The sequence below is a fragment of the Lagenorhynchus albirostris genome, chromosome 11, assembly GCF_949774975.1.
Source record: "Lagenorhynchus albirostris chromosome 11, mLagAlb1.1, whole genome shotgun sequence".
Classification (NCBI taxonomy): Eukaryota; Metazoa; Chordata; class Mammalia; order Artiodactyla; family Delphinidae; genus Lagenorhynchus; species Lagenorhynchus albirostris.
This window is the reverse complement of record NC_083105.1, coordinates 9800234-9864821: the sequence shown is the minus strand read 5'-3', so window position 1 is coordinate 9864821 and position 64588 is coordinate 9800234. Positions and strand designations below refer to the sequence as shown.

At 53.7% G+C, this 64588-nt stretch overlaps 2 protein-coding genes across 2 annotated transcripts; both read right to left on the bottom strand.

Moving 5' to 3' along the window:
• Positions 1–11665: 11665 nt before the first annotated feature.
• On the bottom strand, positions 11666–32055 carry NPTXR (neuronal pentraxin receptor). Its single transcript, XM_060165598.1, has 6 exons — positions 32035–32055; positions 29931–30833; positions 17053–17278; positions 15976–16223; positions 13255–13434; positions 11666–12975 (listed from the first exon to the last, which is right to left on the bottom strand). Exons 1-6 carry the CDS (start codon positions 32053–32055, stop codon positions 12745–12747), a joined length of 1809 nt encoding a protein of 602 aa, XP_060021581.1. The 3' UTR covers positions 11666–12744.
• A 13756-nt stretch (positions 32056–45811) lies between these two features.
• Positions 45812–56826, bottom strand: CBX6 (chromobox 6). The gene is made up of 5 exons (XM_060165024.1): positions 56691–56826; positions 56467–56510; positions 56245–56310; positions 56036–56102; positions 45812–51603 (listed from the first exon to the last, which is right to left on the bottom strand). Exons 1-5 carry the CDS (start codon positions 56757–56759, stop codon positions 50602–50604), a joined length of 1248 nt encoding a protein of 415 aa, XP_060021007.1. The 5' UTR covers positions 56760–56826; the 3' UTR covers positions 45812–50601.
• Positions 56827–64588: the final 7762 nt, after the last annotated feature.

Below are 64588 nucleotides of genomic sequence, written 5' to 3'. Positions count from 1 at the left end.
CACCTGATTCTCACCACAATGAGATGTGGTTACGAACACCATTCGAATAGTATTCGTAACCACATCCATCTGAACTAAGGTTCAGAGAGGTTAAGTAGCTTGTAAAAGGAAAAAATCAAGGTTAAGTTCCTGGAGAAGGAACCCAGGGGCTCTTGCACAGCAGCACACCCTCTTATAGTTGCCTAGTCCTAGCCCGTGGGAGACATTGTACCATCTGACCTAAAGATACCATTGTCCAGAGCCTGCCTCTTCTTTCCCTTAGGAGAAATTAATCTGAACATATGAGTACAACTAGGGAGAAGGGAAAGGGGGGAGGGGAGAAGAACCTGCAGATTCAATTATTTGATTGGTGGATCAAAGGGTCAGTGGGGTGTTCCATATTTTAACCATCTACCCTATCATGATGGGTACTTAGGGTGGAACCCCACTTCACATTCATTGGCATTTACTGGGAACTCAGTCCTGGCCAGGTGCTGATGATTCAGAGGGGAATAAGATGAGGACCTTAGTCCCAGAGAAGGCACAGTCCAGTGTGGGGAAAGTCATGTCAACAAATAGATAGAGAGTAATTCATTCTACCTGTGCTCTGGTAGAGGTGTGGGCAAGGTGCCGGTTCTCTCCAAGGAGGGAGGAACTAACTCTCGGAACAGGTGGTGCTTGAGTTGGCTGAGTCTAAGATGACCAGCGGCTGGGAGGGTCCACACAGTTCACTGGGGAACTGCTGGTGGCTCCATGAGGCCTGGGTAGATGATGAATGTGGTGCAAGTGGGAAGGGGGATGGTGAAGACAGTGGAAGTGAAGATGCAGAGGGAAGTAGGGCTTTGAATGCCAGGTTCAGAGAAGTGAGGTGAGAGTGCGGGAGAGTAGCTGCTGGAGGGTTTTAAGTAGGGCAGAAACGGGCAGATTTGGGTTATGGAAAGATCACTCGGATGGAGAAGATGGTAGAGTGGATTTGGAATGGGTAGGTGAAGGCAGGCCCAGCAGGTTCAGCTTTGAGACTTGGAAGCTTGAGGTGCGCCAGGCCTTTGCCGATTCCCAGCTTGCCTCCCTGGTGTGTTCTGAGGGTCCACGGGACATGTGACTCAGCCTCCAGACTTCCTCAATCCTCTTTGCCAAGTTTCTCCAAGAGATGGAAGGTGGCCTTTGAGGGGGATGACGCTCTTGCTTCCGCCTCTGATCCAAACTTCTCCCAAAAGGGGTCCATATTTGCTGTCTTCTCTTTCTCACCTCCCATTCATTCTTCAGCCCACTGCAATCTGGCTTCCACTCCCACGACACCACCAAAATTCCCTCTTCCATGGTTACCAGTGACCTCCTGAAGAGTAGAATCCAATAGATCCTTTTAGTCTTTATCTTAGTGGACCCATCCCCCTGCTGGCATAAATCTGTCGACTACACCCATCTGTGTGAAATTCTCCACCCCAAAGATAGTGCCTGCAGAACTCTTTACAATGCAGATTCCAAGGCCCCAAAGTATCAGAATAGTGAAGGGCAGTAATCTGTATTTTTCACAAGCACCCCTGGTGTGCACTCACCATTGAGAATCACTGCTCTATCCTAACACCTGGGGCACCTCATTCTCCTGGGTCTCCTCAAAACTCTCTTCCTTTCTGGCTCCTTCTTCCTTTGATCTCTGTGCCCACCTTGACCCTCCTCTTATCAATGGTCTCAAATTCCTTCCTACCCTAGGTCACCTCCTCATCAGGAAGAGTTTCCCTTGGTCACGCTGCCTAGAGTATTTACTGGAATTGAGGGTTGGGTGTGTATTTTGGAAAACCTCTCTGGTGATTCCAAACACTCTTCCAGGGAGTTATGCCACCCCACACACATCTTGTTGAGAATTGCCACCTTAAGGACTGTCCTTTGGGGATCTCATCCACTCCCACGGTTCCATTGTCAATGTCCTTGTAGATTCTGATGGCTCCTGTGTTTCTCTCTCCAGATTAGGCCTCTCACTGGAGCTACAGGCCTAAATATCCAAATGCCCCCTGGCCATCTCCACCAGAATGTCCCACAAACCCTTCAAACTCAGTGTCCCAAAGTGAATCCATCTTCCTCCAACTTGCTCTCTTGCATCCCTGTCTCAGTAAATGGCACCACCACCACCTGCAGTTGCCTACGTCAGAAATCAGGGAATCTTGTCCTTCCCGCTTCCCCCTACCGTCACCCACCTCAAATCAGTCACAAGCCTGCTGGTTCTAACTCCTATGTCCTGATTACAGCCCCTTCTGGCCATCTTCATGGCACTCTTCATGTGCACAGCGCCATGATCCCACCTGTATTATTGCCAATGACTTCCTAATAGGACTACCTGACCGCAGTCTTGCCCTTCTCTAATTCACCCTCTATACCACCGTCAATGCGATACTTCTAAAACCCAAATTTCACCACTGCATTCCTCTCTTTAACAACTGCTTCCCTCCCTCCACAGTTCCCCAGCGCCCACCAAGTGACATCCAGATGCCACGACCTGGCATTCAAGCCTGTGGCATGGCCCGTGGGCACCTCCATCTCCTTGCCTCTCCTTCCCCTGTGTTTATGTTCCAGCCACTCCAGCTCTCATGGCTCTCCACACACTCTACACTGTTCCTCACCTCCCTGCATTTGCTCACACATCCTCTCTGCCCACATTCTTCCTCTGCCCGTCCCTCCTTTTTTGGCTAAAGGAGCCCATACTCTTTTGGTCTTAGCTTGCACACGTTGGGATTCCACCACTTACAACCAGAAAAGTCCTTTGTACTCCCATCTCATCTGGTGCATGTTCCCGCCACGGCTCTTCTCCACTGTTTTGTACTTGAGTTTAATTCTCCGTCTTCCCCTGTGAGCTCCTTGAGAGCAAGGACTTGGTCTTATTCACGTCTGCATCTCTGTGTTTCACACAGGATCCAGCAGAGAGTAGGGGCTTTGTAAATGTTTCATGAATAACTATATGAATAAATGAATGGGGGGGATAGGATCCTACCCTACTTCTTCAGACTCAGCTCTTGTCGGTCCCCAGGATTCAGCCTACGTTCTAGCTACACCTCTTCATGCACTGCTCCTGCAGTTTAGAGTGGTTAATGGTGGACACCCTGGAATCAGTTAGCAACTGCATCAGCTGCAAGTAACAGATATTGGGAGGATAGTGACCTAAAATGACGTAAATTTATTATCTTACAGTTCTGGAGTCAGAAGTCTCAGCAGTCAGAAATGGGTCTCAGCAGGCTAAAATCAAGGTATCCCCAGGCCTGCGTCCCTTCCTGAGGCTCTAAGGAAGGCTATTTCTTTCCCTTTTTCAGTTTCTAAACACTTCCTGCCTTCCTCTGACACTGACTCTTCAGCCTCTTTCATATCTAAGGACCCTTGTGATTAGCTTGGGCCCAATCAGATAATCCTAGTTAATCTCTTTATCTCATGGTCATCTGATTAACAACATTAATTCCATCTGCAACCTTATTTCCCTTTACCATGTGACAACATATTCACAAGTCCTGGGGATCAGGAAGTAGACATCTTTGGTGGGGGGAGGAGGGCATTATTTTACTTACTAGAGTCAGTATGGGTAAAATTTTCACATGTAATTGAAAAGAATGTCTATTCTGTAGTTGCTCTGTTAGGTCAACTTTGTTTATCATTTTGTTCAGATGTTCTGTACTCATGCTGAATTGTTTTTCATCTGCTAGCCCTATACATTATTGAGATAGGTGTGTTCAAATATCCCACTACAATTACAGACTTGTCAACTTTTCCTTTGTTTCTACCAATTTCTACTTTATATAATTATGCTGTGTTAATACACACATACAAATTTATAATTGTTATATCTTCCTAAGAGACTGACTCTTTATCATCATGAAATGTGTCTTTTATCTCTAGCAGTGATTCTTGTCTTAAAGTCTACTTTGAACTAAGTATAGCTACACCAACCTTCTTTGAATTAGTGTTTGCATGGTATATATTTTTCTACCCTTTTAATTTCAACCTTCCTACAGACTTATTTTAAAGTCCAGTTCGACAATATTAATATTTTCATCGGAATATTTATCTTTTAATATTTAATGTAATTACCCACTGACATTGAATTTAGGTTTAAGTCAATCACCTCACTATTTTCTACTTATCCCTCCCTTTCTGGGTTCCTTTTTTCCCCCTTTCTTGGCCTTCTTTGGATTTTTATTATTCTATTTCTTTCTCCTGGAGTAACTGGTTAGTTACATATTCTTTTACAGTCTTTTTAGTGACTACCCTAAGAAAATTCAATATCGATCCTAGACTTGTTCAACTCTAATGTAAAATTAATACTTTTACTACTTCCAGGACCCTGCAAGGACTTTAGAATATTTTAATTGCCTTTACCTCTTCCCACTTTTTAATTTTGTTGCTGCCATGAATTTCAAAGTTCACAGACATAATTTTTTTCCAATCAATATTAAGTTAGATTTAGCCACATATTCACCCTTTCCTTTGTTCTTCACTGGAATTTCCATACTTCCTTTCAGGACCTTTTCCCCCTCTCCCTAAAGAATTTCCTTTAGTCTGTCCTTTAAGAGAAGCTCTGTTGGTAACAAAAAACTTTGGTAATAACTATTCTGTTTTTCTTTTGTCTGAAAACATCTTTACGTCCTCCTCATTTCTGAAGGGACTTCAATGAATATAGAGTTCTAGGGTGGCAGTTATATCCTTTCAGCACTTTGAAGATGTCATTTTATTGTCTTCCTTTTTCCATTCCTTCTATTGAGAAGTTAGCGGTTGTTTTGGTCATCCATCCTTGGAAGGTAATGCATCTTTTCTCTCTGAGACCATTTAAGAATTTTTCTTTGTCTTTGATTTGCAGCTGTTTCACTATCAGAGTCCTAGTTATGGTTTTGTTTGCATTTCTCATTCTTGAAGTTCCCTGAGACTCTTGAATCTCTGGCTTAATGTCTTTCAATGGTTTTTGGAAAATTCTCATTGTCTATTCAAATATTATTTCTGCCCTATTTGCTCTCTCCATTTCTGGGGCTCCTTACATGTTAAATTTTTTCATTATGTCCCATATTAATCTTTTAAAAAATATATCTTTATTGGAGTATAATTGCTTTACAATGTTGTGTTAGTTTCTGATGTAAAACAAGTGACTCAGCTATATGTATACATATATCCCCATATCCCCTCCCTCTTGAGACTCCCTCCCACCCTCCCACCCCTCTAGGTTGTCACAAAGCATCCAGCTGATCTCCCTGTGCTATGCGGCTGCTTCCCACTAGCCATCCATTTTACATTTGGTAGTGTATATATGTCAATGCTACTCTCTCACTTCGTCTCAGCTTCTCCTTCCCCGCCATGTCCTCAAGTCCATTCTCTACGTCTGCGTCTTTATTCCTGCCCTGCCACTAGGTTCATCAGTACCGTTTTTTTTAGATTCCATATATATGCATTAGCATAAGGTATTTGTTTTTCTCTTTCTGACTTACTTCACTCTGTATGACAGACTCTAGGTCCATCCACCTCACTACAAATAACTCAATTTCGTTTCTTTTTATGGCATGTAATATTCCATTGTATATATGTGCCACATCTTCTTTATCTATTCACCTGTTGATGGACACTTAGGTTGTTTCCACGTCCTGGCTATTGTAAATAGTGCTGCAGTGAACATTGTGGTACATGTCGCTTTTCAAATTATGGTTTTCTCAGGGTACATGCCCAGTAGTGGGATTGCTGGGTCATATGGTAGTTCTATTTTTAGTTTTTTAAGGAACCTCCATACAGTTCTCCATAGTGGCTGTATCAATTTACATTCCCACCAACAGTGCAGGAGGGTTCCCTTTTCTTCACACCCTCTCCAGCATTTATTTTTTCTAGATTTTTTTGATGATGGCCATTCTGATGATGAGAGGTGATACCTCATTGAGGTTTTGATTTGCATTTCTCTAATGATTAGCGATGTTGAGCATCTTTTCATGTGTTTGTTGGCAATCTGTATGTCTGCTTTGGAAAAATGTCTATTTAGGTCTTCCGCCCATTTTTGAATTGGGTTTTTTGTTTTTTGATATTGAGTTGCATGAGCTGCTTGTATATTTTGGAGATTAATCCTTTGTCAGTTGCTTCGTTTGCAAATATTTTCTCCCATTCTGAGGGTTGTCTTTTTGTCTTGTTTATGGTTTCCTTTGCTGTGCAAAAGCTTTTAAGTTTCATTAGGTCCCATTTGTTTATTTTTGTTTTTATTTCCATTACTCTAAGAGGTGGGTCAAAAAGGATCTTGCTGTGTGTGATTTATGTCATAGAATGTTCTGCCTATGTTTTCCTCTAAGAGTTTTATAGTGTCTAGCCTTACATTTACTTTTTAAAAAAAGATTTAATTTTACTTATTTTTGGCTGTGTTGAGTCTTTGCTGCTGCACGCGGGCTTTCTGTATTTGCGGAGGGCAGGGGCTACTCTTCGTTGCGGTGAGCGGGCTTCTCCTTGCAGTGGCTTCTCTTTGTTGCAGAGCACGGGCTGTAGGCACGTGGGCTCGGTAGTTGTGGCGCACGGGCTTAGTTGCTCCACGGCATGTGGGATCTTCCCAGACCAGGGATGGAACCCGTGTCCTCTGCACTGGCAGGCATATGCTTATCCACTATGCCACCAGGGAAGTCCCTGGCCTTACATTTACGTCTTTAATCCATTCTGAGTTTATTTTTGTGTACGGTGTTAGGAAGGTTCTAATTTCATTCTTTTACATATAGCTGTCCAGTTTTCCCAGCACCACTTATTGAAGAGGCTGTCTTTTCTCCACTGTATATTCTTGCCTCTTTTATCAAAGATAAGGTGACCATATGTGCGTGGGTTTATCCATATTAATCTTATGCTTTTTTTCCTGTACTTTCGTTCTTTCCCCTCGGTCTTTCTTAAGGATCATTTCTTTTGAGGTCATAGAGTTCACAATTCCTTCTTCATCTGTGTCTAGGCTGCTGTTAGACTTATTGAGTTCATAAGTTCAGTTCATGTATTTTTCAGTTCTAGAATTTTCGATTATTTTTTTAGTTTACAGTTCTCTGTTGAAATTCTATTTGTCATCTACATTCTTAGTTATATTAATCATAATTATTTTCAAGCCTGGGTCTTATAACTCCACTCTATGAATCTCCTTTAGAGATCTTTTAAAAATTAGACTTTTAATTTTGGGATAATTATAAATCCACATTAAGCTGCAAGAAATAATAGAGAGATTTTATGTGCCCTTTATCCAGTTACCCCCAATGGTAATATCCTGCGAAACTATAATGCAATATCACAACTAAGATACTGACATTGATACGATATTATTCCAATTTCCCCAGTTTTACTCGTACCTGTGTGTATATGTGTGCCTGTGCGTGTGCATATGTGTGTGTTTATTTACTTCCATGCAATTTTACATGTGTAGGTCTATTGGCCCTTAATTTTTTTTTCTCTTGATTTTCAGTCATTCAGTTTTGTCTCCAGATATGTCTGATAATTTCTTATTGAATGCCAAACCTTGTGTAACAAAATATGTGAGTTTGGGTGATGTTATTTTCCTCCAGAGAGACTTTACTTGCTGGAAAGGAAGAAACACCCCTTGGAGATCTCTGCCCATGAATTTAAAATGAGAGTCAGCACACCTCGGAGCCCTGTGCTTTTCCACATCAGCGTTCAGCTGTGCAGGTGCTGGCATGAGCAGGTAGATAGCAGGGTTTAACCAAGGTTGGACAGCGCCAGCTGAGTGGGACAGAGGGAGAGAGGGCGATTGTAAGTAACTCAGTGCAACAGAGGATAAACAAGGCATATCTGCCTGCGGCTTCATTTTGCCCAGTGGTAAGTAATTAAAAGCAATATTTTAAAACAAATCTGGATTCATTCTGGAGTAGAATGTGGAAAGAACAGGAGTTTTACTGATTACTCGGTAGACTTGAAATATGGTTTTCTTATTTGAAGTGCTGCTTCCGGCTATACCCCTGCTCCTTATGAGGTGAATTCCTCTTGTTGGAAGTTTGGGAAACTTTGGAAAAGTCTGAGAAAGCTGTTCTGCTGGTGTGACCGCCCCCCCCCCCCGTTACCCGACTGGTCCCCTGGCATTTCGCAGGGACCATCTAAGTTCCAACTAAGAGCAGTGACAATATTGCTGGAGCAGGAGGGTGGAGGCTGTCCCCCTAAGATGGTGGGCACAGGGAGGGCTGGGGACCAGATCAAGACCTCTCAGGGATAGGGTGGGTGCCTGGAGGGGTGGGTGAGGGTAGTAGACCCTGTGGCCGAGAGTCAGTCTAGAGGCCACACGAGTCAGAGGAGTCCAGGTAGACTGTGGGGAGGGGACGGGTTGAAATACAACAGGGCCCTCCCTCTCCCCTACCCCATCTCCCCAGGACCCCAAGGGAGGCAACACTCTGGGGTCCAGGCAAGTAACTCAGGCAGATTGGGTCTCAGGGAACAAGTCAGGGACCTGGTTCCCATAACTGGGGCACGAGGTGGGGATGAGGCGTTAGGAATGAGGCCAAAGCCCAGTTATCAGAACTAGGGCACTTTCCATGTGGGACCTGTGTTCTTTACATCCTTCCTGCATAAATCCTGGGAAAAGTGGTGTGTCTACACCTGGGACCTGGCAGAGTCTGGTTGGGGGGCACAGGTGGGTTTGGATGAGGCTTTGGGGCCCCAAGGTGGCACCTGTTCTGGCTTTGCCTACTGCCCCGCCCCAAGTAGCAGCCGCTTCATTCCCCTCCGGCACCCCCAGGGTAGCCCCACCCTTGCAAGAAGAGCCTCAGAGTAAACATCATGTTTATTTTGAACATTCAAATTTACAGAAACAAAAAAGTAACAAAACCTTGACATATCATACACACACACACACACACGCACACACGCATGTTGCATCTCATGTCATTTTATGTACAAAATCAGGCAGGAGAAGGAGGGGGGAGGCACGTCGCCAGTAGGATGCACTAATTTCACAGTGTCTGACAGCTCGACATGCTCTCTCACTGCTCAGCCTGGGCCCACGTGAGCCCCTTCCCCACCCAGCGGGGTTGGGGGTGGTGCTGGGAGGAGGGGTTTAGAGTGGTAGGCAGCTGCGACAAAGAGGGTGAAGTGAGTGAATCCATCTCGGGGAAAGGTGTCCCTTCCCCAGTTTGCTCAGAGCAAGGGTGCTGGGAAATGTAGAAAAGGAGGGACCCATTTCGGCGGGGGGGCGGGGGGGCGGCGGGGACGGGGACTGGGGCCACTGCATCATGGAGAGCACTGAATGCAGTCAGAAGGTTGGGTTCAGGTCTCCCAGTGTCCCGGCTGGGTGTCCGCAAATGCTGTTCATCTTCCCTGGGCCCTGGCATCCTCATCTGTAAAACAAGGGCTTTAGAGCCCTTCTTGCCCAAATCTGTGGTCCTAGGTCACGCACAATGGTGGCAAGGTGATCTGCCCCCTTGGGATGTTGATTAGGGGCACCATGTGCCACAAGGTGGGAACACTGGCAGATAAGAGCTTTGAAGCACCTGGCACAGGGCTGGGCCCAAAGCAGGGGTTTGAGAAATATCAACTTTCTCCCCTTCGCAGCCTGGGATTCTTAGGAGACGCCCATCTTCCTCTCCCCTTTCAGCTCTCCTGGAAACTCCAGCTGGTGAGAGAAGGGCACCCTGCACAGGGACATGTTCCCTGAAGGGGCTGAGAACCCTCCCACGGCCTCACCCAAGGGGACCCTGGCCCTGGGGTCAGCCCATCCTGCATCTCTGTTCCTCTCGGTGGGGTGAATGGGGTCAGGAGCAACGGATGACCAAATCCCGCTGCACAGACGGCGGTAGCGCCCGTCCCCTCAGGCTGAGGGGTGGGTCTTGGATGTCACCTGCCTTGGTTTGAAGTAAGGACTCCGTCACTTGCTGGCTGATTGACATGGGCAGGTTACTTAACCTCACTGGGTCCCAGTTTCTCTACTTGTATGAGGGGGCTAAGAACAGTCCTAGCTTAGAACTGTTGTGAGAATAAATGAGTTGATCCCCGTGAGGTGCTCAGCATGGTGCCTGACACTTAAAAAGGGCCTAACAGACACGGCTCCAGCCTCGTTTTCAGCCAGGAGTAGCTCGAGGATGCAACCGAGCACCATTTCTCTTCCCCGTCTTTTTGGCTGTGCCTGGGAGCAGCTGAAGGTCAAATGTGGAGTCCAAACAGCAGGCATTCAGCAAAGGTAAGAAGGATGAATAGTAGATGAAGGAGAGGTGGGGACTTTGGGGCGTTCATCTTTCCGGAATGGAAACGGGGATCCAGGCCACTCACCAATGGCCCAGACTCAGAGCCTACAAGTGTCTCCAGTTTGTTCCTGTTCCCTCTGGAGGGATGACCAGGGTGACTCAGCACAGGTCACATGTCTCATGATCACCATGAGAAAGCATAAAGGACTTGGGATGATGCCTCGGGGTGGGCTCAAGGGATCAAACAAGTTCTTTCACCTCCTTCTCAAGACCCTTTCTTTGCCCCAAGGCCTCCACAAGAGCTGTTCCCTTAAAAACGATAACAGAAACCCAGTAAAACCCAGTGTCCCCGAAATCTAAGTTCCGAATTCCGCCGTCACCCCAGCAACAGCGTATGTCCTTATGAGACGCTTGACCCCGCACTGAGGCTGATGTCATTGGCTGTTACCGGGACAACCCAGACCTCGGCAGGTTCTGGCTGAAGGGCATCATCACTCCTTCTAGGCGGAGTTGGGCTGGAGGGGCTGAAAGGTCTTTCTGTGCTCTTGAAATGGAAACGAGGATCTGGGGGCTGGAAGCGACAAGTTTTGGAAAAGCCTCCACGGCCCTGGGACCCACAGTCTGCAGTTCTTGCCTAGTGCCTCAGGCTAAGTGGACGTGGGGAGTGGAGACAGGGACCCAGAACGGGGGCAAAAAGCCACCAGTGCCCATCTGACTCAGGTAGCCAACAGCTGCCCAGACACCTGGTAGGTGACTGGCAAGGGGAGGGACACCTGTGTTCTCAGGTCTCCATTCCTGCCAGAGTGCCCGGGGATCACACCTCTCCTCCCCTACCTTCTGGGGGTGGGGGGTGGGAATGCCAAGATGTTTGTATGTTTCATAAAGGAAGGTGGGCCAGTGGGCATGCTGGAAAGCATTCTGACCTCTCAAATATCCATTCTCTCAGGTATAGGCTGGACTCAAAAGACTCTCATGGGCAGGAAATAGGGTGTGGGGGAAAGAGCACTGGGTTCTAGTCCTGGCTCTGCTCCATCGTGCTGTGTGATCCTGTGCAAGTCACTTCCCCTCTCTGAGCTCTTCTCCATCTGTACAAGCAAGAGGTCAGACTGGGTGGCTTTTCTCAGCTCTGATATTCTCCTACTTTCTTGGGGGAGCTGGTGGGGACTTAAGGGTAGGAAGACACTCAGATAGGCAAGGGTGCCAGGCTGGGGGAAACCAGAAGAGCTGATCTTTACAATCTGTGTGTGAGGTTGGTCTGCTTTGACCCTTGCCCTTGCCCCTGACTCTCTGGAGCCAGCTTCTGACCCTGACCCAGCCTAGCCAGGTCCCATCGGCTGCCCAGTCCCAGGACCTGCCCCTGCTGTGCCCCTCAGTCCTTAGGCAGGTTCTCAGGCTTGTCCCACCCTATCCACCTGAAATCACAGACCGTCTCACTTTTGATCTGGAGAGCTCTCAGAAACAACGGAAGCAAGGGCCTCAGTTCATAAATGAGGAAGGTCAGCCCGGAGAGGGCAGGGACTTACAGAAGACCACACAGCAGGTCAGCGGCAGGGCTCACCAGGAACCAAGGGCTCTCCTCCCTATGCAGCGCTCTGCACACTACGCCACGCTTCTCCCTACCCTCTCAGCTCCTTCTTTCCATCCCCCAAAGGCTGCAGGGCCATGCAGAGCGGGTAGGTATTGTGGGTCCCCTGGGGCATGTGCCTCTGTCCCATGCTGTCCCCAGCCCAGGCTGAAGTGGCCCAGGCCCTGTCCTGGCTGCAGAAGGGGAGAGGTGACCATGCCAGTGGGCACAGCTGTGGATGGGCGCAAGGGGTGACTATGGCCCTTTGGTCTCCCGGAGTCTTGGTCCCTAACCCTCCAGGCTGGAGCTGGGAAGGGGGTGTCCTGGAAATTGAGGTGGGGCTGGGCCAGGCATGGAACCCACATTCAAACCACTGCACACAAAGAAACAAGGAAAGAGGAGGAAGGGAGGGGTGTGGGTCGGGGTGGGGTGGGGGGAGAGGCTCCATCAGGATCCCACTGCCCTTGACCGGCAGCTGGTAGAAAGATAAAGGAGGGCTGAATCTGAGTTGCCCATGGTTCTGTCATTCCCTCTCAGCTGGGGGACAGCTCTCCAGCCTGTTATGGCCCTGAAGGGAAGGGGACAGGCCTGTTGCATGGAGGACAAGAGGGCAGATAACCAGTCCTGCCGCTGAGACAGGGGGCCCGTCCCCCATACACAACCTCATGGGAGGAGCTGTGAGATCAGTGGAATCAGTTGTGCTTGACGGACAGGGTGGAGTGGGAGGTGAGAGACAGCTCCACTCTAATGCCAGCAGCCGTGAAGTGGAAGAGCCGTGGGCACTGCTACGCACCCACTGCCAGGCCCTGGACTCCCCCCAGGCTTGACCTGTTGATTTGAGCTGCTTGCTCTCATCCGAGTGGGATTAGGGGAAAGCCATCGAGGGCAGGGCGTTCTGGAGGTGTGGGTGGACGCAGCGGAAACGGGAGGCGTGGCCAGGAGTGGGGCAAGAGAGGAGGCCAGTATGTGGGTAGGCTGAGGAAGCAATGTGACCCCGCCCCGGAAGGCCCCCGAATTGGCAGGCAAGGGAGGGGCCCTGGACGAGGCGGCCCCTCATGCCTTGGCCCTGGCCCGTCCCTTGCAGACATCGAAGGCGGCCTTCGTTGCACCCCCAAAGGCCTCCACCAGCTTGTCTTCCCAGGGGATGACGTTGCCCAGCAGCGGCCCCGTACAGTTGGCAATGCCGAGGACCTGGGCAGGTGTCAGGATGTGGTCCCAGAGGTTAAACTGGGCAATGTCACCCACGAAGGCCTGGGTGGCATCAAACCGGCCACCTAGGGTATCCTGGACCAAAAGAGCAGAGAGAAAGAAGAGAGACATGGAGTGAGGGAGCAGCAGAGACAGGCAGGCACTCAGAGAGTCAACCCCCTGTCCCGGCTGAAGTCCCACCCGCTCCAGGTTCTAGCCCCGCCCCAAGGTTCTAGCCCCTTGGGCGAGTCTCTGCTCTCCCTGGGTCTCACCCAGTCTGCCCAGAGTGGCTGGGCCAGACTGAGAGCTCACTGCTGTGCTTTCAGAGGCCCTAAGTGGGTGGGATATCTAGCTGCATCCTACCCTGAGCCTTACCTGCTCCTGGCCCAGGATAAGGATCCCGTGAGGCTTGACGGGGTGCCAGGCGGCTAGGTTCTCACCGGAGCCCTGCAGCTCTCCATCCTGGTAGGCAGACCACAGCCCGTCCCTTGTGGTCCAGGAGAGGCAGATGTGATGCCAGCCATTGTCCTTCAGGCTCAGGGGCAGCTGGGCCACCTGAAAAGAGGTTCCCGCAGCCCCAGGTCAGAGGTGCCACAAGGCCCGAGGCTGGAGCAGTGGGATGGGGAATGGGGAGACCGGTGTCCCTCCTTCCAGGGACTGACCCAAGGCTTGACCCTCCCCTTGCTCCCAGCTCAGTGTCTTTCCGACCACTCTTTCCCCTTTCCCCACAATATATCAGTACAATCAGGCAGCTTCACTCAGATCACAAGGGACTACTCAGTGTTGGTTTTCAGCTGTTTCTAGGTGGTTTATTCACTCTCTAACAGGCCTGCAAGGTCATGCAGGGTGGGAGCTGAATCTCACAAGCCCACCTTCCCCTGAATACCACACACAGTGCCTGGCACACAGCTGGGCTCAAGAAGTACTGGGGGCGGTAGAACAAGCCTTAGACTCCGAGGCCGGGCACTGCCAACCAACCCCCTGTGGGACCTGGGGAGGCTGCCCTTTCCTCCCTGGGCTTTAGTCTCCTCATCCGTAAAGTCAGGGGTTTGGGAAAAGGATAGCAAATATGCAGCCACCTCTGCCTCCTCCTCCACCCAAGGCAGACATGGCTAATCAATCATGAGCCTAGACTCACCCTAGGAACCTTCCTCATCACAGTGCTCTCAGAAGCCACTGATGATTGATAGAGTTGGCCTGTGATATGAAAGGTACTTGCTGCCTCTGGATTTGGGGCTCCCAAAGGGCTCTTTCATCTCCCAAGTTCTCTGAGATCACAATTTATTGCAGCGTTCTCTGAGGCCTACTTGGTGCCAGGCCTTGTTCTGGACACTGGGGGTATGGATTTGGTCCTGGTCATAAAAAAAGCTGAGTCTGCACAGGAGGGAAGCACTTCAGGGATGATATTACAAGACAGAGTAACAGGGGCCATCGGGGAGGTACAGAGGCTGTGAAGGCCCAGAGGGAGAGAGGGGTGTGGGAACAGAAGATGTGAAAGCTAAACACATCTGGAAGTACAATGGACTCTGGCAACTCTGCTGCAAGGCAAAGCAAGCGGCGGGGGGCACAGCACAGGCAAAGGCTTAGAGGCTGGAATAAAATGAGTACTGTGAGTAGCTTGTGAGGTTGGTGCTCAAAAGGCCCCAGAAGTTCAGGGAACTGGGCCCTGTCCAGGGTGCTGAATTCCTTTCACTAGAACTGAGTGCTAACCGTGGGCAGAGGCAAAAATGGCAGCCAGGGGGTGCATGAAGGGAACCAGGAGGCAGGATCTAGATGTCATCCAGCTACCCTGGTGGTCTTAGGACCTACTGGGCTACAAGGGAAGTTCACTGTCCCCTGGGCCCATCTCCCTCTGCCTCCTTCAGGACACCCATGAAAGGCACCTCCTGTTAAGCAGGGTTCTGCTGGGTGTCAGCCACTCCTAGCAGCTCTCTGTGGCCGTGGCCTGGTCACAAGTGGGTGCAATATATGTTGCCTGCATTTTCAGGGAGTCTCAAAAGACCACCATGCCTGCAAGACCCAAAGCAATGTGGCAGGCCGGGGAAGATATTTTGGGGGAATGGGGTGATAAGATGCTCTCCTTCCTTCCCCCTTGATCGCCATGCTCCTGCCACATCACTCCCCCCAGTCCCCCTACCTTATCCTGCCCTGAAGCCAGGCTGGGGGAGGGGTGAGGGGGTGGGAGTCCTGGGCATGGGGCAGATGGGTGACCCAAGGGCAGAACAGTGGAGGGATTAAGAGGTGGTTTCTGGAGCCCAAGACCCCAATTCACATCATCACCCCTTCACCGGCTATATGGCCAGGGTGCACTATTTGCCCTCACTGAGCCTCAGCTTTTCCATCTGCAAAATGGGGATAATAGGGTGTCTACCTCCTGGTGCAGTTGGGTCAAGGGTGATAATATGGGTAAAGTATTTACTAGCACAGGGCACATTTATCGAAGTTTGTTAAATGCTAGGCTCTGCTCAAAGCCCTTTACATGTATTTAAGCCGTTTATTTCTCACCACAGCCCTATGAGGTAGAGAGTGTTATTCTTGCTTTACAGATGAGGAAAGTGAGGCATGGAGAGGGTAAGTGACTAGTCTAAGGTCACGAAGTGGGTAAGTGGCAGAACGAGGCCTCACATCCAGCATGCAGCCCAGAGCCTGACCATGGCAGTATCCTACTCACCACGTAGGGGAGGCGCATGGGGCTGGTTGCAGGGGGGAGGGGGGCGAGGAATCCACTAGCACTCCCTCCCGCCCTTCCTCCCTCCCTCCCCAGAGAGGTCCTTTGTCCAGAAGAAGAGCAGGGCCCTGGGGGCAGGCACTTGCAGCCCTGCTCCCATAGCTGCATCGCTGGGGAAGCCTCTGAACCTCTGTGAGCCTCACATGCCCCTCTGTAAGTGGCGCACCACCGCTGACAGCCTCTCTTGGACATGAGCTCCTCTTCGCAGCCCCAGGTCTGGCTTGTCTTGAAATCCCCAAACCCAGCCTGGCACACACCAGGCATTTCATGTGTGCTGATTCTGCTGAGCAGGAGAACTGAAAGGGCCCAGCTGTTTGGGGCCCAGCACAGTACAGGTGCTCCTGAAAGGGCCCCCCCCCCCCGCTCACCTTGTCATTGATCAGCAGCTCCATGGGGTCATGGCCCGCCTCCAGCAGCACAATCTCGTTGGCCTGCCCAGGCACCGAGTAGGAGAAGGGGGTGCCCTGGCCAGTGCCGCCCGACCTGGACCGCAACCACATGCAGACGCTGAAGGCGTAGAGCTCGGGCAGCGCCTTCCGCACGCGGGCGTACATGTAGTTGTTGCGGATGGGGATGCTGAGTTTGAAGGCGTCTGGGGGACTGTAGGCTGAGGACCCTGAGGGGGTGAGCAAGGTGGACACGGGGGGGTCAGTGGACACTGATGGGGGGTGGGCAGGGCATACTCCAGAACGAGGGTTACTAGTCCCCTGGCAGCCCCAACTCATCTATAAGCCTCTTAAGGGTGCTCCTCACAAAGTTTAAAAGACGAAAGGTCCCTGAGAGCTCATGAGTCCTAAATCCACATCTTTCAGATGAGGAAAATGAGGCCTGGGGAGAGGAGGTGAGCTTCCAAGGTGACAGAGCAAGCCAGTGACAGCCGTGGAATGAGGAGCTAGGTCCCCTGATGCTCACACCTGTACACTGTCCAATATGTCATGTTTTTCTGACCCCCCCGGCGGTGCCAGCCCCAGATGTTAAACAAATGACAAAATTCTGACATTGAAGGTGCTATTGTGGTGGTGGTTAAATGCATGGACTTTGGAGTCAGACCTGGTTTAAGGTCTAGATCCGCTACTTACTGGCTGTGTGACCTTGGGCAAGTCACTTGACCTCTCTGAGCCTTATATTCCTCAGCTGTGAAATGGGGATAATAACACTACCACCCCTGTATGGTCTGTGAAGATTAAACCAGCTGATGAATCAAGTACTTAGCCCACTCCCAGAATACAATAAGGGCCAGAAAATGCTACCTGTTAACAATAATGATAACGCCCTCTCCCAATTATTCTCTCTTTCTTGTGTTTCACAGCCTCTTCCCCACCATCCCATCTAGCTTTAGCCTCTGGAGAGCATGAAAATGCTTTCTGAGTGAATCTGCCACCCTGAGGACCCATCTGAGGACCAAGGCCTCGCCTGCCACGCCCTCTGTGGGGCTCAGGACCCACCGCGCTCCAGTTCTGCTACACGGTCCTGCAGGGCGTCCAGCTCCTTCGCCACCTCCTGCCGCTGCTGCTGGCTGCTGTGACCGAGGGCCACGCGCTCCTTCTCCAGCGCCAGCACCTTGGCCAGCAGCTGCCCCTCCAGCTCGTCCATCTCGGAGTGCAGGGCGGTGGGCACCACGGGCGCAGGGGCTGGGGCCGCTGAGAAGTTCACCCGGGCTGGAAGCTCCTGCTGCTCACGGGGCACAGAAAGGGACCACGAGGTCACTTGGAGGGAGGAAGGAAAGAGACAAAGGGCCCAGAGATGCCCACCACCCCTGCTGAGTGACCCCAGGTGAGCCTCAGCTTCCCCATATGTAAAATGGGATGGCAATACCAGCTCCAGGCAACAAACGTGTACTGGTGTCTAGCAGGCTGCTTCCAGTGCTGATGCGTGACGGGGAGCTGAAAGCAGGCTGGCCTCTGCCCTCAGGACGGCTCAGCATATGGTGGGGTGGGGAGCTGGCAGTAGAGAGCTGTAATAGTCCCCTGGGGGGTCGAACGTGCAGTTGGGGTTGAGAGCCACTACTGAGTCCTTCATCGTGGGCAGGCTATATCCCAATGGGCCCTGAAGGGGTGGAATGTCTTTGTCTTCACTTAGTCACATGTCAAGCTTCTCTAAGGGGGTGCAAGGCTCTGTGCGAACACTGGGCAGACCCGGGGGGACACAAATCAGGGGCTTCTGGAATACTGCTCCAGCGCTGCGGCCGCTTCAGGTTAGCATGTGGTTAAGATCACAGACTCTGGAGGCATACAGCCCAGGGTTAAAATCCAGCTTGGGAACCAACCTGCTGTGTGGCCTGGGGCAAATGCCTCCATCTCTCTGAACCCCTGGTTCCTCTCATGCAACACGGGACAACGGTACCTATTCAGAAGGGTTGTGGGGATGATTACATGCGGTAAATGCCCATGAACAGAGCCCGTTTACTGCACTTACTGTCTAGGGCAGCGTGTTCCAGGGTGGTCTCTGACACCCCCGTCCTGCCCAGGATGAGGACAAAGTGTTTAGAGTCCCCCTTTTTCCTGTCTTAAGACCCCAGCGGGAAGAACTGGGGCAGAAGCCAGGGCACCTCTCCTTTCCCCTCCCCTGCTGGAGGAAGCCCCTTCTGGGGTGGAGGAATGCAGGTGAGGCCACGAGTCTTGACTCCGGTCGGGGGGGCAGCCTCTGGCAGACACATCACAGGAACGTGGGTAGGAAATTAATAATTCAGTGAGCTTCTAGGAGCCAAATTAGACCATCCCTGTCCCCTATCTCCCTTTTCTCCTCCTCCACGCTCCCTACTGACAGCCCAATGCTTCCTCACTGCCCAGGGGCCCTGGCGGTTCCCACTCCACCTGCCCTGGGCCCTGACCACAGGCTTAGCCCCAGACCTGAGCTCACTGAATTCTCATGACTCCTTCACCGAGCAAATATTCAGTGAGCACCTATTACGGGCTCGGCACTGCACCAGGTGCTGAAGAGACAGCCGAGGGCCGAACAGAAAACCAAGAGCACAGCCTAGCATTCCCTGAGTGCCACGTGCCTGCAGGGATGGCCCCACAGCTCAGGGCAAGTGCAGAAGACCCCTCCCAGCTTCACTGGCCCAATCCTGGCCTTGTTGGTCATTTGCTGTGTGACATTGGGCAGTTCCCTTAGCCTCTCTGAGCTCCATGTGATGAGGGGATAAATGTGCCCCCTGCTTCAAAGTGCTGGGGGTGGGGAGGGCAGTGCAGGCAGAGTGGCACTGCCACACTCAGCGCCTGAGAGAAGGGAGCGGCCACCACAGACAGTGACGTGACCTTGCGCTGAGGAGTTGGAGGGACTGACACTTGGTTCCTCCATTCCACCCCAACAGCAGCGGCAGGTGGGCTAACCTCTCTGGTGTCATTTGTCCTTCTCTATAAAGTGGGGACTTGGAGGGTTTGGCTCGCGGGGCTGTGATCAGGGGAGCCCAAGCCTGGCCCGGCATGGGCCACTTTATCCCTCACAGAGTCCCATGAGAGAGGACACAGCCACCCACCCATTAAGACGCCTGCTCTGGCCCACCAGGTGGGAAGGCCAGGTGAGGGGGGCGGGGCACGGATGGATAAGCTGCTCGGTACACCCGGCCCCACCCATGTTACACTAATCTTCACTTTCCACTATCCGGGGGGCTCCTTGTATGAATCCTGACTCTGGTGTTGACTAAACGCAAAGCCTCAGTCTCCCCTTCTGTAAAACAGGGACAACGGGCCCCACTCTGTCCATCCACAGGACAGATGTAAGGATGGAACAGTGGAAGTAACAGGTCCTCGTGGACTGTAAAAGCAGAATGCACACTGTGAGGCTTGTATACATCAGCTGATGGGGAGCTCGCTACCTCCAGAATCTTCCCTTGACCACAGACAGCTTATGGAGCGATAGGGCCAGCCACCCACTGCATCTGAGGCAGCTGGACTTTCGGGAAACCTTGGGCTGAGGCAATTAGCTCATGGATTGCCTTCCACATCAGCACTGGGAGGGCCGGGGCTGGGTCTCCTCGGCCCCAGCACCATTCCAGCCTCACTTTCCCTCCTTCCACTGGGCCTAGCTGGGCATGAGGGGCACACCTCTGAAGAACAGTGTACCAGGCCCGCCCTCGGCACGTTCCATGTATTTCCTCGTGAATCCTCACAGCCACTTGTTTTGGATGGTACTCTTAGTGTCCCCATTTCACAGATGGGGAAACCGAGGCAGAAGTCCTTTTGAATTTTCTACAGTGATGGGGCTGGGCAAAGCTGACCCTTCTGGAGCCAAAGCCTTCTCTCTCTAGCAAAGCGTCTTCCTCCCTTGGAGCGAGAAAGACCTGCCAGGAAGGAACAGGACGTCAAGTGCTATTTACACAAATGCTGTTGCGAGGAGACACTGCGCAGGCCGAGGGAGGTGGGCACACAAGCTGTTCTTTTGTCAGAGCCGCCAGCTCTGCAGGAAGGCCAGGGAGGAGGTGGGCTCACTGGATCCTGTGTGGCCCCCTCCCCACCCCAACGTCTGAATCAGAAGAACATGACTCCCCTCACTTTCCCATCTGCTGCGGGCGCGGGCTGTGCCGCGTGGGCTCGGCCTGATGCCAAGTGGGCCCCCAGCACAAGACGATAGGGAGACGATGATGCCATCACCCCACGAGGGTCCTGATGGGGGCTCAGAACCCACTCCTGTCGTGCTGGGAGTCCAGGGTGGGGTCTGGAGCCAGAGCCCAGCATTCGGGTCCAGCTCAGGTAATGTGCCGGGCTCATTAGCGCTCAGTAACAAGAGGCCAACAGAGGCAGCTGTCCTCCTTGCCACGCACCGCGTGCCAGGCCCTGCACTCCAGAAGCACTGTGCAAACATTCCACAACCCCTCTCGCCAACCTGGGGAAGTAAGGAGGCCCACTTTACAGACGAGAGAGCAGAGGCTCAGAGAGGTGAAGTCATCTGCCTGAGGTCACACCGCTGCGAAGTCGCAGACCCAGGACCCCAGTCCAGCCCCTTCTGATTCCAGAACCTGTTCCATTCTTCACGCCTACCCTGACAGTTCGTTGGTCTGCCGAATGGGCACGGTGTCGGCTGCACTGCCTGCCTCAAGGGCCAGCAGAAGAGGTTTTAGTGCCGTGAGAAGGCTGGGAGGATACGGCAGGTGGTGTCAGACCGTGCCTCGGGGCAGCTTCACAGAGGGGCCTGGATGCGAGGGACCTGCCTACGCAGGGTGGCTCTGAGGCTAGAGGTCGTGGGGAAGACCCTACCACCTTGTCCCCAGTGGGGACAACTCCTTTCCTTGAGGGAGCAGAGGGAAGGTGCTGGATTTTGGGGTCAAGGTCCCACCCTCTGCACAGCTCACCCCCGCCCAGACAGCACAAGGCCCAGCTCCAGGGGCAGCAGGGCAGGGTGGCAAGAGAGCAGGCCCGGCGGCAGCGGTGTGGGTCAGGCCTCCTATCTCCCACATCTGCTCTGCCCCCAAGTCCTGTGTGAGTCGGCCCGGGCTCACACCCAGGCTCCACCAGCCCACTGACCTTGTTATGTAAAGCTGGCATGCCTCGGTTTCCCCATCAGCAAAAAAAGGTACAAAAATAATATTATCTCATAGCATTGTAGTGAGAATTAAATAAGTTAATAGATATAACGCCCTTAGAGTTGGCACGTGACGTGCTATGCGTCAGTTATTATTATGGTTATTACTACTTACACATGTATGTTTAATACCTACTGAAACACCTCGTGAAGGAGCCTCCCCTCCACCCATAAATCTTTTTTTGAATCATTATATTGAGAAAAAAAGCAAGTTACAGAAGAACAGTTAGATGCCATTCACACAAAGTTGCAAAAATTCCAAACTAGATCACGTATATACAAAAGCATGAAGGAATGCACGGAGAGATAAATACAAATTCGGGACAGTGGTGACCCTCTGGCACCTGAGGGAGACGCTGAGGGGCATCAGCTGTTTGCAACTCGTCTGGGTCCTGAGCCTGGGTACGGACCTGGATGGTAGTCTCTATACCTTTGTATATCTCTGAGGTACTTCACAATAAATTTCTTTTAAAAAACGGGGGAAGGGCTTCCCTGGTGGCGCAGTGATTGGGAGTCCGCCTGCCGATGCAGGGGACATGGGTTCGTGCCCTGGTCTGGGAGGATCCCACATGCCGCGGAGCGGCTGGGCCCGTGAGCCATGGCCGCTGAGCCTGCGTGTCCGGAGCCTGTGCTCTGCAACGGGAGAGGCCACAACAGTGAGAGGCCCGTATACCACAAAAAAGTAAATAAATAAGTAAGTAAATAAATAAAATAAAATATAGTGGGCTTAAAAAAAAAAAACGGGGGAAAATCCAAAAGCAGAGTCTCTGAGGGTGGAATCTAACCCTGAATCTTAACCATAGCCTCACTCGGCTCCTGCGTCCCCCACCCCAGCCCAGGCCACCATCGTGAGGCTCCGACGCTGGCCCTTCTCCACACAGGAGCCAGAGGCAGGCACCTAACTGCAAATCCAAGCAGGTTGCTTGAAATCCTACAAGAGCTCCCTTCTCCCACCAGTAAATACCCCGCCCCTCTAATCTCAGCCCTGATGCACCCCCAGAAGCTACACTTCATTCCGACTGAAAGTCCCCAGCTCCCTCTCACCCTAGGGCCTCCACACATGCTGTTCCTTCTGCCAAGAACACTCTTCCCACCCCCATCCCACCTCCTCTGGCCAATGCCTCCTCACCCTCCAGATGGCAGCTTCCCTGACGGCTCAGCTAAGATGCGCCAAAGGGAAAGGGAAAGAGGGTGTCTCTGGAGGAACTGTGAGTCCTCACTCACTCATTAATTCACTCATTCACGCATCCATCTGTCAACATGTGCTGTGGCAACACGATGCCATGGGTACCAGCATGACTCTCAGGTCAGACAGGCCGTGTCATTCCTAGGCTCCCCACTTACTGGATCTGTGGCCCTGGGCAAGCTGCTCAACTCCTTTGACCCTCGGTTTCCTCAACTGTAAAATGGGGATAATTACAGTATCTACATCTTAGGATATACAAAATGAAAAAATATGTAAAGCCTGGCATATAAAAATGGCTGATAGAGAGTCAAAACCATTATTATTTCCTGCTATTATTGAGAGAACAGGAGAGCGTGGTGAGTAGTAACTGTGTGGATGTGGGCCCTGGAGCCAGACTGCTAAGGATTGAAATCCCAGATTTCAAGGTTCTTAACCCCTCCGAGCCTCGGTTCTTAACCAAGGTTCTTACCCCTCTGAGCCTCGGTTTCCTCATCTGTGAAATGGGGAGAGTAACGGTCCCATGGTGTAAGGCCCTTAGAACAGAGGGCGCGCTCAGCCCTGATGCCTCTTACTAACTGCAAGGTGCTGTGGTTCCCTAGGCAAATGAGGCCAGCGCTGGCCACAGCAGCGCTCTCAGCTGGGGGGAGGCTGTCTGGGAGCTGTGACAGCGACAGCACCGGCAAGAAGCTCTCTGTGGGGCGGCGGGGGCATGGTGGGTCGGAGAAGGCCTCTCAGAGGGGCTGTCCTGCTCCCGCCTTCCTCCCCAGGAGCCGGCCCAGCGGGCTGCTCTGTCTCCATCTAACCCTGGCAGGGAAGGGGCAGGAGAGCAGGTGGCAGAGGCCGGACTGATCTTTGTTCTGGTCCCCACTGCCAATTTGCAGCTGGAATGGAAAGAAGACAAATGGACCTCTGTGCACCAAGGGTGCCAGGTCAGGCCAGTCGGTGTGTGGGAGGGGAGGAGGCCGGAGGAAGGGGAGATGGCTCACAGAGGGTGTGCCCATACACCCTCCTGGGCTCTGAGGCCCCAGAGCAAGTGACTAGGCATCCCAACCCCAGGCCCCTTCTCTTCTCCCTTCAAGTACTCCCTGTCAAGCTGCCACAAAATTCTCTCTCAGGCCCTGCCTGCCCACACACCTTCTGGGCCCTGGCCAAGAATCTGCAGCAGAGGCTGAGGACCCCACCCTCAGCCCATTTCCATAGAAAATCCCGGCTGTCATCTTGGCTCAGTTCTGCCGTGCTGTGTGGCCTTGGGCAAGTCACTCAGCCTCTCTGAGCCTCAGCTTCCCCTGGAGTCAAACGAGGGGTGTGGGGGGCACCTAAGAGCTTCCGCTTGGCTGCCTCGATCTCTGTCCCAAGTTCAGGAGGGATCACGTGCCCAACTGTCTTGGGAAATCCAACGGCATTGTCACTCGGGGGGGGGTGGGGGACACCAGCCACTGATCTCGGTCCACCTCCCACAGGCAAGGTCTTCACAAAATGGCCAAAAAACATGTGAAAAGGTGCTCAACATCATGAGTCATCAGAGACATACAAATTAAAACCACAATGAGTTCACTACACACCCACCAGGACGGGGAGTGTCTTTAAAATGACCGTAGCAAGGTTGACAAGCTTCACAGCAGGTGGGTGTGCAAACACTCACTGCCACTTTGGAAAAGCGTTTGGCAGAAACTCCCAATGCTAAATATATGCCTCTCCTGGGACCCAAGCATCCCACTCCTGGGGATACATCCAGGAGAAATGAGGACTTTTAGCCAACTAGAGATATCACAAGTACATTCACGGCAGCTTTATCCGTAATAACCCCAAACCAGAAACAACCCAAATGTCCATCCACAGAGGAATAGGGTATCTCCACACATTGAAACACTACACAGCACTGAAAAATAACGAACCACAGACACACACACCACGACTGAAGGTCAGACAATGTTGAAAGAGAACACCAGACACAAAGGGGTGCAGCTTCTCTGAGTCGATCTGAGTGACGTTCAAACACAGAGAAAACTGACCTACAGTGACCGAAACTGGAACAGTGGTACCTCTGGGGAAGTATGGACTTTGGGGTCACAAAGGAGCCTTCTGGGGTGCCAGAAATGTCCTGACTCTTATGTGGGTGGTGCTTTCATGGATGCAGCCATACATAAATTTTCACTGAGCTGTACACTTAAGACTTGTGTCTTTTTAAAGTAAGATATGTGAGCTCTTACATATATTGAATGTAAGATATACCTTAAAAAAAAAAAAAAAGGCCCACAGGTAAAGTCCCTGTCTTCCGCCCAAGCAGCTCGTGCCAGGCTTGGAATGGCAGGAAGGGTCTCCTTTCCCAGGCGAGGGCCTGCGAGCGATGAGAGGCCTCCAGGGCACAGGATGACAGAGAAAGAGGGGTTCTCTGGGTGTCCTGCCCACGCTTCCATCTGACAGATGGGGAAACAGGAGCAGAGAGAAGAAGGAATTTTCTGAGGTCACGATGAGCAGGTGGCAGAGCTGGGTTTTTTAAAACCAAGGTTTCTTGCTAGAATGCAGGTTCCACACTGGCAGGAGGAGGGGTTAAGGGCTTCTCAGTATGGATGCCCCACCTAGAGACGGGGGGAGGCCAGCCACAGGGAGAGGGGCCGTCGGGGTCTGCAGGTGGCCTAGAGGGCACTAGGTTCCACGTCCTCCAACAAAAGGCCGATGGGCAGAAGCTCTCTCACTGCACTCTGCTGGCCCCTTTTGTGGCCAAAGAGGCAGGGTCAAGGGAACCAGCCCCTGCAGAGCAGAAGCTTCCAGGGTGGGCAGGAATGTAAGAGGAAAGCAAAAGCAACCAACAGACTTTTTAAAAGGCACCAAAAGATTCTATAAGCCGCTTTATCTGCAGACTCCGCTGAGGAACTGGCGGTCTGAGAGTGTGTGGCTGGGGAGTCGGGGGCCACATAAACGTGGAATCTGCATACTCCCCACTACAGTTCCTAATCAGGAAACATCGGCCCAAGAACTCAGAATTTAGAGCCCAAAGGGCCCAGACCAAACCCAGCCCCTCCTAACCATTTTACAGATTAAAAACACGAGGCCCCGAGAGAGAAAGTGATTAGCCTAAGGTCACAAGCAAGAACTCAACTTTACGCCACCCAGCCTTCCTACTTCAGTGAATATGTAGAGCTGCAAGGTGCTTAGGGAGCATCTGCCCACTGACCATTTTATGAAGGGGAAACGGAAGCCACGGGTGGGGAGGGCGGGAGGTGACTTGTCTGGCTCTGGTTCCTCCAGACTCTACGAGCCTCCATTTCTTCATCTGAAAGATGGGAATGCATACAGCCTGCTTCATAGGTCTGAAGACTGAATAAGCTAACATGTACATAGTAAGTGCCTAATAAACGTCACTTGTTGTCATTATTTATTGTTTTCAGCCTCCTGATTATCTTGCCAGCCAGCACGACAAGCCTTTGAGGACTGGCCCTCATCACTCTCGTTCTATACGCTCTGAGGCAGAAGTGGTCCAGGGCACTCTCCAACAAGAGGCACTTCCCTCACCTGTGTTTCTCACTCTCCTGAAGATAGGTGAGGTCTGACCCCTCCAGATGGATCTAGAGCTAATGATGAAAAACAAGAGCTCTGGAGCCAAACACTAACAGGGTCAGATCCAGGTTCCAATGCTGTGTGAACTTGGGCCGGTTTCTTAACCTCTCTGAACCTTGGTTTCTTCATCTGTGAAAGAGGGATAGAATAGTACCTTCCTCATGGAGATTTTATCAGGATTAAATGAGATAGCGAACAGCACCTGACACATGGTAAGTGCTCAGGAAGCATGAGCTATAATTGTTATTAAGTCCAGGAGCCTCTGCGACCATCATCAGGGTGTTCCTTTTCATGGCTTCCACCCCAAGATGAGGGGAGGCAACTAGCTTGCCAGGCAGGATTAAGAATGTGATTTATGTCCAAAAATTGCTGCTTAAATCTATCTTGAAATTTCATTTTACACATCAATTAGTGCAAAAACAGAACACTGTAACATGCATACATGGCTGGCTGCCCCACAAATGGTCCTTTTGAAAAGTGGTTTTTGGCCACAGCCATAAAAGTCAATAGCATCTGACCCAGTAATACCACTCCTGGGAATTCAGCCTAAAGAAACACTTCAACAGACTTAAAAAGAAAAAAACAAACAACTATCTGCATGAAATCGATCCTGCAATGAGCATCTAGAAGCAAAAATAATCGGAAACAACCTACATCTGCAGCAACAGGAGACAGTCAAAGGATTGATGGATGGTGGAGCCTGAGATGGATGTGAGGATATTATGGGCATCATTAAAATGGTAATTACCAGCAACCCAGCAACTCAGGAACAATGTCTACACTTGGATAAAGGACCAAAAGGGGGGCTGCAAAAACGAATAAAATGGTGGAATTAAATATAATTCCCCCTGAAATCTTCTGACATTTTTTCAATTAACAACAAAAATAACAACAAAGATAAAAACATAGAAGACAAACAATTTCTCCTAAGCCCTCAAATGTGACTCCAACTTGAGGCCTGTGGAGAGAGGGTGGGCGAGGGGGACCTTTCCTCCCCTTTGGTAGTCAGCCCAGTGGGGTGGGGAAGGGAGGGATGCAGAGAGGTGGGCAGGGGTGTGCTGAGATGTGCAGGGGTGGGGGTAGGAAGGAGACAGAGGGTGAGCAGGGAAGGCCTCTAGGAGGAGGTGTACTCAGAGCAGACTTAAATGATGAGTATGGATATGTTGGGGGTAATCTAGGCAGAAGAAGAAGAAACTGGGAGATGGGCCAGATACAAAATGGCAGCCTGGGGGCAGGCTGAGTGTGCACCACAGGGGAGCCCCATGGGGTGGGCTTAAGGAAGATCCCTGGGGCTGCCTGGAGGAGGAGGGATGGAGGGGTGTGTCTGGGCAGGTGGGAGACCAGCATGGAGGCTGCTGCAAGGAGCTGCGGAGAGATGAGGCCGAGGCCGACTGAAGTGGGGGGAGGGGAGGAGCCAAGCAGGGCTTCTCAGAGCGCACCTGAGTCCAGGTTGGGACATGATGAAGGTAGGGGGTTGGTGGGACATCCAGAGGGAGGTGCTCAGGAAGCAGCTGGATCTATTGGTCTGAAGCTTGGAGAGAAACCTGGGCTGGAGACGAAGTTGGCTTGGGGCATCACGGTGGAATGGTGTTGGAAAGCCTCAGTGTGTGGCTGAGTTCACCCAGGGAAAGTGAGAGGAAGGCCAGGAGGGGCACACATGTTACAGGAGGAGGACCCAAGAGGGGACAGAGAAGCAGAGAGGGTGGAGGGGCAGGTGACAGGTACCTAGAAGCCAACCGCATGGAGATTCGTAGGCGGGGATGATCAATGGGGTCAGATGTTGGAGAGGGGTCCAGCAAGATAAGGACTGAAACATTCCCATTCAATCTATCAACTGTGGTGACGTCACCACGAGCACTTTCAGTGTACCAAAGTGGGAGAGAGACTAGTGGTGAGAAAGTACACCCTGAAAACCTGGGGGCATCCTTCTGAGGCTTTTGGATGAGAAGGCAAGGGAAAAACTAGTCAGTGGCTAAAAGGTGCATGGGGTCCAGCTGAGACAAGTAGTCTGACCCCGAGTCTGTCGGGCTCCAGACCCTGACCCCTGCCAAACACCCCAAAGAGACTGGCTCTGGGGGCTGCCAGGCTCAGAAGGACAGGCAGCCCCTCCATGTCCACTGCACTCAGAAAGCAGGAGTGCGTATAGGGAAGCAGGACTCCCCCACCTAGGAGGCTGACCTGGTGCCAAATCCCAGCCACCAGGATACCCCCAACCTCAGCGGGCTAACCGGAAGGGAGCCCACCCTGCCAAATGCACAGGTGCAGGTCCAGGGCAAGCCCAGTCCTGCCAGCCCCAGACGTGGGAGGAACCACGGGCGCCATCTGGGTGTGGGGGCAGGGACTAGGGCAGGCAAGGGGAAGTTTATTGAAGACCAGATCTTTTTTTTTTTTTACATTAATAAAATCTATTTCTAAAAGGAGGATTTGTTCCCATTTTAAATTTTGGCTATTTAAAAAATTGGTAATATTAGAGCTTAATGTTAAAAATAGCAATCCAAAAAGATTAACTCACTTAATCCTCCTAACACTCCAATGAGGTAGGTGCTAATACTGTCCCCATTTTACAGGTGAGGAAAACTGAGACTTCCCTTCACTGTTGACTTTCCGTGTTTCCCTGATTATTTTCCTGCTCTCAGCTCTTATCCTAGAAATCCCCAGAGCTGGAGTGGGAAAAGGGATGTTGCCAGCAGGTAAGACTCTGGGCTTTCCTCCTGTCTCTGTCACTCACCTTAGGAGGTCTCTGAGCCCCAGGTTTGGGGTTGGCTATGATAGCTGCCTGGCTGTGCTCTGACACCCTGCAGGGTGGGTGCTGACACCAACATGGACTTTCTGGAGGGCCACTGGGCCATGGGCACGGCCAACCTTCCATACCAGCAGCATCTCCTGTGCTGCTCGGCCAGGGATGTAACTGAGAAAGCCATGGAGAGGGAGAAGTCCCTGTCTTTCCTTCCTTCCAGCCATTCTCCTCCCTTTGACAGCTGCGCTCAGTTTCGAAGGAGGTAATAAAGGGGGCAGCTGGTGCTGCGGCCTCTTTCTCCCCCCTCCTTCCACGGATCCAGTTTTGTTGCTAACCCCCTTCCCTGCAGTCTGAAGTCGTGGATGGCTGGGGGTGGTCAGTGTCTCCAGATGTCTGTCCTACCTAGTGTGTCCAGCTTCCCCTCCAGGTGGCCCCAAATAAGTTCTCACAGGGAGGTAGGGGTCTGGCAGCTTCAAAGGAGAAATGGCTGGCCCAGGATCACAGGACAGCCAAGAGCGGATTCCCCCTGTTGGACCCCTTCTGTCTGATCCTGAGCCTGGGCCAGGAACATCTGAAAAAGGTGAGTGTAGGGGGAGAGACCCAGGTGGGACCCTATTCTTCACTCAGCCCCCACCCTACAGCTGCCGGCTTCCAGGCATTTTGTCTGGGCTACCACCATCTGAGCTCCTGCTACCAAGCCCGTGGTCCGAGCCCAGGTGGGGGGCTTAGCGGTGGAGGCGGTGAGGGGCACCCACATTTGGCTTATGAGACACTGTTCCCTGCTCTTCCGCAGGAGAGGAGGACCCTGAGACCCTTGGACAGCGTTCCTATCTTCTGACCATAGGGACTGAGTGTGTGGCTGGTGCAGCTTTGGGGGTGTCTGAAAGAAGGAAATAAAACGGACATTTAACGAGGTCCTAGTTCGTGCGTAGCATTTTCACGTACCTACATTTTCATCAATCCACACTACAGGTGGACACCGTTATACCCATTTTACAGTCTCGGAAACTGAGGCTTACAGAGGATGTGGAGCGAGCCTTTCCCGTGTGCCTCCTGTGCCTTAGTCACAGTGTCAGTCTCCGGCCTGTGTGCGCTACCGGACTCCTCCCTTCTCCCCCTGGGAGGCAAGACCAACCATCCCCTTTGCACAGACGGAACCATCCCCTTTGCACAGACGGAAACCCGAGGCTCCGAGACTCGCGGGGGCTCCCCAGGGTCCCTCAGCCGGCGGTGGCGGCGGGACCCCGGGACGCTCTCGACTCCCTCGAGCGGCCCCTCCCACTCCCCGGCCAGGTCCCGACGGCGCGTGGCGCGGCGCTCACCTCGATGCGGTCGATGCGGTCCCGGAGGGCGCGCACGGCGTCCTCCAGCTCGAGGATGAGCGCGGGCGAGTCCCAGGGCCCGTCGGCCATGGTGTCGCGCCGGGGACCGGCGTCCTGGAGGCCGCGCGGCAGGCCGCTCTCGCAGCGGCCCAGCTTGCCGGTGAGCTCGCGGATGGTGTCCTGGTCGGCGCGGATGCGCGCTTCCTGCTGCAGCGCCGTCTGGCGTAGCTGCTCGGCCGTGCTCTGCAGCAGCAGCAGCTCCTCGCGCTCGCTCGGCGCCGCGTCCCCCTGCTCGGCCCCCGACGGGCAGGCAGCCGCCAGAGGCGTGCACAGGAAGCGGCTGAAGAGGGGCACGGGCGGCAGCGGGTGCGCGCTGGCCGCCGGAGCCCCGGGCAGCGCTGGGGGCCCGGCCGAGCCGCCCGCGCCGTGCAGCGCGCTAAGGCTGCGCTGCGGACCCTGGGACGCGGCGGCGCCCGAGGCGGCCGAGGCGTTGTCGGCGCCACCGGGCAGCGCCCGCGCCGGGCTGGCCGCCAGGGGCACGCTGGCGATGATGCAGATGACGGCACCGAGGAACGCCAGCATGCCCGCGGCCAGCAGCACGGCCAGGAACTTCAGCGTGAGGCGGGCGGCGGGGGCACCCGAGGCCCCCGGCAGGCGCGGCGGCGGGGTCGGGGCGCGGGGCCCGGGCAAGTGGGGCCGAGCGGGGCCGGAGCGGGAGCGGGAGGAGCCGGAGCCAAAGCTGTTGCCGCGGCCGCTGCTGCCGCCGCTCTGAGCCCGGGAAGCGCGAGGAGGAGAAGGCGACGGGCGGCAGGGAGGGGAGCTGGCGCGGCGGCCCCGCCCCTCCGGCTCCTCCGGGCCGGCCCAGCCCCGCACCAGCTCCGTGCCGGGCGCCGAGTGGGGGCGCTGCCCGGGATGCGGCGAGAGCCTTATCCGCTGCCGTCACCACGCAGAGGGCGGCGACCCGGTGGCCGGGCGGCGGGACTCCCGGGCGACCCCCACCCCACCCCACCTGTGCTCTGGCCCCCTCCCGGAACCCATGATGCCGCCCGCTACCTTGCGGGGAGCTCTTCTCCGCGTCGGGCTCTGTGCTGAGGGAGCCAGGAGCTTGCTTACAATTAAGCCTCACCGTGGACACACTCACGGTACAAATGAGGAAACTGAGGCCCACAGGGGTCAGGTCGCTGTCCAAGATCACGCGGCTGCTTTGCGCTGGAGCAGCATTTGAGCTCAGGAGCATCTGACTGGACCCAGACTATGGAATGGAGCTGGGGTGGGCGTGGGGAGAACAAGGAAAGAGGCCAGTGCTGGGGGCAGGGGACTGGAGATTTTGATCCAACCTCTCGTTATACTATGGCCACCTGCCTGTCATTTCCCACCCCCAACTCCCTGAAGGAGCAGAGGTCACTCCCCTTCAAAAAAAAGAAAAGGGCTTCCCTGGTGGCGCAGTGGTTGAGAGTCCGCCTGCCGATGCAGGGGACACGGGTTCGTGCCCCGGTCCGGGAAGATCCCACATGCCGCGGAGCGGCTGGGCCCGTGAGCCATGGCCGCTGAGCCTGCGCGTCCAGAGCCTGTGCTCTGCACCGGGAGAGGCCACAACAGTGAAAGGCCCGCGTACCGCAAAAAAAAGAAAGAAAAGAATTCAGAGAGCAGCACAAGTTCCCCCCTCTGAATCTTTGGGAGCACAGAACATCGAGGGTCCCAGAGAAGACCTCTCTCCCCACTGCAGACTACATTAGCATGGCAAGACCCTGGTGGGCATGTGGATCAGGCACTGGCAGGAACAAGCAGGCGTGGGAGAGGGCTCTGGTGCGGGGGTGATGCAGGAGGCTTCTACTTTCTCCTGTCAAAAAAGTCTATATATATTTTGTTGCAAATTAAAAATTAAAAATGTTAAAAAAAATTCTACCATCCTTCACAGTCCAGCTCCATCTCCAATTTTCCACAAGGCATCTCCTGACCAGCATGGGTTCCCAGAGCTGGAAGGGTGTTCGGAAGGCTGGGATAGAGAAGAGGGGCTATGGCTCGTGCGCGAGCACTGGCCGAGGCCACACCCAGGCCTGTCAACCTTCCAAGCCTGCATTCTTGACTTGAAGGGAAGGCTCACTCTGCGGCTCTGGACCACCATGGCTGCCGTATGGTCTCTGCAGAGTGGCGGGGAGAGACCAGAACATTCCTCAGGAGGCAACAGCCCTGGGAGACCCTGTTTGGCTGTGGGGATCGTGCCCAGTGGTCCCTGGGCACATGTTCCACACACCCCACCCCACCCCCAGCCTCAGGATAATGCCTGCCCTGCTTACCCAATCTCTGGGAGTCAAAGGTTACCTGAGTTGTAAAGTAGGAGCAAATCAAATGACAGCTCTGTACACGATGAACCCCCAGAGCCGTATGTGCGTGCATGCGAGTGAATACTCATTGGAGCAGTGACCTGGAAACCTGCCAAGCAGCACAGCTCGGAGGAAGCGCCTCCCCGGTGGAGAGGTGGGCCGGGATCTCTGAAGGTGAAGGCAGGCAGTAGGGGGGGCAGTGAGGTCCTTCAGGTGCGTGAGGCATCGGGACTCCTGGTGCATCTACGTGTGTTCTGTGAAGACAGAAGCACACACATTACATCCTGGAAGGACAGAGGAGACCAGGACAGGGGGCTGCTGCCAAGAGCAGCAAAACCTCTGTGGCTTGGGTACCAAATGGTGCCACCTTTACGTGAGCTGCTCCATGAGAGATGGACAGCAGTTGGATAAGTGGGTCCAGAGGCTGGAGTTGAATTTTTTTTTTTTTGGCTGCGCTGGGTCTTAGTTGCCGCATGCAGGATCTTTAGTTGCGGCATGTGGGATCTTTAGTTGTGGCATACATGCAGGATGTAGTTCCCCGACCAGGGATCGAACCCGGGCCCCCTGCATTGGGAGCACGGAGTCTTACCCACTGGACCACCAGGGAAGTCCCGAGAATGACTTTTTAAATCTATGATATGAACACGTCACGCTCCTGCTTACAAACCTATTAGTGGCTCCCTATCCCCATCCCTCTGTGGAATAAAGTCCAAATTCCTTAAGAGGCAGCAGTACCTGGTGGTCAAGGGCATGGATTCTGGAGCCAGAAGGCCTAGTTCAAACCCTGCCTCTAGCTGTTACCAGTTGCATGACCTAGTTTCCAAAGAGGGTAAAGTCTCAGGTCTTTGATAGTTCCTGACACCCTCTCTGTGCCTCAGTTTCTGCAATCTGTAAAATGGGGGAATAAGAGTACGTGGAAACCCTTAATAAACGTTGGGCCTTATTATGTTAGCTTCTCTTGGTTTATGAGACGGTTGGTAATCTGGACATGGCTCACCCTTCCAGCCTCATCTCCTACCCTCACTGGCTGGAGCAGGACCAAACTGTGCATAATTCCCCCCAAACACCAGAATGTCTCCTATCTCTGCCTTTGTTCACGCTGTCCCCTGCCTGGAAGGTCACCCCCTCCTTCTTCCGTGATTCATCTCCATCCCCAGCATCCAGCATGGGGCCACGCCCAGGGCAGCTGCTTGGTGAATGTTTGTGGAACTGTTTCCTCCACGGGCAACCCTGGCTTCTGCTGGAGGTGGAGGGGGGAGATTAGGACAGGGGCTAACCCATCTCTCTGGGGCTCTGGGAGGGACCCCCCTTGATCCTAACACAGAATTCCTCAAGAGGTGGTCAGAACAGGATTCGCAGGGGAACTTCCATAAGACTGCAATAGTTCGCACATTTTCCCTCTAAAGCTCACGTCTCTGAGGTTTTTATTTCTTTACTTTCATTCCATCCTTAGGGAAAGGGAATTCTGCCCTAAATGAACAAATAGAGTCATTCATTCAAAATATATGTTTGGAGACCAACTTTGGACCGGGCATAGCGCCAGGCACTGGGGAGAGCTGGAAACAAGAGAAGCTCTCAAGTTTTATATTATAGTGGGGAGGCGAGCGGTAAATAAATGAATAATTAAATAAACAAGTTAATTTATAATAGTAATGAGAACGATAGGGAAATTTTAAAAGTGACGTGATAGAAAGTTATAGGAAGTGTGTGTGGGGTGGGGAGTTAGGAGATGGGCATTACTTATAAGGTTGTCAGAAAAGGCGTGCATTTGAGCTGAGACCTGAATGACCTGAGAAGCCAGCCATGTAGAAACTTGGGGAAGGACTGAGTGTTCTAGACAAAGGCAACAGCTAGTGCAAAGGTCCTGAGGCAGAAATGAGTTTGATATATACCAGGAACAGAAAGAAGGCCAATGGAGCTGGAGCAGAGTGAACTCCCAGGGAGAAAGGAAGCTGGAGAGGAAAGCAGGGTGAGGTCATGTGGGCCCTTACAGGCCAGGGGAAGGGAATGGGTTTGATTCGAAGCCCAACTGGAGGGCTTTAAGCAGGGAAGTAACACCATATGGTTTGTGTTCGTAAAAGGTCAATGGTAGTTGTGTGGGGGCTGGGTCATAAAGGGATAGGAGAGGAAACATGGAGACCAGGTAGGGACCATGCAACCATCCAGATGAGAGGAATGAGGGGTTTAGAGGTCATGATGATGGAGAGAATTGGGTGGATTGTGGATTGATTTCAGAGGAAGAGTGTTAGTTGGGTCCTTCGGGAAGCACACTGAGATGGCATTAGACATGCAAGTGATTGACTGGGGGCTAAAACCTGGGAAAAATAAAGAGGAGAAAGACGAATTGGGAAGGTTGAACCTCAGACCTCCATGCAGATCTGACAAAGCCTTGGTCAACTTAACTGGGTGCTCCAGGGCCAACAGTGCCCATCAGGGAAGTTTTGCACTGGGCACAAATGCCCAGTCCCTAGTACCCTTTTCATGCCCAGTCATTAATTGGGCACTGCCCCAGAAGAGGGTGGCTTCAGCTCAAAAGCTGGGGTGATGTCCATACAAAAACCTGCATGCGGTTGTTTACAGAAGCTTTGTTCATAATTGCCAAGACTTGGAAGCAACCAGGATGCCCTTTGATATATCCAGACAATGGAATATTATCCAGCAATGAAAAGCCATGAAAAAACAAGGAGGTACCCTAAATGCATATTACTAAGTGAAAGAAGCCAGTCTGAAAAGGCTACATACTGTATGATTCCAACGGTGTGACATTCTGGAAAAGGGAAAACAATGGAGACGGTGAAAAGATCAGTGGTTGCCAGGGAGTATGGGGGAGGGAAGGATGAATAGGCAGAGCGCAGAGGATTTTTAGGGCAGTGAAACTCTCCATGATACCATGATGGTGGCTACATGTCAATATCCATTTATCCAAACCGGTATAAAGTACAGCACCAGGAGGGAACTCTAATGTAGACTGTGGACATGGGGTGATAATGACGTGGCAGTGTAGGTTCATTGATCGTAACAAATGTACCACTGTGGTGCAGGATGTTGCTAATGCGGGAGGCTGTGTATATATAAGGGCAGGGGTTGTATGGGAAACCTCTATACCTTCTGCTCAATATGCTGTGAACCGAAAACTGCTCTAACCAACCAACCAACCAACCAACCAACCAACCCAAGCTGTGATGCATCCTGAAGGTGCCCTCCAAGGCTGCCACAGCTCCCCCCTTCCCCCGTGAAGATCTGCTTCTCCATACACGACCAGGGGGCAGCCCCTCTGAGGTACCCTGGGCCTCTCTTCCTTAGGGGATATTTAGAAGTGGGCGGCGGTAGGATGAACCACAGCCCCCATCACAGTTGGTCTCGGGACCCCAAAAGGAATTCACTGTCTCCCTCCTCCACCACCGAGTCTAAATTCCTCCTGCCTTCTGTTATTAGCTCTGCTGAGTAAAGGGGGGAAGAATACTCTTTCCTTCCCTAGCCTAGTAAAGTCCATGCACACCAGATCTGCAAGCAGGGGAGGGAGGAAGTAGAATCGTATGGGGGCAATTTCGGACCATAATAAAGTCATTGCTAGAAGAATGGGGGATTGGGTGCTAGTTAGGTAGTTTCTGCCACAGGCACAACGCAGAGCCAGACTTTGATCTCAGGGCTTAGGGTGACCGACTCACCCAGTTTCAGCACTGCAGGTCCTGTGTCCCAGGAAATCTCTCAGTCCTGGGCAGATCCGGCCAGTTAGTCATCCTAACTATCCCCAAATCGCACTCCCTCAGTGCTGGTACCACGTGACTCTCTCTCTCCCTGGCTTCCTGAGCCCCCGGGCTTCCCTCTACTACAGGATCTCCCCCTTTACCTGTCTCCTGAAGGAGTGTGAGCTCCTCCAAGGCAGGGACCAGCTGTCATCCTCATCTCTGGGTCTCCGGGTCTGGCCCTTGTGGATACTCCAACTCCCAGTGAATGAAGACAACGCCTCTTGGGCTGTGCTCCTGGGCCAAAGAACTTCCTTTCCCCAGGGGGTGGGGCGGTGGGGGCTGAGGACAAAGGGAACTTCCTGTGCCCATCCTGGACATCCCCATCCCAAGGGCCCAGTCTCTGCCCAGGGATGGGCTGTCCCTGGACTAGAGCCACCTCAGTTTCCTCATCTAAAAAGTGGGGCCATGGTACCTACCTCATAGGATTGTTATGAGAATTAGAAGACCACATGAGATGTCATATATGAAACCTCCCAGGGACTCAGGGGCAGGGACCAGTTCTTACCATGCTGCCTTGTATTCCCAGGGCACTCAGTATGCCTGGCACTCAGTAGATGCCCAGTACATGCTACCCCCTTCCTTATTTATTCCTAGCCTGTAGTAGGTGCTCAGTAAATGTTCATTTCCTTTTTTACTTCTTTACCTTGATTCCCCAGGTACGTACAGTGCCTCCCTCCATAGTTGCTCTGCCCTTTCTTCGTTCCCCTCCCACCCCCTTTCCGAGCAGAGTTGGGGAATGATCCAGACTAAGGCTCATATATGTGTTCCATTAACACATCCCAGACTGGGGCCTTCCAGGGGGAAGCAGGGCTCCGGTAGGGCCCAGCAACGTTTCTGTTTTAGCAGCAGATGCTGGGACTAGGAGCCCAACCGGAGAGGAGGGGCAGAAGCCTCGGAAGAGAGAGCTTTCCTCTCTGGGGAAGCCCAGAGAGTTCCATCCAGGGTTGTTACTTCCCTGGAAGCAGCGAAAGGAGCCAACCCACCTCTCAGGCTCGGGCAGGAAGCGAGGACATCTGTTCCCAGCTCAGGAGGGGCTGAGAAACAAGGAGGAAACGGGTGTCCTCCCTGTGGGGGACCTGGGAGTTGGCTGGAGCGTGTGTGCCCGAGTCCAGGCCCAGCTAAGAAGGACCAGTGGAGTGGCTGCCTAATAAGGCTGCATCCTCTCTCTGAGGCCGTAAGGGCTGGGGCCGGGGCTCTCACTGTCTCACCAGCATCTCAAATGATCCCAGTTCCTCCTCGCCGTACTTTTTACCCTACCAGATCCTCACCTGTGGCAACCCTGGAACTCCGTATTCTAACCATCCCTATTTCACACATAAGAAAGTCGGTTCAGCAATTTGACCAAGGTCCCCTGGTCACTGGGTGTACACCTGGAGTTTGAACCCAGAAGTTTTCAGACCCCCTGTGGCATGTTCTCACTCTAAGAGTCAATCAGCCCCTGCCCCGTGAGGAAGCAGAACGTCCTGGGAGCTTCCTTCCGCCCCCCGCTTAGTGCCGCCCCTTCTCCTGGCGTTTCCCTGACCCCAGGAGCCGGCGTAAACCCATCAGCCATTGCGGCGCCCCTCCCGCCCTCGCCGGTGGCCCCAGTGCCCGTTTCCGTTGCGCTGATCTGTAACTTGCGTTCCCCACAAGTTCAAGAACTTCTTGAGGTCTGGGACCGAGGCTGCTTCCTATCTGGGTCACTGGCACCCAGCCTGTGTGCAGGATGTATTTGCTTCACGCACGATGGAACCTCAGGGCCGGTGGCCGTTACTCTAGCTCCTCTAGAGAAGGCAGGTTTTTGATGACTCCCAGGATTTTGCAGACACTGCACTTGGAGGCGGGAAAGCTGAGTTTTAGGGAACCTTCCTTTCTTAGTCTGTAAAATGGGTATGGGCAGTCCTGTGCTGCCCACAGATAGGACGAAAGAGGAAAGGCTTCCTGATGAAGGAGGATCAGGGGCAGATGGACACTGCAGGCTCAGGCAGAGGTGTGTGATGGGGCTAGAGCCTAAGGGGGCGGGTACCTGGGACCTCACCTGGATGGCTGCTCACGTGTGTCCAGTGAGGAACCAGTGAGGAAACCATCTGTTTCCTGATCTAGCACTGGGTGCCCAAGGTGGTCCCTAGGGGAAGGTGGGGGCAGGTTGGGGAGACCCTCCTAGAGGCTAGAAGAAGGCAGAAGGCATGAGACCAGGGTAGAGTGGGCAGTCCTGCTGGCTGGACCCCTCCCTACTCCTGCCTGCCAAGCCTGCCAGTTCTCTTCTCGGTCCACCGTGGGGTGGGTCCAGGCTTGGGTCTCTCTCCTCACTGAAGTTTTGTCTGCCACCAGCATTAGCTGTAGCCACAAGCAAATTGTACCCACACACAATTTATTTTTCAGATACAGAAACTGAGAAGCAGGGAAGGAAAGGGACTTTCCCAAGATTACACAGCAAGAAGGAAGCATCTGAGAATAATGATGATCACTGACACTGAAATGCTTCTTACTATGTTCCTAAGGGCTTTATATGTAATCCTTTAAAGACTCACAGAACCGTGGTGGAATAGGCATGCTGCTATCACGATCCACATGCTGCAGATGGTGATGCTGGAGCACAGAGAGGTTAAGCAACTCGTTTCAGGTCGCTCAGCTTCCAAGTCAAGGAGCTGGGATCCAAAGAGCGACACCCAAGCTCATGACCACTAGGATAGACTGTCTCTCTGGATGGAAGCACAGTGCAGGGAAGGCTGTTCTGGCAGGCCTCAGCCCGGTAGACTAGGATGGGCTTCAAGGGTTGGTTGGAACAGGAGAAGAAAGTAAAAGGGCCTGTTAGGAGGCTGAGGCAGTGAAGGGAGACACAGGATGAGCTGTGTTTGGCGGGCAGCAGGCAGAAAGAATTTTACCCTTTCTCAGTGGCTGCCTTGTTAGCCTGTTCTGTTGACCCAAACTGCCCTACCCCTGGATGAGATCCTGGGCATATCTCAGAGCTTGTTCAGTCACTTTTGGGCTTTATCTTATTTTTTAGGTATTAAAATAGTCAGGTCTAATAGCAAAGCTCTAAGCTCTAGTCAAAGCTTCTCCTCTCCCCCAGCTCAAGTCTGCCTTAAATTCAAAGACCTATATAGCAGGAGGAGGCACGGTGGGCTTTTCCTCTAAGACCCCAGTTTGGTCTGCTCTCCCCTTGCCCTTTCCTCCACTCGTTGCCTCTGGTTTCTCCAGGGCTGGAGCTTGAAGCAGGGAGGAGGGAGAGGTAACAAGGTAAGTCTGGCTTGGCCGGTTCAGGTGTCCTCAGGAGAGTCTATGTTCTCAGGTGGGTTAGGTGAGTGCCTGGGGGCCTGGCTCTTTCTCCTTAGGGGCATTTTTATGGGTTCCTCCAAGAGCCTGCATCACTAGGGATGTCCCACCTGCAGTTCCTACCTGGGCAAAGCACCCCCTGGATGGCACTCACAACACCCCTTCAGCACCCGTCACTGGGGGTCCACCCAACATGAAGTCTTCTGATAGGATCACGTGCACCTTCCTTATTATTCCTCCCCACCCCAACCCTCTTGGGGCTGGATCCTAATTCAAAATGACCTCAAACCAGCCGCCTTCTCCAAGGTTCCCCCTGGGACCCCAGGAAACATTCTTGCATCCTGGCCCCCAAATGCTGGGAGTGCGGACTGTCCCCAAAGCAGCTCGGTCCCTGCCTGCCTTGTGGAAACAGGGGACTCAAGCCAGCCTCTCACCTTTGTCCCTAGTCGCCTCACCTCCCAAATCCCAGCGGACACATGCCATGCTCCCGTGCTCTCTGAAGCTCCCTCACTTGGCTTGAGGCTAGGGAGTGATGCCAACTGTCTCTAAAGACAGTTCCCTCTCCAACCCCACCTCCCACATGGCTTCTTAGCCCCACCGCCTGGGAGGGCTGAGGGGCCAGGAGCATTTTTGTCCAGCTCCTCTGCAAGGCTACCCTTTGGAAGCGGGGTACTTGGTATCCATTGTCCCTAGCTTTGGGGTCTGGACTGGCGCGGGCAGCAGGGCTGAGGAAGAAGGGAGGGATCGGAGTGGCTTTTCCATTCCGGGGTCAGTGAGTCACCACGCTGGGGACTAGCTGGGAAGGGCTGAGTCAAAGACAAGGTGCAGGGTTCAGGCCCCTGTCAGGGAGGGTGGTGAGTCAGGCAGCTGTGGGGAGTGCCAATTTGCAGTCCGGAGTTTGGTTTTGAGCGTGGAGTTTGAGGGCATCACATGGCGATGCAGCAGAGTGGTTGAAAGCACGGACGTCGAAGTTGGGGCTTTTGGATTTCAGTCCCAGCTCCACAAGTTAGCACTGCCTGGAGCAAGTGACCCAACTTGTCTCTCCAGTTTCCTTGGCTGTACCACGGGAGGGTTAAGGCCGGAATGAAACTCCAGTGGGCAGCTCAGAGCCTGGCCCGTGGAGCCCTCAGCAGAGTTCCCTGCAATCCCACGAGGAAGGGAGTTATTACTCTTCTCCTCCATTTTATAGATGGGGAAACGGAGGCACAGAAGAGATGAGCAATGTGCCCAGGGTCCCACTCAGGCAGGCAGTCCAGCTCCAGTGATTGGGCCCTCACCTACTAGGCGACACAGGGAGGATGCTGGTATGGTGGGTAAGTATGACTGCATGGGTTCAAACCCCACGTCTACCACGTAGGGATTTTTGAGCAAGTTACTTTGCCTTTCTGAGTTCAGTTCCCTCATCTATATGTTGTGGGTACTGTGCTCTCTAGATTGTGAGGATTTAATGAGTCAGTCCTTGTGAAGTCCACTCTGTATGCATTAGTTATCCTCAGAGTCATTCTAAGTTGGAAAAGACAATTAGGGGAAGCCCTCTCCTCCATTTTACAGAAGAGGTTACAGAGGCCCAGAGAGGGTGATTGACCAGCCTGAGATCACACAGCCGGCAGAGCTCAGACTTGTCCACTGTTTTTCTACCATCGTTAAGCTGTTACACGGGAGGAGGGCATCCAGAATTGGTGAGCAGAAGGCTAGAACTCCGGGGCGGGAAGTCAGAGGAGTGGTTGACTCTGGCTACATAGATCGGGAAGATGACCCTTCTTACCCACGTGGTGCTTGAACAAAACCCTTTCTGACCCATCATGTTCAGTCCTCCCAAGGAACCGTGCCAAGCAGGGAGTCCTGGCCTCTTTTAATGCTGAGGAACACCGAGGCCTTGAGAGGGGAGTGTCCTGGCCACCTGAACCTGGACAAGGGTCTCTTCACAGTGCCTGAGTTGTGAAAGGCAGGCAGGCGATGAGCAAGGGAGGGGGCCAGGGATGGGGAGGGCAGCAAGCCTCAGGACGCTACTGCCTGGAAACCGAGCTGTGTGCCTGCGAGGACTGCCTAGGGAGCCAGTGAGATGACAATCACCGTAATGAGTCCCTGTGGGGACAGAGTCCACGTGTGCCTCTTCCAAAGTGTGTCCTATTTCCTGGCTCGCAGATGGGAGTATCGGAGCCTTAACAGAGAACCCCTAGGGACCTCCAAGTCCACCCCAAAAGAGCATGTCGCTCGTCGGCAGGGGGCCTCGGCATTATGACACAGCACTGAGAACCCCTGCCACCTGCTCTGTCCCATTTCCATCAGCCCACCTTGGCTCTGCATAAATGTCTCCCAGACCCTCTGGCTCATAAAGGCTGATGGCTGACGGCTGTCATTTAAATGCAGGCTCATGTCTTTGTCACACACTGAGCTCATTTTTGGAAGAGACAGAGAAGAATTTGGTCTTTTGCTCTAATGATCACATCCCGTCTAGAGACCAGGGAGGGACCTGTTCCCACCCAGTTTCAACTCACACTGGCTGTGCTCCTCCCGTTTGACTGCCGGCTACTAGCAGCTTTACGTCCATCCAGGAATCTCATTGTTCTAAAGAGATTTCAGACGTTTGGGGAGGGAGCAAGATGTAGGTGAATGAGAGATCTGGGTTACTGTCCAAGTACACGAGGTTTTGTCTTTTAGTTATAACTTTGCTATTGATTTTTAACTTCTACATGATCTGTGATACCAACTTCTTGAAATTTATTGGGACTTGCTTTATGTCCTACTACATGATATTCATGATCATTTTTGGAAATCTTCGATGTGTGTTTGAAAATAACACGTCAGATGCAGGATTCTATATATGCTGTTTGTTTTCTGCTGTTTGTGGCTTGCTCCTTTGTATGTTTTGTAATTTGGGATTGAGAGCTCATGTTAACAACGGTTTTATCTGTGAGTATCCCACGTGGCCTTTACTATGGGAATGTCCCTCCAGAGAGGGACATGCTCTGTGGGTGTAACTCACCCCACATTTGCTTTTTATATTAATTTCCAGACTTAGGAGTTCTGGGACTGTGTGGGCAATGCAAATCCAAACCTCAAATTTTGTCTGAGGGAAGGTCTACAGTTATAATTTCTCAAGAGAGACTTCATTTTTATTTTTCCCACAGAGCCAAAAATGAGCCAACTTCTTTGACAACTCCTTCTGCTTTTTGCAAAAGGATGTTTTTTTTCGTTTTTGTTTTTTCCCCACTTGCTCTTTCACTGAGGATACGGGTCCAGCTTTACTCAGGTGTCTTGGTTCCAAATCTCTCTTGGAAGGGGCCCAAGGCCTTGTCTCCCATCCCTACATAGATGTGAAATCCAAGCTTCTTGGTTACCAAGATTGGCCAAGGCCAACACCTCCCCACCCCTGTCCCCGTGCCACCCACCCTGCGGGGCAGCCTAAGGCTCCGCATCTGCTTGTCACCCTGATTTTGGCTTCCTCTTTGTTTGTTTTTGGTCCCCGGGGATTTCTTTACTCTCTTGGAAGCTCAGTCGGGTGTCTCAAAGAATGTTCTATTTTCTTTAGTATCTCGAAGTATTGTGTTGAGCAGCTGGCTCTTCAAAAGCTTCTATCCATCACGCCTGAGACCTGGGTTCCACTCTTCTGCTTCTGAGCGGCGCTGGCAAGCCCCCTGCCCCTCCTCCTCACCTGTCTGATGGGGTTCATCATCGCCCCAGCCACCTGCCTCACAACCTCACCCAGATGAAAGGCAGGAAATTGGGAGGGTAGGGGTGGCAGGCGGGGGCTGGATCTCCCAGTGGCCTCAGCAGCTAAGCACCTAAGTCCTCATCCTGGTCCTTCCAGGATGTCTGCTGACCAGTCATCTCAGAGCTGAGGTGCACCTGGGGGCAAAGACTCTTCAGCAAAGGGACAGATTTCTCCAGCAGCACTTGGGAGGGCAGGAGTCTCAAATCTCTGGATGAAAATTCCTCCTGGCCCCTCTGTCGGATTCGCACCCAAGGTGTCCCAAACTGCACTCAGCTTCACCCAGGCTGACTCCTCTGCCGGTCCCCCAGCCTGTGATGCCAACACCCACTCATATGCCTACACCAGATACCCAGGAGGTTTTCAGAGGGCCCCTCTCACGGCACTCAAAGCCAATCACCAAATCCTCAATATTCTAAATCTCTCTGGCCACTTCCTGTCAACCCCACTTCCTCGGCCATGTCCAGGTCTCATCATAGCTCACGAGGTGATTTCAAGTCCCGGCCTTTGTCCCTCCTCTGACTCTCAGAGGCTCAGATGTCTGGAGGCCAGGACGCCCGCTCACCCGCTGCTCCCTTCCAGTCCCCACCCTGTGGTGGGGCTATCCTTGTGGGGCCTCTCCCAGCCAGAGGCCTTTGTGAAGTGTGAACCCTCAGAAGCCAGCAGCCTGAACAAGGAGGGTGCAGATGGGCACACAGGCTTGGGATCTGGTTGAGGGGGGCTCGGCATTTAGATGCTGCCACTCTGACCCACCCCCTTCACCTCAGGTACAGCTTAACAAGGACAGAAAAACCATTACACTTTCAGCTTCTATGAAATGACTGAATAATTTTGCACAATTGTCATTCTCATCCCATCTCAATCTCTACTCTCTACACCTTGCCCCAAATCCTGAGCTTCACCCCATGGCTGACCCGCACTCCTGGTGACGCCCAGGAATGGGGCGAGGGACGTGGGTGGGGGGACGGGTCAGGCACTGCCTGGCAGACAAGCCCCACGACGCCAGCACCGCATGTACGGCACCCTCACTGACCTCAGACGGGAACGTCGGGCTCCCTGAGCCGAGCTGCGTGGTCTTGCCCCGTCCTCGTCACGAACTCTCCCATCCACCTTAAGGAGCTGCCCTGGTCACACTCATTCATCTGCAACTAATAGGCAGACATAGCTGCTAAGAGATGGCAGCAGGACTCATGATAAGGGACAGTCGTGACACTAATCCCTGAACGCACCTGCCTCCCCAGGGCAGCCCCCGTGTTCTCAATCCCAGAGAGCTGGGCAGGGGCGGGGGGCAAAGTCATGTGCTGGAGGGAAGTCCCCCTCCACTGTGCCACTTGGGGCAAAGGAATTTCTTCAACCCCCCGGCCCCCCTCCGTGACACTGGCTCATCACTGGAGGCCGCACTGGTCACCGGGGAGGGTGGGAGGGGTGGGGGGGGGATGGGAGAGTGCTCACCAGTGTTGCTGTTGCTTAACTAAGTACCTACCGAATGAGGATGTCTGGAGAACAGAGCACTGAGCCAGGCAAGACGACAAGGTGGAAGCAAGGTAGGGGTGCACGTGGAGTAGGTGCCACGGAGGTCAGCCCTGACTCCACACTGGGTCCCACCCCCCTCACCCACCTTCCCATCTCCCTGCCCGGCTTCTGCACGGAGACCAGTCTCGGACAGAGACATGCTCTTCTTTGACCAGGGCCAGCTGGATGAGTCACACTGGTGCCCCACGTCTACCGCTCAGCCGCTCCCAAGCCTCACTGACCGCATTAGTAAGGAAGACCCGAGCTTGGTGACGGAAAAAGACGAATCAAGGGTCCACGTGCCAGGCACTGAGCTGCGGCTCTTGCGTAGCGAGACGGGGCACGGAGCGGGGGCTCAGGCAGGGAGCTCTCCCCGGATAGAGTGGTGGGGAGGACTTTAGACTCGATCCTCAGGGCAGTGGGCTTCCTGAAGGCTCTGGCAGGGCTGCCAGGCCCCTGCGGCATCTGCATCATGTGGAAGAGCGGGGGGAGGTGCAGGGCGAGTGCCGCAGATCAGGGAGGTTTTGCCAAAGGAGTCGGGGTCAGGACAGGTGAGATGGGGGTGCAGGGTGGGGAGACCTCTGAGAGGCGAGCCTTGGGGGTTTCACAACAAGGGGGTGAGGGTGGTGGGGAAGGGGAGGGCTGGAAGGCGACACCTGGTGACACCTGTTCCAGGCCTGGCAAACGGGTGGCTGTGGAGGGACGGAGGTGCCGCTCACGGACACGGGCGGAGTGGCAAACCCTTGAGGAAGGCATGGGAATCTGCGGGGTCTGCTGCTTTTGGATCCCTGTGGGCGTCCAACGGGCTCCCCAAGGCTGCTCGTCTCATCAGAGGAGGCACACGAGCGCCCAGAAAACAGATGTTTCTCTGAGCTGCAGCAGCTTGTTAGCAAGGGCTACTACCGACAAGGGTAGCCCGTGCCCCCAACCCTGGCCTGCTCCTTCCCAGGCCCTGTGATGACCGGCTGGCTAGGGATCCAGTTCCCGGGGCCCCCTCTCTGCGGGTGCTGTGACTCCAACTGGGGGGCGGACAGTGGCGGTAGCCCCACCCCTCCCACGTGCCCGCTGACCAGGTAGTCTCCGGGTTCCAAGAAGCAGCGCGTGCCGCAGCTTACCTGTGTAGGGGGTTCCCCTCAAGCCCATCTCCCCACGAGGTGGACGTGGGGTGGGAGGCGGGGAGCTTAGAATCTGGCTGGAGCGCTGGCCTGCCACCGCTGAGGGCCAGGGGCCCCCTCTCCTCGCTGCACCCGCACCAGGAGAGGCATGGCCTGAGCTTTCTGAAGACCACAGTCCCAGCCGGAAGAAATGAGACAGACCCGGGGCTAGACCTTAGCTTCGGAATGTGACAATTTATTTGGGGGGGGCAAAAGAGGCTTTTCGTGCCCCCTTCCTGGCATTGATACGATATTGAAGAGCAGCAGAACGAAACATACAAGACAGAGTAATCAGCACAGACGCCCCTCCCCCGGCCCAGAAACAACCGAACCCTGCACGACAGAACCAAAAGCCACACCCAACACAAGGCGTCTTCTCCACCTGCAACCTTTGGGAGAGGGGCCTGTGGCCTGGGGACCCAGCCCCATGCTGAGGCGGCATCCCCATCTCCGGTCTCCTGCTCACCCTACTAGTTTCCTGTCTTGAACCACTGGAGGCAAAGTTTAGCCAGCTGGGAGCTGGATGGTTGAACCACAGACGAAGGCAACGACACTTCATTTTTAAAATGAGAGAGAGAAAAAAGAGACAGTGCCCCTCCCCAAATATAGAGCTATATATGTATATTTTATATATATAGAATTCATTCGTGCACAATTCATTAAATGAGCTTTTCAAAAATTAAAAAAAATTATAAGATACATTTCTTTAGGCCTTTGTGTTTTTAAATTAAAACCAACAACAAGAAGTCTCCATCTCTACTCCGCCCTACAGCAGGGGGAAGACCCAGAACCCTTGGTTCCTTCTACTGTGGCCTCTTGCAAGGGGGTCCCTCGTTAGACCACCAGCCCCCCTCTGCCTAGCCAGAGCTCTGCATACAGTAGGCGCTCAGTCACTGTTGGAGTGGGGTGCTGACTCCTTCAAGGCGGGATGGGGGACCCCACAGGCCTGGGAAGTGGGTGCTTCAGTCTCCACCCAGCCTGTCCCCCCTATTTTGGAGTCTTGGTGACTATCAGCAAGACAGGGTCAGGCTGGGGACACCCCCTCTCCTAGAGTTTTAGCCCCTAATTCTGGGCTTTCTGAATCTGAGAGGAGATGCAGACAGAGACAAAACGAAAACCTTTAAACACTTTTCTTTCTTTCTTTCTTTTTTCAAAAGTGATTCCTTAAACCATACAAGCCCTCAAGAGACTGCCTTGGGCTAGTGCATGGGAGCCTGGAAGTGGAACTGACCAGGCGGGTTCCACTGTCCAGCGTGGGCCAAGTGCAAAAAAAACCAAAAAAAAAAACCAAACCAAAAACAACCAACAAAACCCCCAAAGGTAGAAAAGGCGGTGCGTCCACTTGGGTCCACCCAGAGGCTAGAAAGGCTGGTGGCAGCCCAGCTCCCCGAGCTAACGGTTTCCTCCTCTGGGCTGACTCCTCACCCGGGACCGCCTGGCTCAGGGGTACCCCCTGGCTTTGCAGTGGCTCCAAGGCCCAGGTCCCCACCTTTTAAAGAGGCTTCCCCCAAAAGGCCAGAGCAGCTGGGCTCTTCGCTCCCGTGAAGCAGCTTTGCCTCTCAGAGCCCCAGTTTCCTGGTCTTGTAAGTGGGGTGACCCCTCCCACTCTGCCTGCCTCACACTGAGGTTGGGGACTTGATCATCACCTCTTTCCAGAGCAGACGAAGGCTGAAGCCCATTTTGACCCTGACCGCTTTGCAGGGTGAGAATGAAACGGGACTGTGGGAGGCTGGAGGCCCCAGTGCCAGCAACCTCGACCACCACCTAATCTTCAGCAGCTGCCTGGACACCAGCAGTGCTTTATGAAAAAGCTGTGTCGCCCAATACACCCATTTCACAGAAGGGCAAACTGAGGATCTGGGAGGGGAATGAGACAGGAATGGGTCCCAACTTCCCACCTCAAACCAGAGACACCAGACCTCATCTGTTTCCTATGACATGGGGGTGGGGAGAGGGTGGCATCAGGGGGAGATGACCCCAGCCACTACTGAACACGGGAGAAGATCCGGCTTTGAGGGGTATTTCACATATAAAAATAAAGCAAACCAGACTGCAACTTCTGCTTGGTAATAGGCAAACGGAAAAGCAGCAATGGGGGAGGAAGGGCCCATGGGAGGCTGATCTGTGCAAGCGTGTGCTGGGGGGCTGTGGGACCCCGCTCAGAGCCACCCTGGGAGAGAGGTAAGGAGGGCTCCGCTTGCGCTTGACCAGGTGCCCACTCAGGCCCTCAGGGGAGCTGCCCACCTGGGAGCAGTGTGCATGCGTGCCTCTGCGTGGGCTGGGGCAGGGCTGCACAGCTGGGGGTCGAGGGCAGCACCCTCCCTGTGAAAAGAGAAGGGGCAGGCACTCCCTCTCCCTACAGCTACCCCCAACCCCCTCTGATCACCACCTAATACTCTCCCAGTCCATAGCTCCTGTCTTCCTGAAGCTTGCATCCCCTACCTGGCCAGGGAAGCTCGGGGGTGTCTTGGTCATTGGGGCGATGGGGAGGGAGATTCCTCCACGGGGTGGCGGTGGAGGGACCATATGGCCCACCCAACAGGCTGGCAAAGAAATGGAGGAAAGCAAGGAACCCAACTGTACCTACTCACCAGCCTTCCTGGAGAAAGTCACCAACGATGGGTCCCGGTGATGGTGGGACCCCTGTTGACTCTTACGTCCCCTAATCTCAGCTCTATCTGCCTGGCCCCTGCAGCTTCTGGCAAGTTCCCTTGGGATCAGGGGTCATCCAACCCCTCAAGCGGGGACAGGTGTGGAGTCTGGGCCCAGCGCAGGAGGGAGGGCTTACCTTGCCTCGGGCCAAGGAAGGAGGGCAGTTGCTGTGCCTGGGAGCCTCCCAGCTGGGCCTGGGCCTCTATCCACGTTCCTAACATTGCCGCCTCACCTGTGCAATCACTGCGTTACTAGTTTTTCTTTAAATATCTCTTTCTCCCCACCCCCCCAAACCCCATAGGAATCCCACAATATTTTTTTCTATTTCTTTTTTTTCCCCTCTTTTTTTGTGTTTTTTTTTTCTGTTTTTTGCAAAACTAATTCTTTCACTTTCCTGTCATAAAATCACCTCTGAAAACACAACTTCTTTACAAAAAAAGTCACGAATGACACGGACTCTCAGGAAAACACATTTCTATGGTCTCTGGAAACACCTGTAACTGGCACCCAGGTGGACACTCACCTGGGGTGGGGGTCGGGGGGGAAATCCCCTCTAAGGACAGAGGAGAAATACCAGCCCTTATTTGGGGGGAAGCCAATTGGCACTTGGACGGCCACAGAGCCAACACAAAGGGCGGGGGGGGGAGGGGTCCAGGAGCACCAGTCCTCCAAACCCTGTGACGGCCCCCGTTCTACATCCTGGGACAGGGAGGGTTAGGGGCCCTGCCACAATCCCTGGCGGGGAGATTCGGAAGAAACAGTCCTCCCGTGCTTAGGACCAAGGCGTTCGTTTCCGAACTGGAATTCCCTTTCTGCCATCATGGCTCTCAGCCCACACACCAGGAAGCCACCTTGAGCCACGTGCAAGGACCCGCCACTCATGGCAAACTGAGTCCGGGCAGCGCCTCAGGGCTGGCCAGCAGGGCTGTCTCCCCTGCCCACCAGACCCCTGGTCCCGCACATGCCTGCTCTCCTGAAGGACACAGGCCCCCTCTTCCGTCCCCCCTGCTTCGGCCACCCTGCCCTCCCAGTGCCCAGCCTAAAACTGGGGTTTTGGTCTCTGCCACTGGCATGGACACCTCAGCTCCCTGGCAGCAGAGGAAAGAGAAGCTGCCCAGGGCACCAGAGGTCTCGAGCTGCTTCAGGCCGGCTGGGCTGTGAGAAAGCCTGGGCGGTCAGAAGCAAGAGAGAGGGGGCCGGAGACCCTCGGAACGGTGTCCAGGCTTCCTACTCCCCCCGAACACACAGGAGGAAGAGGAAGCTTGGGACGGGGGTCTCCCCTCTGCCTCGGTCCCCACCATGCCACGTCTGACCGCCCCAAAGGAGAAGGGCGTGGGATGCGTGTCCCCCGCACACGCGGGCTGGGAGGATCGGCCTCCACAGCAAACTCCTCAGACCTCGGCCAGGTCCCAGGCCCGGCTGATGGCAAGGGAGGGTTCCAGGCCTTCGATCTGACGACCTTACTGTGAGGAACCCTAAAGGGCGCAGCCTCGAGAGCCGGGCCCAGGGGCCAACACACACACGGATCCACGCAGACCCGCCCAGGACGGCAGGCGCATGCGCAAACGGAAGTCCGCGCAGCAGGCTCTTGTAGCACCTTTGGTCGAGAACTGAGGGGCCTTTAGATGCTGGGAGGCCGTGGCAGGTGAGGTCCGTGCCAGTCCCTCCCGCCTCTGAGCGCGGGATGAGGAAAGAGATGGGTGGGTGAGGCCCACGGGGGCCTGCTTGGGTCTCGTCCGAAAGTGGGCCCTGCTCCTGCCGCCCTCGTGGGTGTGGGGGGGGGTGGGGCCAAGGCCGCCTTCACCTCAACCTCTGTCCGGGCTTTCCCATCCCTGCCCCTCCTTCCCAGGCATCTGGAGGAAGGAAAGGGACGGTGCCCATGCTGGGAAGGGGTCCCCTAGGGGGCCCCAGCAGCTGCCGGGTTAGCACCGAGAAATCAGAGGCTGTGCGCGAGAGCTGGAAGCAAGCTGGGGAGAGATGGGATGTGGCGGGGGCAGCTGAACCCCGAGTTCCGGGGCTCCCCAGGAGCCACCCAGCAGGCCCCACCGTGCTTGGGCAGGGAGGGGGCCAACAGACAAGAGGGAGGACTTCCCAGTGTCCTGGCCCCACCCTAGCCCCACCCCGTTCCAGGACCGCCCCTCCCACTGGGCTTCAGGGGGCTCCAACTGCCCAGCCCCATCCCGGGGTCAACACCGAGCCATTTGAAACAAGCAAAGCACAGGCAGGGTTGTCTGAGGGCGGGGGCGGGGGCGGGAGCAAGAGTAAGACTTTGGGCAGGAGGGCCCCCCAAACCCCCCTCCTTGGTGGAGCCCCTCACTTGCTCTGCCCACTGCTGCCACCCCCCACTGCGGCGCCTGCTACCCCAGCAGCCACCTTCTCGAAATCCTCAGGGTTGCAGAATTCCTTGATAGTGACCGTCAGGAGATTGCTGGTGACATCGGTGACGACCACGTTGGAGCAGGGTGACATCTCAGGGCGCCAGTCTCCAGCCTCGGGCTCTGAGGCGGCGCCGGCAGGCTGAGGGGCCGCGGGAAGGGCCTGGCTGGAAGCCGCAGTGACGTCGGGAGGCGCCCGCTTGCTGGTGGCCGCCGCCTCGGGAGGGATGGACAGGTCAAGCACCTCGGGCTCCCGCCAGTCGGGGGCAGATGGACTCGTGGTCTCGGAGAGCAGCTTGGGGGGCGCGTCATCCGGGTCGGAGGAGGACTGCGGGGTCGGCGAAGGGCAGCCGGAGGAGCTGGAGCTGCGGGCGTCGTACGGGGCACTGGGAGCTGCCAGGAGCAGCCCCTGGCCAGGGGAGGCGGCGATGTCGGCCTTGGTGGCTGGCGGGGGCGGCAGAGGGCCGGGCGGGGGCTTGTTGTACATCGCGAAAGCGCCGAACTTCATGTGGCGGATCTGCGTGCGCAGGATGCTCTCGCTGAACTTCTTGCTCTTGCCGATGACGCGGTTCCGTGAGGGGACTTTGGGGCGGGCAAGGGCCCCGGCCCCCTGCCCGGCGCCGCCTCCGCCCGTGCCCTTGTCGATCACCTTCAGGTTCAGGATGATGCGGTTCCGCTTGGGCTCCCGCGGCTTGACCTTGCGGTTGATGATGCGCACCGTCTCAGAGAAGGGTGAGATGGGCGGGCGCAGGCCGGGGCTGCCCCCCTGGGGGTCTGGGCGGGGCAGGGGGCGGCGGGACATGCGGTGGCAGCGGCGGATGTCCTTCTTGAGCCGGTGCACAGCAGCGCTGGAATGCAGCTTGGGCGAGGAGGCGCTGGCGGTCGGCTTGACCGAGAAATGCACATCACTGATGCGGAGGGCCTCCGCCTGGGCCCGCGCCTGTGGGACAGAGGGAGGCAGGGGCTGAGGGCTCGCCGCCCGCTGACCTCCTCTGGACACCCCTGCACCAGCCACCCACAAGTATGGTCTCAAGAAACCATCCTGAGAGCACTTAAGAAACCAGTGATGCTCGTGACCTTGCCTTAGCGATAAAAGGAAAACAGGTTCAGACGGTGATACAAAGTGTGGAAGGATGGAGGGCAAGTCAGACCCCCATCCAGGCCCAACTCCAAGATTAACTTTCCAAGTTTGGCTGTGGGTCTGAGGGACAGACAGACGGGTCGGTGGCTGCCCTTGCTGACACAGAGGAGTGTCAATAGCCAGGACACTGCACGGAAAGAAGCCCCTGATCAACCCCCCCCCCGGGAGGACCCCAGCCCAGTGCTCCTCCATGGACTAATTTTTGGTGGCAGAAAGGCGAGGGCGACCCCTCCCACCTTCACCCCATACCCCAGCCCTCCGGACCTATCAGCAGATGCCCTGAGCTCCTTTTCTGCCTCTGAACAGGAGGCACCTCCAGCTCACCATCAGCTCTGGGGCAGACCTTGACCCCTCCTCCTCACTCCCAGCACCCCACTCTCCCCCCGGGCCACTTCCCCTCCTGGGTCTGATTCCTCTGACTGCCCAGGGTCTGGGTCTGAGCAAACCGGTGCCAACAGACTCCGAAGCCAGCACCTAAAGCCTGGCTGCATCCACCCCAGGGAGACATGGGTTTGGTGGGCATGGACTAAGAGGTGGGATTAGCCACTTCGTATTCTCTGTGCCAAGATGGCCTGGGGACGGAATGGCTGAGCAGAAGTCTGTGGGGAGCAAGGGATACTGTCCCAGGCTCCTGCGCCCAGCTGTACACACTCCCGTGTGTGTGTGTGTGTGTGTGTGTGTGTGTGTGTGTGTGTGTGTGTGTGTGTGTGTGTGTGTGTGTGTGTGTGTGTGTGTGTGTGTGTGTGTGTGTGTGTGTGTAAGCCATCCTCCACGACCAGTCCTTCCTTCACTAAGAAAGTACCGATGAGTCACATGCCACCTGCTCAGGGCTACGACTATGACCACACACGGCTTCAACCCCTAGGGGGCTGTGCTCCTCGCAGAAGACAAGCGACAGGCACTTAGGGGGCAGGGTGATTCAATACAACAGAGGAAGTACAGGGTCCAGAGGAGCACAGACTAGGTCCCAGTTGTGGAGAATGAAGCCTAAGTAGTAAAACCCTGGTCCTGCCTGAGCTGACTGTGCCCCAGGTGGCCTGCTGAAGGGGCCCTGCTGAGACAAATGGTGGAGGCAGAGAGAGCCCAGCGATGAGAGGATGGAGTGGCCAAGGACTGAAAGCAATGGCTGGACAGAGTGTAGAGATGGAGGACCAGTCTGTGTTCTATACAGATACCCTGGTTCCTGGTGGGAAGAGGGACCATTACGTGGTGACTGCCTCCAGCCAGGTGAGCTAGGGGTGGCTGAGAGGAAGAACACATTCCCATGGGCAGTCTGTGAGCTCCCCAAGAGTGGGATCTGTGGTTTAGGGTCTCTCCACCTCCCATCCCCACAGTGCTGGATGCTTGACCAGTACCTGGGAGGTAGCCTGTACACCTCTCAGACAACACTAGACAGTATTTGACCACAACCCCCAGAAGAGGTGTTTGTGGACTTACATGCTGAATCAGCGAGGATGTCATTTAGAATGTAGGAGAGGCACACTTTACTGCCACATGGTCCTCCCAGCCCTGCTGGGGGTTTCCTGGGGTGGCTTAGTTAACCATCCCTCCAGCCACTAGGTGGCAGCACACGTGGGCCCGATCTACCCTGTGCCAGGGCTGCCAGCTCCTCCTTGCCCCGAGCCAGTGGAGCCAGGGACTGGTTCCCTCACACCCCTTCCCAGACAAAGGCAGGGGAAAGCCAGCCTTCCCTTGGCATGGCAACAAGGGCTTTTTTGCAGGTTCATCCCCCATGGAGTTGAGGGGATTCCCCACTCTGATCCCCAGGGGTTGGTGGTTATCCTCTCTGCATGCTGTCTGAGCGGGACCTCTGCAAATATGGTTCTGCCGGAGCCCAGCAGTGATGCATGGTCCCTGGGGACTGGCAAAGAGCGCAGGCAAGGCAAACGCCAGATCCAGGATGAAACCCCGGCTTAGTGGGCCTCCTCTGACCACAGTGTATGTTACCTGGTTAGCACAGTGCCTGGCACACAGCAAGCACTCGAAGAATACTAGACTATCCAAGGGGCGGGGCAGGTGCTTACGAGCAGTAATCCTTTTCTAATGTATGGTTTCCAACCTTTCTACAAAACTATTTCTTACTTTATAATGTCTAAACATTATTATTATTTTTAAAAATGGACTGGTTCACCCTTCCTCCTCCTCTCTTCTCCCCAGGTTGAGAATTCTTTGAAGGCGGGACCTGGGTCTGCCTGTGGATTAAAACTGGGAACCACAGCCCAAGGCATTTACTGCACTCTGACTGTGTGACAGGCATGGCTCTGAGGGGCTGGCATGTACTATACATAGATAACGTGGAAGGTTAAAGACCTGGACTCTACCACTCACTCTCTGTGACCACGGGCATGTTATTTAACCTCTCTGGCCTCAGTTCTTCTATCTACAAAATGGGGATAATGCAGCCTACCTCAGGGGCTCCTGTTCTCTTCAGAATAGTTCCCTGCAGAAAGTGAGTGCTATCTGAGTGTAATCTGTTTACTATACACACTTGGCCTCTTGGTGACCCACAGAGCAATGGGTTCAGACCAAGCTGATCTCCATCACCCCTTGCAAATATCTCTCTCTGTCATGCTACCTGTTTTTAAGGTCCAGATCAAGGTTCTCTCATCTGCCTCTGCATCCCCTGCCCCACCAACTCTACAGCCTTCATAGTTTCCTTTTTGTGTGTGTATGTGTGTGTTCATCTTGCTCCCTTAACCTGACGTGTACTCTCTGAGGGACAGGGTTAAGAAAAGGAGACATGATGAAGCCAGGAAGCTGGGTGGTGGGAGCTCAGGTAAATCACCTCCCCTCCCTGGGCCTTGATCTTCTCATCTGCAAAATAGGGATAATATTCCCTACTTCATAGGATTGTTGAGAGATTTAAAGGAGATAATCCATGTGGGGGTCAGCACTGTGTTAGGCCCATAGCCAGCTCAGGAGATACAGCTATTAAAAGAGAAAAGCATTTTGTGAATCAATGCTCATGGTCATTACTCACTTCCCCGCTAGAGGGCACTCCAGCTGCACTGAGAGGCTGTCACACAGCCCACTGGCCCTCCAGCTGCTCTGCCCCATCCCTCCGAAGAAGCATCAGGAGTTAAGGTTACTCCACAGATCCCCTAAGATGTGTGTAATTTGGAGACAAGGGTCACAGAAATATGTGATTCTGGAAACCATTATTTCTTTCACTTCTGCACAGTTCTTTTGGGGGGGTGGGGGGCTGGAGAGCCCCCCCAAACTGGGCTTTGAGCCTTTAGGACAAATTGGAGATTCTGAGTTCTGCATTGTGCACAGCCTCGTTTCTGCAGAGTCCTGCCTGCCCTTCCCGTGCCAACTGCCACAAAGTCACAGGCTGTCGGGGTGGGAAGGGGCCCTGAGACAACCTTAGCACTAGTGGTGGGGGGGGAGACTGTGGTTGCCCACGGAGGCCCGCCTGCAGCCTTGCCTGCCACCTTGGGTCATCTCACCTTCCCTTCCCAGACTCTGTTCTTTCTCACTAAAAAAAATAAAATAAACACCAAAAAACCTCTAAGATGGCTTCCTCTGGAGCTAGGTCGCCCTCCCTTGCCGAGGCTAACGTGCCCTGCTTTTACTCTCCCACTCTCCATCCTCATTAGAGCCTCTAGAGACAGCCAGAAGTGGGCAAAACTGAGAACCAGTGGCCCAGCCTGGGTGATAAAACTCAAAGTGAAGTGATTTAAGGTCAAATTCAAGTTAGATCCCTCTGTCAGGAGGGGAGGCATACAGAACAAATTCTGAGAGAGGGAAGCTGCGGGCAGGGAGGCAGGTGCCCCCCCCCACAAAGCCTCTCCCTGTTCCCCACGATGAGGGAGACCAAATTCACTCTCCCCCTGGGTTCTAATTCCAGGCAGAGCCCTACCAGCTCAAGGCTGGGGGAGATGAGGGCTCTCACGTGCAGAAGCCACCCCTCCCTGCCACCCCCTCAGGTGGGCACCCCACCTGCCTCACCCACCCCCTTCCTGTTGGCCTCCCCAGACCCTGGTTTTGTCAGCGAGGATTATCCTTCCCCCTTGTCCCCATTCCCAGGCCCCTCTTGCTGAAGCTGGAGCTGGCCAGGGCCTGCTGCCAGGGGCTCTCCGGGGGCTCACAACCACCCCTTGCCCAGCTGGGGCCCCTCTGGAAAGACCCGCCCGCCTGGGCGGCCGCGGATCTGTCCCTCCCCTGCAGGCCCCGTGTTGCGCCCGGGCTGGGGGCCCGAGAGGGGCCTGCTGGGGCTGGGCCAGGTTACCTTCAGGAGGAAAGTTTTGGGTTTGGGTCCCCTCTTCTTGGGCCCATACAGCTCACGCTCCCTCTCCCTGCGGCCGAGAAACGCCAGAGGTTAAAAAGAGCCCCTTCCTGGGCCCCACTCCGCGCTGCCCTCCCCGGCTCTCCCGCTTCCCCGCGCGGCGCCCCAGCCGAGCCTCAGCCCCGCCGCCCCTGCCAGCTTCCCAAACTCACTTCTGCTCGAAGGCTGCAATGAGCCGCGAGTCCAGGATGTTCTCCTCCGGCTCCCAAGTGCTGTACCTGCCGAGTTACGCATGCACAAAATAAAAAAGAAAACCAGAGAGCCAGAGACACATGCGAGGGAGCAAATGTGCGCACCCTCCAAGGGAAAAAAAAAAAGGCCCCGGTGTGCGCTGCCTCCCTTCCCCCCTCACCCCTGGATCCCGTGACACTCACTTGATGGCCCACCCCTTCCATTTCACCAGGTACTCGATGCGTCCCTGAAAAACAGAGAAGGAAAAAAGGGGGGAGTGGGGGTGGGGAAGATGCGGGGACGCGAGGAGGCGGCTGCGCGGGGGTGGGCGAGAAAGCCCGGGTTAGCAGGACCGCTTCGCCCCGATGGCCCGCGGATCTGGGGACCGGCTGCGGGGCTAGGCGTCCCGCCCTGGGAGGCGGCTAACCTTTCGGATCCGCCGTTTGATGATGGATTCGGCCGCGAAGACCCGCTCGCCCACTGCAGACAGCTCCATCTTGCTCAGCGGCACCCACAGCCCATAATACTCCCTGCTCCCGCGGCCGGTGCTGCACCGCTCGCGCACGCGCCACAGCGCCCAGGCTCGGCGGGCGGGCGCGCGGCGGGGCGCGCGCTCGCGTTCCAGCTGCGGGCCATCACGTGACCCTCTGGGCTGGCGCGCCGTTGCCAGGACCTTCTCCTCCCCCGGGGCGGTTGCTAGGGAAAGTGAGCGCACGCGGGGCGGGGGCGCGCGCTGGTTCTTAAAGGGGCCTAGCCTGGTTGGGGGAACCGGGGCCGGAGGCCGGGAGGGAGATGCTTGGCCTGCGCGAAGCCGGGCTGGGGGCGGTGCAATCTTACAAACACTTTCTCATTCCCCTCTGCATCTTCTCGGCCCCCGCGAGCTGACAACTTCTCCCTCTGAATCCTCCCTTGCAAGTCTCTCCCGGCCCCGGGCGGGGAAGGGCAGTGGAGTCTCTGCAGCCGCTGCTCATCCTTCCAGCAGAAGTTTGCAAACAGTTAAATATGATACAGCAGAAATGCATTTGCTGTTGCCTGGCCAGGCCCTGCGGGAATTTCTTTAAAACATTGCCCCCCACCCTACCCCTTATCCATTATTTATGTATTCGTGGGAGTGTGGTTTTGTAACCAGTTCAGATGAATTAAAACAAAAACGCCACCGCAGGAAAGGGTGGGGGAGGCAGTGAATGGGGCCAAGGAAGGCCGGGGTGATCCTTTGCATCTGTTTTTCTGCCGGGGTCTTGGGCGGCACCTGCCCTCGCCCGGGAGGTCGGGTGAAGACGCGGCGAGGAAGATGCGGCCGTGGGGAGGTTCGGAAGAGAGAGGCCGCGGGGTGACAACGAACTCCCCACATACCAGATTGGGCCCGAAGCGGGTCATCCTTGGGTCATTCGGCAGAAGCCGCCCTCGCGGTCATGTCTGTATGTTTTCTAATTCCCAGGCCCCGTGCCGCGTCACCCTCCTGCGCCCTACAGTTCCTCTAATGGTTCCGCCATTGCTCACGGGGAGACCAGAGCCCAGCTTCCTATTTGGGGAGGGGCTGGGAGACCTAGGCTGTCTTGGAAGGGACGCAAAGTAGCCCTGCCACACAAAACGCTCCATTTCTTTTATTTTGTATTATTTAAACTTTTATTGTTTTTTAAATCACACCAACAGTCCTTTGTACTTTGTAAATTTTTTTAAAAGTAAGAAAAAAAGCAACCGTCTATAATCTCCATCAAACCGTTAACCTCTTCACGGATTTTCTTCCAGCCTCTGTCCTATGCCTATATAAGCACATATATATCCACATATATACACTGTATATAGATGATATAGATAGATTTAAATTCTTTCTTTTTAGCAAAATGGGATCATATCACACTAGCTGGAATCCATTTGTCTCTCTTAATGAGATAAAGTGGACCGCTTTTGGTGTCGCTAAGTACAGATTTCCCCATCATTTTAGTGGCTGTGGTGGGGTTGCGACAGAGGTGGAGAGAAACGGGAATGTGGTAAGGCTCAGGGGTGTCTCTTGCGCTCATTATTTATTTATTTATTGGAAAGGAGGATTTTTACATGTCTGTGGTGCAACACCAATTTCAAGTCAACCGCGTCAAAATTTCTGCTTCTCACTCCTGCATGTCTGCTGATTTGTCCAGTTATTACCTTGGGAGAAATCCCCCTCCCCCCTGAAAATCGACATGCTCTTGAGAGATAGCTATTTGCTGGCCAGCCCGAAGTGGGCTCCTGTGTAAGGATAGAGCTGCCCTCCTGGGGGTGGTGTGGGTGGATGGACAGGTAAGCTATGTGGATATGAGTGTGTGTGTGTGTGTGTGTGTGTTCTCAGGCTGAGGGACACAGGCAGCCAGATGAAAGCGGGTAAGCATCAATCCATTTGTTAGTTCATTCGGCAGCTTTCGTGAGCCCTTTTTGAGGCTTTGTGTTAAACTGTCAGAAACAAAGGTGCCCCAGGCTTGAGGAGCTCTCAGGTGAGAAAGGTAACTGCTATGCAGTGTGATTAGTGCTGGAATAAAAAATGTATTCATTTCTTGTGGCTGCTGTAATGGTACCACAAACTCAGTGGCTTGAAACAGCACAAATGTATTATCTTACGGTTTTGGAGGTCAGAAGTCCCAAGTTGGTGTCATTGGGCTCTAGGGAGAGAATCCATTCCTTGCCTCTTCCAGCTTCTAGCAGCTGCTGGCATTCCTTGGCTCATGGCTGCGTCACTCTATTATTTACTTTTGCCTTCCCTTGACTGACCAACTGCCTCTTTCTCACAAGGACCTTTGTGATTACATTGGGCTCATCCAGATAATTGAGGATAATCTCCCCATCTCGACACCCTTACCTTATCTGCAAAGTCCTTTTCACCATAGGGTAACATATTACATAGGGTATATAAGGTATCATGTTCATAGGTTCTGGGAATTAGAACGTGGACGTCTTTGGGTGGATGGAGCATTATTCAACCTGCCACAAACAGCAGGTATAGGATGCCCTGGGAGTCTAGATGTATTAGTCAAAGTTCTCCAGAAACAGAACCAATAGGATATACGTAGAGATATGTAAGAGAAGATTTATTATAGGAATTGGCTCACGTAGTTATAGAGGCCTAGGAAGTCCACTGTCTGCAAATTGAAGAACCAGGGAAGCTGGTAGCAGAAGGCCTGAGAACTAGGGGCTGCTGGTATAAGTCCCCAAGTCTAAGGGTGTGAGGAACTCCAGTGTGTGAGGGCAGGAGAAGATGAATGTCTGGGCTCAAAAAGAGAGGGAATTTGCCATTCCTCTGCCTTTTGGTTCTATTCAGACCCTCAGTGGATACCATGGTGCCTGTCCGCGTTGGTGAGAGTGGACCTCTTTATTTGGTGTACTGCATCTAATGCAGACCTGTGAGCAATAATGTTTACTAGCTATCTGGGCATCCCGCAGCCCAGGCAAGCTGACATAAAATGAACCATTGTACTAGTTAAGGGAACAGCCCACTGCCTGGAGGAAGGGAGGCTGGGAAGTCTTCTCAGAGGTGGGGACATTTAATTTGGAACTTGAAAGATGAAGAGGAGTTTGCCTGCTAGTGAAGAATGAGAAAGACATCCCAGGTAGAGGGGTGAGTAGAGCAAGAGCTTCCATGAGAGAAAGTCCCTTCCACCTCTTCCACAGTCTAAGATTTGGTCCAACACCACAAGGTGTTCAATAAATATTTGTTGGATACATGAATGGGCCATTGAAGGGATTTTTCTTTTTCTTTCTTTTTTAGTTTTTATTGGAGTACAGTTGATTTACAATGTTGTGTTACTTTCTGCTGTACAGCAAAGTGAATCAGTTACACATATACATATACCCACTCTTTTTTAGATCCTTTTCCCATGTAGGTCATTACAGAGTACCGAGTAGAGTTCCCTGTGCTATACAGTAGTTCCTTATTAGTTATCTATTTCATATATAATAGTGTGTATATGTTGATCTCCACCTCCCATTTATCCCTCCCCACCTTGAAGGGATTATTTAAGAGTAAGTTTGACCCTATAACATATGTGTGGATTCAGACCCAGAAAACACCACTGAGTGTCCCCTTCCATCCCTGTGTTGGGCTCTAGGAACTGAGGTGCACAGAGGGATGAAGGTGCGAACAGATGTGATGTGAGCTGTGCAACTTTTAGTTGTCAGCCTCTCTGAGCCTCAGTTTTCTTCATCTGTAAAATGGGGGTAACCATGCCTATCTTGTAAGTTTATTGTGAGGATAATGAGATAACATAAGTATGGCACCTGGAGCTCTGTCCGGCACATAGTAGATATGTGATAGTGGGAGTGTATGTATATGCCCTAGACCAGCTCATAGCTAGAGAAATACACATACACACACACACAATGTATATACAAGTTTTTCTTCCACTGAAACTCAGTTTATTGGATCAGTTCTAGAAATGGAAACTGCATTGGTCAAAACTAACACCAGACACTTTACGTGGCATTCATCGTGTTTCAAGGCCTCCTCCAAGAGCTTTACATATGATATTAACTAATTGAATTCTCAGAATAATCGTATGAGGTAGATACTATTATTGTGCCACTTCACTGTTGAGGATATCGGGTTTCTACCCAAACATGGAAGATGCTGAGATGAACAAAACTCAAGTTCTACATCCATTAGATGCCCTTCATCTCCTCCTGGTACCAGATGAGATCTGCCATGTGATGTAATTTGACTTACAAAACTATGGACACAAAAAGCTGAAGATGTGCAGTCAGGTGACAACACGAGTCCCAAAGCGTGGAACCATGTATAGTTCCTTCTGAAGTATTGTGCTGTGAAATTATGTGCCCCCAAAGAAAGGCTGACTATTTTTAGAAAGAGAGCAGTAGAGACTTTTGGAAATATGCCTGAATACGGTCATAATTGGGCAAGGGATACAGGGAATGCCAATTTTGGCAGAGGGATCTTTTGGAAAGGCAGTTCTGACCAAGTCATTCCTCCATGTAAGAGTTTTCAACACTGAAAGGAGCTAAAATATCAACAGGGTTGGGGAAACCCTCTCAGTGGCTCATCACTGTCTCTAGAAAGCAACCTGAGCTCTTTCTCATGGCGAAGGGGCCCTTCATGATGGTTTCCACTCCATGCCCCCCATCCCAGACAACCCCTTCCTTTGGTCTCATCAGACCACCTGCTGTTTCCTGAATGGTCTCTGTTTTTTCACACTTTTGCATCTTTGGTTCATCTGGGAAGCATCACATATCTTTCAAAACACAGTCCTGGGGTGTCCTTCTGTATGAAGCCATATCTGGTCCCCCAGATAGAACTGGCCAGGCTTCCTTGGCCCCATTTGAGTATTTGCAGAGTTCCAGGAGCACTGAAGAGTTCTGTTGGGTCACTTGTCATCTCCTCCTACAAACCATGATCTCCCTGAGGGCAGGGTCCCCTATACCCCTCACTTCCCTGACAATGGGTAGCCAACCGAGTGCCACCCATGTACCCAGCACTATTCTAGGTGCGGAGATCTGGCAGAGAAAAGACAGACCCCTGCCCTCAAGAAGCTTACATTCTTATGAGGGCAGCAGACAGACATCGAACACACAAGACAAGGAGGTGATTTTCAGGCCAGACATGTATTATAAAAAGACTAAGTTCGGGCTTCCCTGGTGGCGCAGTGGTTGAGAGTCCGCCTGCCGATGCAGGGGACACGGGTTCGTGCCCTGGTCCGGGAAGATCCCACATGCCGCGGAGCGGCTGGGCCCGTGAGCCATGGCTGCTGAGCCTGTGCATCCGGAGCCTGTGTTCCGCAACGGGAGAGGCCACAACAGTGAGAGGCCCGCATACGCCCCCCATCCCGAAAAAAACACTAATATCGCGTGGTAGGGAGGAACAGGGTAGGTGGATGGGGTGCTCAGCTAGGGTGGTCAGAGCAGGTCTTTTGCGGGGCTATATCCGAGATGAGCCCTGCATGAGGAAAAAGAGGCAGCTACATAGACCTGGGAGTTTTCCAAGCAGAAGGAGCAGCAGGTGCAAAGGCCCTGAGGCAAGGACATGCTCGGCATATCTGAGGGACAGAAGGAAGCCTGGGTGGCTGACGTGGAGACTGAGGTCTTCCAGGAAGGCAGGGCACCCACGTGCAGAGGCCACGAAGGAGAGCTTGGGCGTTGTTCTGAGTGCAGTAAGGAAGCTCCAGGAGAGAACTCGCGGCAAGAGAAGGGTCCTGACACAGCGAGGTTAACACAGAGGCAAAGCCTTGGGTGGTTGGAGTGGTCCTGAGAGCCAAGCTCAAATCAGCCGCAGCCCAGCCTCCGGGATGTAAGTCCAGGGCAGAGGCAGAGGGTTGTAGATAAAAGGAAAGAGCTGCGTCAGGAATCTCCAAGCTTAGGCACCCTCTAACAGAGGTGAGCAAGGGGGAGGAAGCCGTTCCCCTGGTCTGCTGCTTCGTTAAGCTTCTCTACAAAGACACCCGAAAGTAGAACGATTTGTTTCTCTCTTCAACAACCGTCTGGCTGTTGAGGCTGGCGGCCCCCAGTGAGGTCAGCAGGACTGAACTGGGGGGAGGTGGTCAAGGCCATGATTGGGAGAAGTTGACTCCTGACAATTACAGATAGAATCCAGGGCCGATTCCATCTTCTGTGGGCCCCCTGGCCCTGGCGAACCCTCCCTCTCCTAGTGAATGCAAAACAGATGAGAAGAAATACAAAGTTCACGGCTGTTCTCTTTCCTCTCGCAGCAGAGTGAAGCCAGCTCTGTGCAAACTTGCCCTTTTCCCGCTCTTCCTGTTTTGCTGAGAAACTCCATCCACCCCCCCCCCCCCCCCCCCCCCCCGCCTCCAATACTTTGTGGTTGTTTGGGAGGGGATGTTAATTTCTCCAGGTCCTTTTTCACTGGGAGGAAAGGTTAGTGCAACCTGACAGGTGGTGCTGGGAAGCTGCATCTGGGAGAAAGAGAAGCAACAGGCCGGTGTTCCTTTTGGTTTCATCCAGCCAGTCCTGCCAAGCCGCGTGGCCCCCACCCCAGGGCAGTGGGCCAGCGTGAGGGCCAGAGAAGCCTGGCTGCTGCCCTCGGCCTCACCATCCTGGCTTCATCCCCTCTCCTGCTCACAGAGGGGACCAGTGTCACCCCAGAGCTGGCAGACCTGGCTGGAGAAGGAGAACCTCTCACTGTGTCCCATCACCTTTGCCTTTTCCTCTGTCTCCTTCCCTGGGATCTCGAGGGTAAGTGATAGTAAAGACCAAAATCTTACTGTGACACAGCAGTTCTGGGCCTGTTTAAATGATAAACTTCTAGGGGTTCAATTAGAAAGAATCCCTCTGATGGATTTATTGAGTTCTGCCTGTGAAATGCACGCCCCGCAGAGAAAGCTGCTGTGTCCAGTTACGCAGCCCAGATACAGTGGGAGGGGAGTGGGTCTCCAGAGCTTGGGGACACACCTGGGCCTCTCAGCCATTACTGGGAGGGATTTCCCAGGGGTGTGAGTTCTCAGGTGAGCGGGTAGGCCGCAGCCAGAGGATAAAAGAATGTGTCGCCCTGATTATGAAGTTGAGAAGCAGTCACTCTGGTAGAGGCCCCCGGCAGGGGGAGGCTGCCCCCGACCTTTGTCACCAGCCGAGTTCATCACCGTTCCTCCAAGGCTGTCAGAGAGTATTCCAGTATTGTGTGTATGACCCCGATTTGTAAGGTGGACTCTTCCACCTGGGCAGTCCTGCTGTCGGGCACAGGCCTTCACCTGGACGGGGTGCCCATGAGGACTTTGCCAAAGAGAATCTGCATCCTCATCTTCCTGTTCTGAGCCCTGGAGGGAACAGGAGGCCTGGGGCACCTCGGCCTCAGACTCTGGGTTAGGTCTTCAGGTCACCGTCTCTCAAAGAGAAATGGGACATCTCTCTGGGGGACACCGTGGGCCACGACCTTAGTTGCAGGAGGGCTGGGGACGCTTCTGTCCTCCGAGTCCTGTGGGACCCGTAACTGGCGATGGCTGTTTATAGCAGGCAGAGTCGTGACCCATGCCCAGTTCCTGAGTGGATTTAAGAGGGCCCGGTGACCAGCTCAGGGGCCTGCTGGGATTTGTCCTATTCTAGATCCCGCACGAACAGAAATAAGAGGTGATGAGACTGTCTCAGGTAACTCACACATGACTGTGAATTCTTTGGCTATCCTTAAAAGCGGTTTTTGTGTGCAGAAAAGATTATTCAGGGGGTTGTTTCGGTTTTTAAAAATTAATATTCAATTTATTAAAGTTATGCATAAAAAGAAAAACCCTAGTTCATCCTTAGGCTCTTAATTTCAGCTTACATTACTTATTATTTTAATTATAGGTCTAGCAAAGTTTAGCAATCACTTTTAAGAAGGCTTTGATTAATTTTGGTCTCATT

What these genes read in the sequence shown, in the direction of transcription:
- NPTXR (XM_060165598.1), bottom strand. Translation starts at nt 32,055, where the DNA reads ATGGTGGTCCAGAGCCGCAGA. An exon ending in TGGTGGTCCAGAGCCGCAGA is followed by an intron (nt 30,834 to 32,034) that starts GTGAGCCTTCCC and finishes CATCCCGGGCAG; the next exon opens with CGCCCCCACTCGGCGCCCGG. An exon ending in ACCGCATCGACCGCATCGAG is followed by an intron (nt 17,279 to 29,930) that starts GTGAGCGCCGCG and finishes CCCCGTGAGCAG; the next exon opens with CAGGAGCTTCCAGCCCGGGT.
- CBX6 (XM_060165024.1), bottom strand. Translation starts at nt 56,759, where the DNA reads ATGGAGCTGTCTGCAGTGGGCGAGCGGGTCTTCGCGGCCGAATCCATC. An exon ending in TCAAACGGCGGATCCGAAAG is followed by an intron (nt 56,511 to 56,690) that starts GTTAGCCGCCTC and finishes TCTGTTTTTCAG; the next exon opens with GGACGCATCGAGTACCTGGT. An exon ending in CCAAAACTTTCCTCCTGAAG is followed by an intron (nt 51,604 to 56,035) that starts GTAACCTGGCCC and finishes TCTGTCCCACAG; the next exon opens with GCGCGGGCCCAGGCGGAGGC.